This window comes from Sardina pilchardus, chromosome 18 (assembly GCF_963854185.1).
Source record: "Sardina pilchardus chromosome 18, fSarPil1.1, whole genome shotgun sequence".
Taxonomy (NCBI): domain Eukaryota; kingdom Metazoa; phylum Chordata; class Actinopteri; order Clupeiformes; family Clupeidae; genus Sardina; species Sardina pilchardus.
The window spans coordinates 6535930-6608018 of record NC_085011.1 but is presented as its reverse complement, the minus strand read 5'-3'; the positions used below and the strand labels follow the sequence as shown (position 1 = coordinate 6608018).

The 72089-nt window shown below is 41.3% G+C and overlaps 5 protein-coding genes across 5 annotated transcripts; 2 read left to right on the top strand and 3 right to left on the bottom strand.

Annotated features, from left to right (window-relative positions):
• Nucleotides 1-1531: 1531 nt before the first annotated feature.
• LOC134064182 (complement C1q-like protein 4) lies at nt 1532-2613 on the bottom strand. The gene is made up of 2 exons (XM_062520006.1): nt 2388-2613; nt 1532-1931 (listed from the first exon to the last, which is right to left on the bottom strand). Exons 1-2 carry the CDS (start codon nt 2605-2607, stop codon nt 1654-1656), a joined length of 498 nt encoding a protein of 165 aa, XP_062375990.1. The 5' UTR covers nt 2608-2613; the 3' UTR covers nt 1532-1653.
• Nucleotides 2614-8282: 5669 nt separating this feature from the next.
• Nucleotides 8283-9820, bottom strand: LOC134064425 (uncharacterized). The gene is made up of 3 exons (XM_062520346.1): nt 9385-9820; nt 8938-9195; nt 8283-8566 (listed from the first exon to the last, which is right to left on the bottom strand). Exons 1-3 carry the CDS (start codon nt 9818-9820, stop codon nt 8283-8285), a joined length of 978 nt encoding a protein of 325 aa, XP_062376330.1.
• A 12224-nt stretch (nt 9821-22044) lies between these two features.
• LOC134064422 (uncharacterized) lies at nt 22045-26000 on the bottom strand. The gene is made up of 4 exons (XM_062520342.1): nt 25749-26000; nt 25493-25706; nt 24927-25121; nt 22045-22463 (listed from the first exon to the last, which is right to left on the bottom strand). Exons 1-4 carry the CDS (start codon nt 25998-26000, stop codon nt 22180-22182), a joined length of 945 nt encoding a protein of 314 aa, XP_062376326.1. The 3' UTR covers nt 22045-22179.
• A 10352-nt stretch (nt 26001-36352) lies between these two features.
• LOC134064011 (uncharacterized) lies at nt 36353-56801 on the top strand. The gene is made up of 4 exons (XM_062519784.1): nt 36353-36481; nt 43004-43355; nt 43734-43928; nt 56112-56801. Exons 2-4 carry the CDS (start codon nt 43040-43042, stop codon nt 56393-56395), a joined length of 795 nt encoding a protein of 264 aa, XP_062375768.1. The 5' UTR covers nt 36353-36481; nt 43004-43039; the 3' UTR covers nt 56396-56801.
• Nucleotides 56802-62353: 5552 nt separating this feature from the next.
• On the top strand, nt 62354-64017 carry LOC134063947 (complement C1q-like protein 2). The gene is made up of 3 exons (XM_062519712.1): nt 62354-62389; nt 62617-63137; nt 63502-64017. The coding sequence occupies exons 2-3, from the start codon at nt 62618-62620 to the stop codon at nt 63783-63785; spliced, it is 804 nt and encodes a 267-aa protein (XP_062375696.1). The 5' UTR covers nt 62354-62389; nt 62617; the 3' UTR covers nt 63786-64017.
• Nucleotides 64018-72089: the final 8072 nt, after the last annotated feature.

Below are 72089 nucleotides of genomic sequence, written 5' to 3'. Positions count from 1 at the left end.
GGCCATTTGAATTTGTGTCTAACTGTTATATTTTTAAAGTAATTTAATGTTTTGTATCACCGATCCGCATAGGTGGGGTCAAAAATGACCCCAATCATTTTCTATGGAATTTCAAAAGTTAACCCTAGGATCTTTTGATTTTTATCAACTGTGGCAGTCAGGTATACATTTACTGTTGATTATCACATCTCATGTCAGCAGTTTCACCATCCTGAAGGCTATTTTTACACAACAACATAAATCTAAGTATCATCATATAATGTGGCGGCCAAGCGTTCATAGCGACGTCGCTTTTTGATCCTTCGATGTCCGCTCTTCCTATAATTGTGAAGCAGAATTCACCAAGCGATATTTACAGGGATTTGTTGATATAGCGTTCTTGGCCTGATTTGTATGACTTTTTATGCCTAAAAATAGGGCAAAAATCCATTTTTTTAAGCCAATTGGCAGTACCTTCTGATTTACTGGATAACAAAAGAAGATATTCATAATCACCTCTGTAAATGTTTTTTTATTTGATATATTAACACTACAAAAAAAATATTTTCAACCTGGCTTTTTCCAATGGTCAGATTCTTTGCATCAAAACATATGCAAATTAGCGCATATTTAATTAGACATGACCTAATTAGCATATTTAAACATAAATACAGAAAACTTGCAATACGTTTTTTTCTCCTATTTATGTGAGTATTCAACTGGTAAAGTTTCATGAAGATATCTCTAAGTTAAAAAATTTACCCTATTCACCTATGTTGAGATAATTTTAGGATGTTTACCTTTTTTGCCTATCTAAAAGCTGTTTTGTAATAAAATGTTAATAAAAAAGTGATGCATCAATATGTCCAACATGAAATAAAAACATTTTAGACAAATATTTAATAAAAATCATCATCTTTAACCAAAATGAGAGACATTATTTGAGTTTACAGCAAAAAACGCATGCATTCTAATTGGGGTCATTTTTGACCCCACTCATGGAAGAGTGTAGGTATTGGTAGCCTATGCATCTAAGGGTTAACAAATGAGCTCACTAGAAAATATTGCCAGAAGTTTGTCAATGTTGGCCGCTAGAGGCAAACTTCCAGCAAAGTTCTGACAACAATGAGTCTTGCCAGAACTTTGCCACTAGTGGCAAGTGTGTTCGCCATGTGAATATATGACCTTCCTGCAAATTTGCGGCAACTGTTTGCCAAAAACCTGAAATGTCTGTAAGGGATATCTTTCCAAATGTGTAGATTTGGTGGTATCTTATTCCTGATGTCATTCCCTTGGCTCAGAAGAATTAGGTGATGTGATATGTATTACGATTCAAGGGTTACAATCCAATTTATTGCAGTGTATTGTGATATAGGATAATGTATAGAAAGAGCTGTCATAGCAACTGATTAGGCTACTATATGACAAAAAACACACTAAACAAATGACTAGAAAGCACACTACCATGCATTACATTTTCATACAATCAGAACATGTGTAGGCTACATTAGATTTACATTAGCAAATGCAAATTTTTTATGCAGCAAAGGAATTCACATTTCCTTATCTGCAAACAACACTGACAGATGGTTTTGGGAATCAATACAGTATCACAAAACACAACATTGCAATACGAGTGATACAATATTTCCTTAAAGCCAGAGGACTGACTTGTCACATGGTGAAGAGCAGGTGGCCAGAGAAGGTGGTGTAGCGTTCCATATCATCATACACCCACGCGTGAGCCCTCAGGTTCACATAGACAACATCTCCCACCTCCAGCAGCAGAGAAGCTCCGTTAGAGGAGCTGGTGAAGCTGTTTTGTGTGGCAGTATAAGCGATGACAACGTGCGCTCCATTTTTATAAAGGTGGACTGCTGCAGCTCTAGAACCTGAACCTGAGAGAGATACAGCAAAGTGGTAGACCCCTCTGACTGGAGCTGTGAAGACCCCTGTGACAAACACAAGAGGAAGGGAAGGGAAGGTAAGTTAGAGTGCAGCCCAAAGCGCTTTACACACAACAATACAAACAGTGTCGAACAGAGTGGCGTAGTCGCCAGCGTAGGCTACCCCTGACGACATGAAATAAACAAATTTACAAAATAACAACATCATGAGACAAGACATAAGGTGACGGAGTGGCGTATCGCCAGTGTACCCGTAACAACACAACACACAAAAGGAGAAAGACTCAGAAAAAGAGTGCATCAGCCTTATAGTTTTTGTGTGGGCATGTACAGTAGGCTATGACAGTATGATTACATATGAAGTAGCCTACAATTAAGATGCTACCCTTAAACTAGGGCAATAGGTAACACCATTAGCTTTACTAAGGCAAATGAACATGTATCCAACAGTAAACTCAAGTACACTGAGGAGGCCTTTAAAATCATCTTTTCAACTAGTACCTGTGTTTTTGTTGTAGCCGTTGCCAATGTTGGATATGACATTTCTGTAGATCAGAGTAGTTGCAGCTGAATAGGGTCCTGTATTTCCAGCACCAGATGTCACCACTGAGGCAGAGAAAGACACCCTCCTCTCCTCTCTCTCCCTCCTCAGCTCCTCCACCTGGCCCGCCGTAAGGTTCAGATTCGCTGCCTGAGCTGAAGGCAGCACACACACACACATACATACATGAATACATTAATACATAAAGAAAATGGACAGACAGGAAGAGCCTTAGAAATATATGAAAGAACCACATAAGCATGTAATTTATGTGCTTGAGCAGAACCTGCAGGGTTCTTTTGTCATGCAAAAAAGATGAATAGGGAATAGAAGAATTATGTACCGTCATTTCCAGTTTTTAATAGTTCCACTAGTCTCTCACTGGTTCTCAACCTGGACTCCACAGCCTCCATTTGTGTCTTAGTGTGTCTGAGCTCCACTCTCTGCTCCTCTACTGTCCTCTCACTCACTCTCAGTCTGGTCTCCATAGTCTCTGCTTTATTCTCACTGGCTCTCAGTCTGCTCTCCATGGCGTCCATTTGTGTCTTGGTGTGTCTGAGCTCCACTCTCTGCTCCATGATCAGAGCGCTCATCTCTCTCAGCACAGTGTGGATGTCAGGCTGGCAGGTTTGTTGGGTGGAGGCTGTGGCTGCATCTTCAGTCCTCTGTGCTGCACCCATAACCTCATTTTCTCTGGTCTCTGCTTCACCATAGTGGCCCTGGTAAGTGATGTCATTGTCACTGATGGTGTCTCCTCTAAGCTGTGTCTCAGCCAAACAGCAGCACAGCAGCACCAGTAGAGCTCCACAAGTCTTCATGATGAAACTGGACAATGCTGCTGTCTTCCTCTTGTGTACTGATTGTGATTGCTGTAGCTCTCAGCATATATACTGTGACCTGGCTACATATTACCAAGTGGTGTCCTTGGGACATGCAGATATTCATCAAACAAACACAGTCGTGAAGGATGCACACGTGAGATGTAGGTCGTGTTGTTGAAAGCAGCTCAGGTGTGTACGGTATAATGGGTCTCTGTTGAATACTCTCACCCCCCACAACATTTAGGCATTAGTTCATAGTATAAGTCTTTTCATGCAAAATGGTTGAACATGTTGTCATATGACAATTTATGACCCAAAAGACAGGAACATCAGGAGGTGTAGGAAGTCTGCACTGTAATTCCTACAACACTGCATTTACAGTTTTCCCTAATGAGATTGTCCCATGGTCAAATTTCTACTTTAATTCATTTTTTCGCTTTTATACTGCAGTGCTGTCTTTTCCTTTCTGTAGCACAATGATAGGGTCTGTCAACAAATTACAGTAAAAAACATTAAAAGCGTAAATGTGAATATTGTCGATATCCAACTCCCACACACACTAAGGTGTAACCTACAATTTACAAAAAATGTCATACAAATTTTAGCCATAGTTTACATCAGAACATCCCTCCAGAGTACACTGTTATACTGACAACATGAAGCCATTTGACTGTCTTATCCATGATGACACAAGGACTTGACATTCTGATGCACTGACATGTTCATTGACTCAAATATTTAGTTTTGAGAAATGGACTAAGGATTTTGAGCAAGAAACTGGCTTTTGCAGGTAATCCATGGTGTTTTGCTATTTGTACAAATAGTTTTGAGAAATGCACTTATTGTTTAGCAAATCTCAAGGATGATTCGAGAAATGTACCAAAGCGACTGAGAAAAACTGTAACACATTTTTTGTGTTAGGGGACTGTTTGTGTTGTTTACAACACATTTGTTTTAAGAGTATTGAAAGTTGTGAGCATGGCTTGATTAATTTCTGTTTGTGCTTACAGTACTTGTGTCATTGGTTGGTTTTGGCAAAGGCGGGAGATACAGGGTCATAGAGCTCATATCTGCTGCTTTACTAATATCAAAGGTTCACAAGATGAATTGCCATCAGTCTTACACTCATAAATGAAGGTGTGCATGTGCGTTACAGCTCACATTGGGCTGCTGATTATGGGTACTGATACTGGATACTGAGTTGTTTGTTAAACACGTGCATCAACAAGGTGCCAAGGTGCCAAGGGTGTGTGTGGGACTCCGTGAGTGAGCTCCTGCAGTTTTTCCTGAAGTGACTAAACGGCGTCTGTGTTTCGTATCTCCTGTCACACACGACTGTGTAGAGATTTCTGAATACTGCAAAAATGCAACACATTTTAGGTTTGAACACTTAAAACCTTTATTACCGCGTCAACAACAAAAACCTAATCATGTTGTCTATCCTTCTGCAGTGTCCAGCGCAGCTGCTTAAGGTAAACCCTGTACAACTGCATTGCGTATCAATTGCGTATCTTTTTTTTCTTCATCCGCATCCGCCATTGACCGTGGTTTAAGAACCATGTCGGCATTGATAAATGGAATTGATCACGCTGAAGACAATCTGTTCTGATGGCTTGAAAGATGCCTGATGCTTTAACCCTCTGGAGTCTAAATCCCTAGCCTGATGACGTCATACTCAATTCTTGTCAGAATATGAGTCTGAAACTGCTCCATTCAGCCGTGATTATGGGGCGTGATTCAACCGATACAGGGGGGGGTGGGATAGCTCTGCACTCATTGGATAGACCAAACCGAACAGAACAAGTTATTGCGCTGTCAGTATATCTTGTACAACACCTGATAGAGAAATCTAAGACACAGAAATATGTAGCAGGGTAGGCTGGAAAACATCCTCCTTCGTTTTTAAAAATAATTCCCTCAAACTGTATGCAAAGAACAGTGCTTGGTACACTGCTTTGGTTTTGAGGACTTTTTCTCGAGCCCGGCCATTCCTGACCAAATGGAGCGTGACTGTGAGGTAATGATCTTGACTAAAACTGGTCCATCAGCAGTGATGGCTGCCTTCGACACGTGTTTCAGCTCAGAGATCATATTTCCCTTTTCAACAGCATACCAAGCAGGGACCAAGTTGTTAGTTAAACTGTCTCTGGGGCTTTGTGCTTAGGATTGAGAATCTTTGTCATATCCCTAGAAAGTATTTAAAGGGAATGATGACACACAAGCCCTTTCCACACTAAAAGCCGGCACATTTGCAGTAAGCGTGATGTACAGTGATGTACAACAGGCGTTGGAAGAATACTTTGTTTCGGGACACTTTCAAAACAACAAAATCTGACAGTAGCTTTGGAGTTTAGGAAGTAGGCTGCAGGTAGCATACACAACTGGCATAGGCTGCGCAGGTTTTCGGTAAGGTAAAAGTAACGACCGAAATGCAGTGGAAAAAGTCTCAACATTTTGACAGGTAGACTATGATTCGGAGGCTAAATGGCTATTGAAGCTAGGATGACAGTGGCGAAAGCTCAGGACAAGGTGCAAGAAGACGGCTTGCTGTACAGTGTGAAAGCGGCTAGACACACACACACACACACACAAGAGGAGCAAGGACAACACAACACACGCATTCACTTACCGAAATTCAAGGGCATCTGTAAGCCTTTGATAACAAACTTTGTCACTGCTCGGTGACATTCATCTACCCTCACCTGGGTCATTTTAGCTTTTGCCTACATGAAAGTAGAGGCTAAAGGTAGACTGCATGTACTGCCAGCCTCTGAGCCAGTCCCTTTGTCACAGTTAAGAAGAAGGTGTTCATTTAATGTTAACTGTTAGTAGTAATAGGTTTTACAACGAGGTAAATGGCGCTAACATGAGTGTTGTTGAAGGCCCCCTCCATCTCTGCCTTCAAATCCAGGCTAAAAACCCACCTGTACTCCCTGGCCTTTCCTGTTCCCTAATCCTGTACTTCTGTTTCTTCTCCATATGTTCTGTGTTGTGTGCCCTGTCCTGTCTTGAATGTTATTATTTCACTATCTATGTTTTAGCAAATGTTCTTTGTATTACTTTGTATTATTTTGTGTCCTTTTTAGTCTTTCACTGTACAGCACTTTGGTCAGCTTATGCTGTGTGTAAATGTGCTTTATAAACAAATTTTACTTACTTACTTACTTTACTTGTTACCTGCAGTATTAAAGAGTCACTTCACCCCATAACTCCACCCACTTCACATTTCTGAAAACGGCTTTCAAAATGGGCGAGACGTTCTGAAATTTGGAGAGAGAGTGCAGCACTGCTGCAACCAATCAACCATGGTGATTTCGTGTCAATCTAGGAATGAGTGCTGCAGACATGGCTTATCACAGGTAGGCTAATCAGGGCAGCAGGTGTTGGGGCGTTTCAGTCCTAATTTGTAACGACCCGGTGACGTAGTGTCGGACTAGAAGTGCAGGACAACGTCATTATTCCAATAGTATTTTGGACCAACATGCCATGGCATGTTTTCAAACGGTAGTATGCGCGAGAGAGCAATATCTCCAATACAAAATCAGACGAAATGTTACGTTTGTCGAGAAACACGATTTTTGTCAATATTAACCCTGGTAATAGTACAGTTCACCACTTATGAGTATTTTCAATCAATCAACAGCTCAAAAAAACTATTTTAGGGTGCTGTGACCCTTTAATAGCAGAGGACATGCTAACGTCGCTGCTACTGCTAGGTTGATAATCATTCCGGAGCGGATCGAAGATGCAACATTCAGTCAAAGTTATCCCATGCTGGGTGCGCAAATTGCATGTTGGAAGTATTTCCCCCCCGCTGAAGAAATTTCGACTTTGCAAGCATTACAACTTATTGCCCTGTTGTCGTTTTTTCTGGTAAAGTGTAACCATACTTTAGAGCGTTTGTTTCACCTGGGTGCCATTTTTACTATCTGCTACACTGAACTCGACGGCGACGTCTTCTTCTTCTTCTTCTTTAGTTTTTTGGCGCCACCAACTGTATCGGGTGTGGAGCATCAATGCTGGAACTCAACATCGTTACGCACGTTGCGTATCTTGCTTAAGCTACACAACGTGCGTGGTGATGTCATTCGCACCCACTGGAATCGATAAGGAAATCGTTTGCAAAGCTGGCAAACGATTCCAAGGACATGTATTGTCAATTTGTAAATTCCGTGTTGCCTACATGTATTTAGAACTAGGCCTTCTGCCGATATGAGCAATATGCTGTTTCACCTTGTAGTGGCGCTCGACCTTATTCCACCCCTCCAGAGTGCGTAGCTGGATAAGTGCTTAAGCCATGGCAGAATGCGCGCAAGAGTTGTATATATGAGAAACGCCCATTGAATTTCAAATGAATTCAATCAATTATAGTGTATGAGTTATGAGTGCACTTACTTTTTTGCTTTATATGTTCAATATACACACCTTATCCCCTGGACACCTCCATACCTGCCCCCTGGATCAAACTGAGAATCCCCCGCATTTCCATATGTTTTACCCACCTCTTAATCCCAGCATGAGCTGTAATATTTTCACCATACAGATCTCACAAAGCCTCAAAATATGGTGTGAATATTTTTTTTTACTATTCATGTAGGCTAAGCCACACAGCTCCCTCTAGTGGGTATAGTACATTACAGCAGTTGTGAAAATAATTTCTTTGATGCTTTTAGACACACTTATAAAACATTAAAAAGTGAAGTGAGTGTGATGTGGCAGACTCCCTTAAACAAAGCAAAACGGAGTCACATGAAATTTGAGATTCAAATCCAGGCTGGCCATATCCCAGGGGGCAACACCAACACATAATGACGTCATAGCAAACAAAGGAAACAATACACAGTGCAACTTTCAAAGAGTGAAAAACAAATAAAAAAGTATAAAGCAAAACACATCAGATGCTGTACGTCATTAATTTACAATAGAGCTGAGTTAGTACAAGCCAGGTCTCCATTTACTGAGTAGTCTTAAGCTGGTCAATAGATGTGACTGTATGTATCGGTATATCAGGCTCTGCACCGATCACCGGTTCCTTCACACTGTGAAGAGCAGGTGTCCCGAGAAAGTGGTGTGATGGTTGGTATTATCAAACACTCGTGTGCCGTGCCTCAGCTGTAGGTAGACCACATCTCCCACCTCCAGCAGCAGGGAAACGCCATTGGAGGGGTTGACACTGTAGCCGGCCTGCTGGCACCACGCGTAGACGATGAGCTCCCCATTTTTACGCAGAGAGATGGCATTGGGGATGGAGGCATGACCGTGACCATGAAGGGTGAAATAAAAGTGGTAGATGCCTCTGACTGGAGCTGTGAATATACCTGGACAAAGAAAGGGAAGGGAACACACATACAGTAGTCACACAACAACTAACACACACACTAAGGAACACAACAACTAATCCTCCATAGCTATTTTAATGAAACACAGCCAAAGGCACAACGTAGGGATCACCGACTTAGAGCTGCACATTATATATAATACAGCCTGCACTGCAACACTTTTCTTTATTTCTTTCACACTCACACACCCACACACACACACAAACACACATACACATTCACCATATACTATATACCTGTACCCGTATAATGAGATGTAATAAAGACAATCTTGTAGACATTGTATATCCAGAAAGAAGAAGTTTGGCCAACACAGACATTATAGCCTCCGAAAGGAAACATTCTAGTACCTGTGTTTGGGTTGTAGGCGTTCCCTATGTTGGTGTAGATGTGTCTGTAGACCAGGGTCGTGTCAGTGTTAAAAGGTCCTGTAGTTACAGATCCAGATGCCACCAGTGAGGCAGAGAAAGAGACCCTCCTCTGCTCTCTCTCCCTCCTCAGCTCCTCCACCTGACTGCCCGTGATGTTCACACTGCCTCCTACAGCTCTCACAGCTGCTGCTTGCTCCTCCTGTTTCTCCTGCAGCTCATCTAGAGTCTTCTTTTGAGCTGTGGTAATGCCCACAGACACACACACACACACACACACACACACACACATTGTGTTTCAAGAAAATAATTTAAAAATATATTTTAGAAAATAATTTTAGCATACAAATACAGTATGTACTGTAAGTAAGGTGAGCAAAATAAAATGACCTTCATTTTCCTGATGCAGCCGCTGTACAAGGTTCTCACTGGCTCTTAATTTGTTCTCCATAGTCTCTGCTTTACTCTCACTGGCCCTCAGTCTGGCTTCCATGGCCTCCACCTGTGTCTTGGTGTGTCTGAGCTCCACTCTCTGCTCCACCACCAGAGCAGTCATCTCTCTCAGCACAGTGTGGATGTCAGGCTGGCAGGTTTGTTGGGTGGAGGCTGTGTCTGCAGCTTCAGTACTCTGTGCTGCACCCATAACCTCATTTTCTCTGGTCTCTACTTCACCATAGTGGCCCTGGTGAGTGATGTCATTGTCACTGATGGTCTCTCCTGTAAGATGTGTGTCAGCCAAACAGCAGCACAGCAGCACCAGCAGAGCTCCACAAGTCTTCATGATGAACCTGATTCTTCTGTCTTCTTTTGTGTACTGCTGGCTCTTGCTCTCATATTTATATACTGTACTGTGGCCTGATGACATATTAACAAGTGGTGACCTTGGGACGTGTAGATATTCATCAAACAAACAGAATCGTAAACAATGCACACGTGAGTTGTAGTCCATGTGCTGCCCTGTTTTATGAAAAGCAGAAGGTGTGTGTGCATGAACATGTCTTTGTGTGTGTGTGTGTGTGTGTGTGTGTGTGTGTGTGTGTGTGTGTGTGTGTTGGTGATATGTTTTGGCAAAATGGGGGGAGGCTGTGTCTTTTATTGTCTATGGGGGAAAAGACCCGGTCTGGGCCCAGATTTGTCTGCACATTGCTGCATGATGACACACTAGCAGGAGGTGGACATTGAGGGAATCTACCTGCCTGGGGGAAGATTAGGTGGATTAAGAGGTTGTTTGTTTACAGGTTTGTGAAAGGAAGAGATAAGAAGTTAATATCTCCTGCTGTGCCAACATCAAAGGTCCTCAAGATTAAGCAACTCTCATAAATGAATAAAGGTCATATGCCTGTGCCTCCTTGTTGTTAAGTGAAGTGCTCCAGATTCAGGGACAGGGCACGGGACTGTTGGTCAAACACCAAGGGGATGTGGCTCTGCTCTTCATCAACCCCTAACAATGACCCACACAACACTGCCTAAACAGTTAAGACACTGTAAAGTAAATTGGCTCTAAATAATGTTATGCACGTGTGCTGTGTTGATGTACTTGTGTGACCTGAATTGAAAGTGAACTCATAAATGAGTAGCATGCCATTGCTGATAGGTGACCAACTCTGCATTAAAGGTGCAGTTAGCGATCGTATGCCATTTCAAACCCATAACATGTCACATTCAGCAATCATCTCCTCACAATCCCACTCTGTTCCCATTCTGTGAGTACACTGGAGACAGCCTAAAGGAGCATTCACACCAAGAACGATAACGATAACGATAACTATAACCAAAACGATAAAAGCGTCCACACTGGCCAACGATAAGAAAAGTCTCTCCTCATGTTAATGAATGTGATGGCTAGAATATTATGGGTTCTGATTGGCTGTTAGCTTTTTATCGTTCTCAAAATCGCTCTGAAAGTGATCAGCAACGATATCGTTCTTCATGTCGTTATCATTATAGTTTATGTGTGAATGTTGTCATTCATATTAACGAGAGCGATGTTTATTTATAGTTATCGTTATCGTTCTTGGTGTGAACAGCCCTTAAGTCCTGGAAGCTGGGAACAGACAAAGTGGGGGCAGCCTGTCCCCCAAACAAAAACGAAAGCCTGTGTGGAGTTTCTCTGGAAATCATGAATGGAGTGGCGAACTACTGTACATCTGTGGTGTGTTTCGTTGGTCCTTTGATAACACATAATATAGTTGTGAAATATGTGCAATTGCTGACTGTGCCTTTAAGTAAGCATGTAAGCAAGTAATTGTGTGTGTGTGTGTGTGTGCATGTTTGGTTGTGTGTGTTTGTCTATAAACCATAGACAATCCTTAACAACTGTTAAATAATGGACACATAGCCATTAATTTTATGTTCAATTTCAATTTATGAACATATTTTAGATATGAGCTTATTTACTATGAACAAACCATTTCTAACTGGCCCCAGCTGTGGCGCAACTGGCTGGGGCACCTGCACCGCACGCCGGTGACCCGGGTTTGATTCCCGCCCCGTGGTCCTTTCCAGATCCCACCCCGGCTCTCTCTCCCACTCGCTTCCTGTCATTCTCTCTACTGTCCTGTACAATTAAAGGCATAAAAAGCCTAAAAAAAAACAATTAAAAAAAACATTTCTAACTATGTGCACAAATGCATACTGATGAGAATCAATGTATAGGAACAATTATTTGCAAATTAATCAATATTAGGCCTACTACTAGTAGGCCTAATAGTTTGTAGTTATCAAGTCTCATCATTACAGTATTTGTATTTGTAAAATATAATGTATTATTGAGTATTATATATAAAAAAGTGTTGTCATGCAGGATCCATGTTAATGTCCATGTTAATTTAGGGAACACAGATAGGAGTGTGTACTATTTAATCTGTGTCTCTCACTGATGACATCATTCCATAACTTCTCAGTCAGTCTACTGCTTCCCTCACATAGGGAAGAGCAGGTGGCCAGAGAAGGTGGTGTGGTGGTTGTAGCTGTCATGCACCCATGCACCAGGCCACAGCTTCACATAAACCACATCTCCCACCTCCAGCAGCAGAGAAGCTCCGTTAGAAGAGTCCGCTCTGTGACTTGGTTGATGGCTGTAAGCAATGACAACATGCTCTTCATTTTTATGGAGCGAGAGTCCTGTAGGTGCAGATGCATGGCCCAATCCATGTGCATATACAAGAAAGTATTACAAGAAACCTACAGTTGAACACAGAAACATAATTACAGAACACGGTAAACTAGAGACACAACCATAATTATTATCAGTTTGAAATGGGGCTTTGTCATTATTGCATTACCTGTAATGGGGTTGTAGGCATTTCCAGTGTTGGTTATGACATGTCTGTAGATCAGTGTAGTTGGTACACTCGTGGGACCAAAATTCTGAACACCAGATGTTATCAGTGAGGCAGAGAAAGAGACCCTCCTCTGCTCTCTCTCCCTCCTCAGCTCCTCCACCTGACTCCCTGTGATGTTCACACTGCCTCCTACAGCTCTCACGGCTGCTGCCTGCTCCTCCTGTTTCTCCTTCAGCTCCTGAATAACAGCTCTCTGCTCCTCGGCTGTCTTTTCAGTTGCTCTCAGTCTGGCCTCCATAGTGTCAGCTTTTTTCTCCATGGCCTCTAGTTGTGTCTTAGTCTGTCTGAGCTCCACTCTCTGCTCCACCACAAGAGCACTCATCTCTCTCAGCACAGTGTGGATGTCAGGCTGGCAGGTTTGTTGGGTGGAGGCTGTGGCTGCATCTTCAGTTCTCTGTGCTGCACCCATAACCTCATCTTCTCTGGTCTCTGCTTCACCATAGTGGCCCTGGTGAGTGATGTCATTGTCACTGATGGTCTCTTCCGCATGTGTGTCACCCAAACAGCAGCACAGCAGCACCAGCAGAGCTCCACAAGTCTTCATGATGGTGGACTGAACAGTTCTTCTCTTGTCTTGTGATTCTGATTGCTCTTGCTCTCAAATATATATAATGTGACCTGGCTATACATATTACCGCATGGTGTCCTTGGGACATGCCCATGAAACAAACACAGTTGCAAATCATGCGTACGTGAGATGTAGGCCATGTGTTGTGTTGATACAGCTTGTGTGTTATTGGTCAAAGTGGTGATAATGCCACCATAAACCACATCTCACTGCAAGACAAGTATCTTCATCCATCTGAGGAAGAGGATGATCTGCACTTTAGTGATCGTTGGGAAGCTACTTTGGTTGAGGTCTCACTGATGATCTCAGGCAATACCGTAGTGTCCACACATTTATCAATCCCTGACCTCTACTGGTTTGTGTTTGTGTTGTTTACCAGTGAATGATGAGTGCCATTCATGAGAGATATTTGATTTAAATGAACTGAAATGAAGATCATCTTCAAAGTAGAAGTACAATACATGTATGAAATGTATAGCATGATGTGTGTATCTAAGGGTCGTGTGAAAAAACACATGTGGATGAGACTGAGTACAGACCCATTATAGACACATCTGTTTCAAGATTGCCTCTATTGGTTTGTGTTTGTTTACCAGTGGGTGATGGTTAGGAGTCAATAGAGCTCATATCTGCTGCTTTATGAAGATCAGAGGTTCCCAAGATTAAATGCTATCAGTGTTGTACTCATAAATGAAGGCGTGCACGTGAGTTATAGTGCCCATGCTTCCTTGTGAGGGCTGCTGATTGAGGAACCACTGTTTGTCAAACACACACACACACACACACACACACACACACACACACACACACACACACACACACACACACACACACACACACACAAACACACACCTGACTGCCCTCCTAGTCCTAACCCACCTTAACCTAACTCCCCTACTTCACTACATCATAGAAAGCCACACTCCTTACAGACAACATACAGCCCACCAACCCACTGTATCATCATAAGACACTACACAACACATTGACCCCCCCCCCCACACACACACACTGCCCCTTACCAGCATCTTAAGCCACATACATACAACACACTGCTCACCACCCTCTGATCATCAGTATGCCACTGCCCCACACACAGCACACTGCCCCCCCCCCCCCACACACACACACACTCCCCTAACCAGCATCTTATTGAGCCACATACATACAACACACTATGTTTTATGTTATGTTGTATGTAATTATGTAATAGTGTTTATATCTACAGCAGTGTCTCTTCTCAGTGTAGTTCATTGCACTTAAAACAGTTTTCTGTGAGTTACTTGGAAACTGTTAGACTCAAACACTAAACAAGGCCATCATTATTCATTTTATTAATGAGATTCAAAACAAAGCATCAAAACAAAAGAAAACAACCCTTCTCAGTGTTATTTACATTACATCCAGAATAAGAATGAATAGTGATGTTGCAGTGTGTGATGACTATTAGCGGCCAGAATCTGCTATTTATGAAAATCTTTGTACATGTGTGTTCAGTTGGGTTAGCAGATGTTGCGTTCCACCATTCTTCTTCATTTCTTAGTATTTGCACATTACAAATTTCACACAGAAAACACAAACTGTTTGTCAAGTTTTAAATAGTCCTTCTCACATGGGGAAGAGCAGGTGGCCAGAGAAGGTGGTGCGGCGGTGCTGATCATCAAACACCCATGCATTGGGCCACAGCTTCACATAGACCACATCTCTCTCCTCCAGCAGCAGAGAGGCTCCGTTTGAGGGATTTACACTGCCACTTGATTGACGACTGGAAGCAATAACAACATGCTCTCCATTTTTATGAAGAGAGAGTCCTGTAGGTGTCCCTGATGATCCTCCTCCATGAAGAAACACAACAAAGTGGTAGACCCCTCTTACTGGGGCTGTGAAGATCCCTGTGACAGATATAAATTCAGAATAGAGAATAATGAGACATAATACACTAAATATTTAAATAAGACAGCATGCCTGCTTATACAATCAGATGTTAAACTTATACATGTATCGTTTTCATGTTTATGACTGTCTTTCATTGTATACTGATTAAAGAAAAGACACATCTGCTGCTATGTGGTTGCACTGGTAGCTCCAAAAATGAACAAAAGTGAACATGTTGTTTTTATATAGGATGACTATCAGCTATATGATCCCATGACATCCCTTTGTGTACTTTGTAACAAATGTATTGTCATATGATCATTTTAGTTTTAATCTATGCTTATATTTATAGTTATTAGCAGATGCATTGAGCTAAAGCTCTTCAAATGACCATAATAAACATTACATTATCTGAGATTAAACGTCTTATCTAAAACCAATAGATTCTATTTCTTATCTAGAACCAATAATCGTGTCCCTACACTGGCTTCCAGTAGCCTAAATCACAGAGCTGACTTGTTTATGTCATTAAATATGTTTTATATGTTTCAGCAATATACACACAAACATCTATCTAAGTGTGATATAAATAAGCAAGCAGCAATAACAAATTAATATTATATTGCGTGTGCACATCACATACAGTCAACAGTAGCTCCAGTCATAATAACTTGTTGGTTTAGTACCTGTGTTTGGATTGTAGCCATCGCCAACATTAGTGAAGACACGTCTATAGACCAGGGGTGTAGCAGCTGAAAAGGGTCCTGTATGTCCACTACCAGACGCAAGCAGTGATGCAGAGAAAGACACCCTCCTCTGCTCTCTCTCCCTCTTCAGGTCAGCCACCTCGCTCACAGTGAGGCTCAGATTCATTGCATGAGCTGAGGACAACACACACACACACACACACACCGCCCGAATAGAGAGAGAAAGAGCAAGAGAGAGAAACGCATTAACAAAATGACTAGACAATTGTATTGATTTAGTATTCATTTATTCAACTATTTCTGTACCTGCATTTTCATTCTTTAGTTGTTCCACCAGACTCTCACTAGCCCTCAGTCTGGTCTCCATTGTCTCTGCTTTATTCTCGCTTGTTCTCAGTCTGGCCTCCATAGTGTCTGCTTTCTTCTCCATGGCGTCCATTTGTGTCTTAGTGTGTCTGAGCTCCACTCTCTGCTCCACCACAAGAGCAGTCATCTCTCTCAGCACAGTGTGGATGTCAGGCTGACAGGTTTGTTGGGTGGAGGCTGTGTCTGCATCTTCAGTTCTCTGTGCTGCACCCATAACCTCATTTTCTCTAGTCTCTACTTCACCATAGTGGCCCTGGTGAGTGATGTCATTGTCACTGATGGTCTCTCCTGTAAGATGTGTGTCACCCAAACAGCAGCACAGCAGCACCAGCAGAGCTCCACAAGTCTTCATGATGAACCTGATTCTTCTGTCTTCTTTTGTGTACTGCTGGCTCTTGCTCTCATATTTATATACTGTGGCCTGATGACATATTACCAAGTGGTGACCTTGGGACGTTCAGATATTCATCAAACAAACAGAATCGTAAACAATGCACACGTGAGCTATAGCCCATGCGCTGCCTTGTTTTATGAAAAGCAGAAGGTGTGTGTGCATGAACACGTGTGTGTGTGTGTGTGTGTGTGTATGTGTGTGTGTGTTAGAATTTGAGAGGTATGTTGATATGTTTTGGCAAATCTGTACCTCATTTTATTTATTTTGGATCTGGCCCAAAAGAACACACAGTTAACAGTCTGGATGACTAGTAGTAATGTTTACCTGATTTGCAGAAAACTGTGCTACTTACAAAACACTAACTGAAAGAAAGGTCTAAACTTACACAATGTGCCTTAAATATTTTGCCAGTACGTGTAAGGCCTACAAACCACAGTCAAAGCAGAGGGCTTGAGTTCATCACTCATCTGTGCTGGACTGACCTGTGACTCAGACTGGGGTTGTGCCACGCCGTGAGATAATGTGCCAAGTTGACGCAGAGAGTGAGTAGTGTGTGACAAGTGTCTTGTAGGCTACTCTAAATAGTGGGGAGAAAACTGTGTCTTTTACTGTCCATGGGGGGTAAAGGGCCGGTCTGAGCCCAGATGGACCCGGAAAAAGACGACGACTGAACAACCGGATGCTCACCACACACCAGCAGGAGGTAGACGATGAGGCCATCATTGTGTGTTTACATGTGCTGATGTGATGTGTGTTTACAAATGTGTTAATGTGATGTGTGTTTACAAATATGCTGGTGTGATGTGATGTGTGTTTACAAATAGGAGGTATGTCAAAAGAGATAATAAAAAGTTAATATCTTCTGCTTGGCCAAGATCAAAGGTCCTCGAGATGAAACAGTTGCCTTACTCTCATAAATTGTTAAAGACTATAATGCTTGCGCTTCCTTGTTGTTTTAGTGAAGTGCTCCTGATTCGGGCCATGGGACTGTTGGTCAAACACGTGCTAGATCCTCGAGATCAAACAGTTGCCTCACTCTCATAAAAGATTATTATGTCTGCGTTTCCTTGTTGTTTAGTGAAGTGCTCCTGATTTGGGCCACGGGACTGTTGGTCAAACACATGCCAGGTCCCAAGAGAATGTGACTCTGGGTACTTTTCATCAACCCATATAATAATGACCCACACAACACTGCCAAAACAGGGTTAACTAGGCTGTATCTGTAAACGATGTTGTGCTTTAAGTTATCCAATGCAATGCATTAGAAAGACCTTGTGGCGCTCCAGTGTTGAGGGTCAGAGGGCATGATGTTGTATTGTTAACCTTGACTGATTGAATTCTATTCCTCATGAAGTCCAGTATCCAGTGACACAGAACTGAGTTGATGTTAGAAATAGCTTTACCTTTGATGATTTTGCCAAACATATCACCAACAAACATCTCAAATTCATATAAACAGAAAGTCACTATCTCATCAATTTCCCTCACATTGTTTCTCTCTCTCTCTGACACACACACACACACCCACGCACACACACACAAACACCAGCTGCCTTTCAAAAAAACAAGGCGGCACATGGACTACAACTCACGTGTGCATTGTTTATGATTCTGTTTGTTTGATGAATATCTGCACATCCCAAGGGCATCACTTGTTAATATGTCATCAGGCCACAGTATATGTTTGAGACCAAGAACAGTCATAATCAGTACACAAGAAGATGACAGAAGAATTGTCCAGTTTCATCATGAAGACTTCTGGAGCTCTATTGGTGCTGCTGTGCTGCTGTTTGGCTGAGACGCATACGGTAGAAACCATCAGTGAAAATAATATCACTCAGCATGGTGAAGCAGAGACCAGACAATATCAGGTTATGGGTGCAGCACAGAGAACTGAAGCTGCAGACATAGCCTCCACCCAACAAACCTGCCAGCCTGACATCCACACTGTGCTGGTGGTGGAGCAGAGAGTGGAGCTCAAATACACTAAGACACAGGTGGAGGCTTTGAAATTGGAGGCCAGACTGAGAGCCAGCGAGAAGATGGTGGAAGAGCAGAGAGCAGAGTTCAGACAGACTGAAGCCAGACTGACAGCCAGTGAGAAACAACAGATTAAGAGTGAAAATGAAGGTGAGGCACAGTTCTGTTGATCTGTTGGGTTTTTTTTGCTTTTGGTATTTACTTTGCGTGTGGCGTTTATCTCTCGCTCTCTTTCTCTCTCTCTCTCTCTCTCTCTCTCTCTCTCTCTCTCTCTCTTTCCACAGGCGGGAAATCGAGATAGCCTTGGTCCCTGGCGCGGTACACATCCATCTAGAAGTCGAAGCCTCGAACTGGGGAACGCGCAGAAAGAGGGTTGCTCCAAAATTTCGTCAGCTCTTTATGGACATCAGGGAAGACGGGAATCGGAGCGGGGCCACAAGAGGGCGCCGCACTGAAAAATTCTCCATCTAGTATGGAAGCCTCATGGACCGGCAGGGACGCCCAGCTTAGCAGCCATATGTTGTGCTAGCTTGTGCAGCTCTGCTCCCAGCGTTTTGCTAGCGACCTGGGTCGCTTGGGATTCGGTGGGCTCAGCTTGAGCAGACGGCCTGTAGTCCTCACTCGCTGAATCCGCAAATTCGTCGAGGTCGTCATAGTCTGACTCACATCCAAAGTGGAAGCCGCTGTCTGACTCCGGAGGGAAGCTGCGTGGGAGGATTACGGTGGGCACATGGCCTGCCGTGGTAGCTCCAGTCGGTGTAACCGTGGCCAGGGAGGTGGGACGACTCAACTCCATGGCTTCCTAATGTGAGTCGAGCTTCTGCTCAGCAGGCGAGGACGGTGGGTCGGCGTCTGCTGGCGGTTCCGGTGTTTTGTCCCAATGCACCAAGCGTTTCTTCACTTTAGCTAGAGGCATGAGGGCACAGGCGCGGCACGAGATATCCTGCTCCAGAAATGCTGTTTCGGCATGGGCCCTCCCGAGGCAGTCGACACACAGACGATGCTGGTCGCCCTTGACTTTAGGATGGCCGCAGTCCGCGTAGACACGTGACATCTTGAAGAAAAGTGGAAAAAATCGCAGGCACTCAGTGTTAGTGTTGAGGAACACAAACACAAAAGAGTTGGTAGCCTTACGAAGAAAAAAGTTCTAGGAAGTATTCGACGAGAGCTTCATATGGGATGAGCAATGCGAAGCAAGAAAGAGGAAGATGGATGCGCGTCAGTGGGATTTATAGCCTCGCATAAGGGGCGGGCTCTGTTTGTGCTGAGTCTGACACGTCCATCAGCCATTCGGCGTGATTGTAGAGTTTCGATTGAAAGACCTGATCTGGCGATCAAGTCCCATTGAGTAATAGGTCGCAGTTCCTGCGACAGAGAACTGTTGCTTTTTTGCATTAAAGTCACATAATGGTCCATATCTTCTGTCATTAGTCTGTAGGTGTGTAAAAATTAACCGATACGTATCGGTAATCATTCGGAACGTTAACAACACGAGTGCATCGGTAGGCAAACCCCTGGATCGGTTTAAATGTATTATGAATCGATAGATAAATCGATTTTAAAATGACTAATCGGAAAACTAACATTACAAGTACTTTCAAAATCATGAGACCGACCGTGATTTGCTAACACACCAGAGCGTCTAGCTTCTCCAACGAGGGTAGCCTACTGTAAGTAGCGTCATTGCTAGACAGTGGCAGCAACAAACTAGTTGTCAAGTTTAGTGAAATGCAGATAACGCTGACGTTAACGTGTGTTGCAGTGTCCTGAACGAAGACATACAGTATATTCAGTCGTAAGCACAAGCCTAAAAAACTAGCTTCATAGGTTACAACAAACACCCTTTGTCATCCTCCTGCATTCCCCTTTCCCCGTGTCTCCCCAAATGCTTCGGTGCTTTACTGTTCGGTGCACGTCTGAAAGTTGACTGAGGAGGAGGGAGGGTAGTGCCTACCTGTCATGTGTTGAACGCGGTTCTCACAACGTGCGTTAGTAGCCTCCTTATTTATGAAAGGTAATCCAGACAGACACTCTTTCCCAAGAGCTACAGCTACATCACATCGTTTTTAACTATTGTGATTGGTTCAGCAGCTAAGTATAGGGTGATATGAATGTATCTCTATTAATTGGCCGAGTGATTTCGTTTAGAGGCATTTGGCCACGTTCTTATTATCAAAATGTTTGTTCAGTCTTTCAATCCAGTCAATCAAGTCTTTTGGAAAAAATGTAATTAATGACATGCAATTGTAACTTTTCTCATGCCATTTAAAGTAGCAGAAAAAAAAAATCTGCAGTATGGAAAATAAAATGAGATTAAGAACTATATTGCATTTTGGGGCCTATTACTGCATCCTATTGAATCGTTTCGCATCGTATCGAATCGCACTGAATCGTTCTGTATTAAACCGCATCGGCTGTGAATCGTATCGTAGCTTTATGAATCGATACGAATCGAATCGTCTTAAAAGGGAGAGATTCACACCTCTATTAGTCTGTATTCTTTTTTACCGCATTGTTGCGCATTGTCCACATACGTGGACAGTAAACTAACTTCTATATGAAAAATTATATTAAAAAATTCAAAATGCTTTTCAGTTTTAGGCTCATATAGAGTAATAAGAATCAATTTTTAAAAAATCTAGAATTTTTCATAATGCATGTGTAACAGGACAAGGTCTTCCCGTCCCTTGTCTAGCCCAGTAGTGGCACTAGTAGTAAGGGAGCCAAAGTCTCAAAAGCTCAATAAAATGGGTTGAACCTGACATGGTCTGTCATACTTTTCATTTGTGTTTTTCCTGTTAACTTTGACCCTAAGAAGCAATAATCGAAGGGTCTGTTCTGCCGGAAATATCGCGAAAAAAAATTGTGGCCATTTTAGTGTATGCACCCTGTATTTTTTTATCAAAAAATATGAAAAATGCTTTTTTTCCCCTCAGATTCTCAGTGGGCTGGGTAGGCTGTCAATAAATGCTTTCCAAATGCACAGAACACATGTGCTGACAACATCCACTGAAAAAATAACCCTTAAAACACATTTGAACATGATTTTGGCTCAATTTAATGCAAAAAACTAGGCGTTTTTTCACCATTTTTCCAATACATTCATCTCTACTTCATTGGCAATCAACTATTCCCCAAAGTTATGACACCAGTCAATATGCCATTCTTTTCCCCAAACAGTATGCTCATTCCAGAGACAAAAATTATAAAAATCCAACCAAAATCAATGGATCTGTGATGATTTTAGTACTAGTTGGCAATCAACAGGCTCAGAACTTCAATAGAATTTTAGGCTACTCTCAACATTCCGAAAGACATACTGGATATTTAACATGGTTGTTATGTCCACAATATTAAACATCATGGCCTAGGCATCTTTTTCATTTCAACATAACCCTGGAGCTAGGAGCCCACTACAGGTCGTCACACCCACTAGAGTGAACCATTAGCTCCGCCCCTGCAACTACTGCTAGTACTACCTCTACCACTCACTAATAACAATAATAATAATAATGATCCTATCATTTTAAAATTACTTTTCTATGTCTCCGTCAGACGACTACTACAGAGGTATGAAAGGTGGTGCTTATTTCAAGAAAGGAATTGGAACAGTTCAAGAAAACACTTTGCATCTTTATTTTAACAGTGTGATTTGTAATCATTCCCACATCTTTTGGGGTTGATATTTGAATCTGCAATCAATTGAAGGCTTTCCTGACATCACAGCCACACTGTAATCAATGTAAATAATTCAAAACACACTTGACAAATGTGTTGCATGCCATACAAGTGAACAACAACATCCGCATGTAGAAAACATCCATATAACATTTCACGTGTGAACATGATCTGAGAAGCCTACAGGAACAGAGAAACTGAATATATAGTTAAATACCCCTCATACACACACATAAACACATACCACCACACTCCTAAACAGTCATTTGTTTCATTGTTCTTGTATTGTTATGGGTCTGTTCTGCTGCTTGGCTACATGGTGAAGAGCAGGTGTCCAGAGAAGGTCGTGTGGTGGTTAATATTATCTCTCACCCAGGAATTATGCCACAGCTTCAGATAGACCACATCCCCCACTTCCAGCAGCAGAGATGCTCCGTTGGAGGCAGCAACATGGTGGACGTTCCCTGCACTGTAAGCAATGACAACATGCTGTCCGTTTTTGTGGAGAGAGACTCCAGTGGGTGTTGATGCATGGCCATTCCCAAAGACGAAGACATCAAAGTAGTAGACCCCCCTAACTGGAGCTGTGAAGGCCCCTGAAACAGACAGAGAAACTGATCACATCAACCGTCCCCCACAGCAAACAACACACAGGTGTGGTCCAGTGATGCGCTGGCTGATCCAAATCGAGCGGGCGACCGCGGTTATGGGTCAAGAAAAAATATTTGTAATGATATTCGGGTCATGTTTGGTCGGGTCGGTTAAAATAAAAATGCTTTTAATTTTTTGTCATTTATATCGTACACATAATTCAATAATATAGTTGTTGTCAAAGTTTTATTTATTTATTTTTCCCCGCCATGGATCCTGAATTTTTGGTCAACGATTCCCAGGACACCGTAACACCGGGGCATATGAAACTTGGTGGGCATGTAGCCCCAGTAGACTTTTACAAAGAATATTTGTTTCGTCCCCGGGGGCCCCTCCACCTTCACGCTGCCCCTCCCCGAAGCCCAAAAATTGCAGTTTTTCCTAAATAACTACCTGAACCTTGGCACCAAGGATGACAAAATGTTTATGGTATATTGGTCTCAAGAGCTCGCATCAACTTAGCTTATAACCAGTCATTTGTGATTTGCACCCCCATGGTAAAAATTGAAAATGCAAGATAATACTGCTTTAATCGCCCCTATCTTCAGATGAGATGTTATGAACTGCACCAAATTTCACGTGTATGATTAACCTGACACCCTCTGGGAGTATGCCAAGTTTTGTGGAATTTCATCTACGGGGGGGCTATAAAATAAATACATTTATGTGTACATTCATGGACTGTATACCCATCGGCCTATACAGAGCGCAGCGGCAGACCAGTTCTTCAAACCATTCAAACCATTTTTGAAAGTAATGGGTTTCATAGCGCATGCCGCCTGTAATGTGATGGGGCCTTGACGCACACCGCAGGGCGACCACTCTACTTCCGGTATTTCGCCGAATTGGTGTATAAGTATATATATACTTTTTTTATCATGTGAGGGAAATTCAGTCTGTGCATTTTTCCCAATTTGTGAATTAGTGACACACAGGGGAGCAGTGAGGGCTTGGGTGCCTTGATCAAGGGCACTTCAGCCGTGGACTGGTCGGGGTTCGAACCAGCAACCCTCTGGTTACAAGTTCGAAGCCCTAACCAGTAAGCCACGGCTGTCCCAATTACAATTTGCGCTTAAGCATTCAGAAAAGACTGTAACATAATGTGAAAGAACATGCATTATTTGAGTGTTAATAGTTGACATTCCGGTGCTGATCAGCAACAGCAACAAAATTGTCTTCAATTTCATTTTCCATTATCGGGTTTCTTAGCCTCTTAGGAAGCCACATTTGGCCATCACTAACTGCACTAACTGCACTGCCATCACACTTAGCCACCCCGAGTGGTAGCTGACTGGTCAAGCGGCGCCAGGCTAATTGTGATTGCCTCACAAGGGCAAAGGTAAGAAGACAATGGGTGTTTCTCAAAGTCAAGAGCTCGTCCTTGATAGAATGCTTTCTTTCGAGTCGAGTGCTAGAGAGACCAGGCTACACACCTTCCCAGTACCCTCTCCAGCCGTCAAGATCACATGCAATGGAACAGCCTAGCGAGTGTGGAAGTGCACGTCAATTGTGCACGGTTCCGGCTGCGCGCTTAATTAGAACCGTGGAAATTGTGCTACTTTTAGTTCCGACAACTGCAGCTGCACTTTCCTCTAAATAAACGTTTTGGATTAGCCTACAGTATTTCCACATTCGACTTGGTCTTCACATTCGACTTGGTCATCCATCAATGCATCCTCCAAAATTCTCCGAAATTCTCAGAACGAAGGACTCAGCACTTGCTAGAATTTGAAAGCATCCTTGACTTTGGAACAGTGCTTGACGAGATTTGATGATGAAACGTCCTTGAAAAAGTGGCTTGGAAGGACCAATCCTTGACTTTGAGAAACACCCAATGACTTGTATCATTGTGTCTTGTTGGTTTTATTTTCCTGCTATGCAAACAAACACAATTCGCCAACATTTTTGGGAAATTGGTTTATTTGCCATCTCCCCCAGAGTTTGAGAAGAAGCAGTAAAGCACTTTAAAAGTAGAAGTCTGTAAAATGCTTCTCAGATGCTGTGTGCAAATCACTCCACCGTGCTTCACTTGAATGAGGATACATTAATTCCAAGTATGCACTGTTTCTAGAAAATCGCTGTGTAGCAATATCAATTTTACATTGATATTTGTACTATATAAGTCACAACATGTAAGTAGGAAAATGTTGGAATTATTTTGACATTTTTTAGAGCTACTGGCTGGTAGGTTCCAACCACCTCGATGAGCTATGCTAAACTAGGCTAACGGAGGGTGAGTCAGATTAAGTTACTGGACACAAAGAGACAAGTAAGTACAGTATATACTAATTTACCTCGTCATATATCATCTTATCTAAATCTGGGGGAGACTGAGAATAAGCTAATTTCCCAAAATATTGGGGTGTTCCTTTAGCATCACAAATACATTTATAGATAGCCACCCCTACCTGTGTTTGGATTGTAGGCATTCCCTATGTTGGTGAAAACGTGTTTGTAGACCAGGTTAGTGTGTGTGCTAAAAGGTCCTGTAGTTACATCTCCAGACGCCACCAGTGAAGCAGAGAAAGAGACCCTCCTCTGCTCTCTTTCCCTCCTCAACTCCTCTACTTGGCTCCTTGTGAGGTTCAGGTTCAGTACTTGGGCTGAGAACACACACACACACACACACACACACGCAGATAGAGACAGAATATGATAAATATACTTATTTGTAAACCACAAGTTAAAACATATCAAAACCAAAAATATGTAAATAATATCCTATTTCTGAATGTTTACACAACAGACCCTTTCAATCTGTTCCAAAAGGGTTTCCGGTTTAAACTTTCAAAATCAATGCAGATAAGTTTTATTGAATTGGATTGGATTTGCTCTGCACAATGCCATGCATCTTTAAAATGTTGTTTTGTTTTTAGTTACTATTAGCTCATTGTTGTATTCTGTGCCACTGGAAATACCTCAGTTGAAAGGGTCAATACACAAATGACATCAGCACCAGAATCATATTGCTCACCTTCATGTTTAGTCTTTAGTTGTTGCACTAATTTCTCACTGACTGTCAGTCTGGCTGTCAGTCTGGCTTCAGTCTGTCTGAACTCCACTCTCTGTTCTTCAACTGCCTTCTCACTGGCTCTCAGTCTGGCCTCCACGGCGTCCATTTGTGTCTTGGTGTATCTGAGCTCCACTCTCTGCTCTTCGACTATCTTCTCACTGGCTCTCAGTCTGGTCTCCATGGCCTCCATTTGTGTCTTGGTGTATCTGAGCTCCACTCTCTGCTCCACCACAAGAGCGCTCATCTCTCTCAGCACAGTGTGGATGTCAGGCTGGCAGGTTTGTTGGGTAGAGGCTGTGTCTGCATCTTCAGTTCTCTGTGCTGCACCCATAACCACATCTTCTCTGGTCTCTGCTTCACCATAATGGCCCTGGTGAGTGATGTCATTGTCACTGATGGTGTCTCCTCTAAGCTGCGTCTCAGACAAACAGCAGCACAGCAGCACCAGCAGAGCTCCACAAGTCTTCATGATGAACCTGATTCTTCTGTCTTCTTTTGTGTACTGATGGCTCTTGCTCTCATATTTATATACTGTGGCCTGATAACATATTATCAAGTGGTGACCTTGGGACGTGCAGATATTAATAATCAAACAAACAGAATCATAAACAATGCACACGTGAGTTGTAATCCATGTGTTGCCTTGTTTTATGAAAAGCAGAAGGTGTGTGTGCATGAACACGTGTGTGTGTGTGTGTGTGTGTGTGTGTGTGTGTGCGTGTGTGTGTGTGTGTGTGTGTTTGTGTGTGTGTACTGTATGTGTGTGTGTGTGTGTGTGTGTGTGTGTGTGTGTGTGTGTGTGTGTGTGTGTGTGTTAGACAGAGATAGTGAATTTGAGAGGTATGTTGATATGTTTTGGCAAAGCTGTACCTCATTTGATTTATTTTGGATCTGGCCCAAAATAACACAGTTAACAGTCTAGGTGACTAGTAGTAATGTACCTGAAAACAGATTTGAAGAAAACTGCTACTTACAAAACACTAACAGCAAGAAAAGGTTTAAACTTACACAATGCGCCTTAAATATTCTGCCAGTACGTGTAAGGCCTACAAACCACAGGCAAAGCAGAGGGCTTGAGTTCATCACTCATCTGTGCTGGACTGACCTGTGACCCAGACTGGGGTTGTGCTGGTGTGATGTGTGTTTACAAATAGGAGGTATGTCAAAAGAGATAATAAAAAGCTGCTTGGCCAAGATCAAAGGTCCTCGAGATTGAACAGTTGCCTTACTCTCACAAATTGTTAAAGACTATAATGCCTGCGTTTCCTTGTTGTTTAGTGAAGTGCTCCTGATTCGGGCCATGGGACTGTAGATCAAACACGTGCCAGGTCCCAAGAGAATGTGACTCTGGGTACTCTTCATCAACCCATAACAATGACCCATGTAGCGGTTGTCAACACGCACAGGAAATGACCAAGCAACACCGTGGCTTGCCTTCAGACACTTTACTGCGAAGATTTAAAGTGAGGGATACAATCAGGATCAAGATTCTTCTGACAATCTTCTATAGATGCTTCTCCTACTCTCAAGGCATCAACAGTTTAACTAAATATTCACAAGAAGGATACAGTGACAGTACATCTGTCATACATACAAAGTGTTTGGATCGTATAGTGGAATTTAAGTCAAAAACATTTCTAAGCAATCACATTTAGCCATTACCTTACATGACAAATACATATTTAACCATAAACATGAATAAACATTTCTAAACAACCATATTTAGTCATTAACTTACATGACAAATGTAATATGAATTATACAAAACAGCAATCATACCTGCGAAGATTTAAAGTGAGGGATACAATCAGGATCAAGATTCTTCTGACAATCTGTTGAGAGCACGCACCATTAAACAACAGCCCCCTCACTCACTTCGTTGCCGCTAGTTACTGCTAAACTCACTCGTTATGCTAACATTTTCATACAAAGCTTACACTGATAAATTGATGCCTTAAACACACAGCAAATCAACACAGGTTTACATTTAGCATCACTACTTTGGGAAAGTGTCACTTTGCAACCGTTTTTAGCACATTATGAACTTATATTCACGACAGCCATTATTCACGCACATACCTTCTATAGATGCTTCTCCTACTCTGAAGGCATCGAGTATGTGGCACCTACCAAGTGGCTAACGGGGGTGGGCGCTACCAATTAACTTTTGAGCAGAACACTAACATATTCCTGCAATAAACATTATGTGGCTATATTTCTAAGAGATATCTTAACTGCCATGACAATAGAAACAAAACATAAAACGAAACCAAGGCTAACTGTTGGTGTGTTTATTCTTCCTGTATGTATTCAAACACCCCTTTTATAATCAAGATGGTAAATCCTTCTTCCCAGATTCCTGAGCACGTTTGGTGAAATATACTCTACTATTCACTTCACTACACTCACCCCTCTCAATTTCACCAAACATCATTAAATTAGGTAGAGGTGTGTGGAGAACAGATGACACTCACATGACATATTACCCTAAACAAATTATCTTTCAAGATAGTAGAGAATCTACTAGGGAGCAATATGCCCTTATACATATCGCAATAGGTCAGTAAGATATACTCTTCTCCATCTACCAATTTCCTATGTGGGCACGGTCGGCGTTGGTCACATTCTACATGGGTCATTTCTTTCTTACATCTCAATGAAAGCTGACAGTGCTTGAATCAGGGTCACTAATGGCTCTCTAGACTTTGGTTCTTCCAGCAAGATGCCCATAGACTCAAGAAACCTTTTGACTGGCTTCACTACTCGGCCACATCGTGTCCGTCTTGTACAAGCATCAAACTCAGGAGTATTATGGCTTGTGGCTGTTGCTCGGCTTGCCTGATCTGGCCTTAGGGACCTATTTGTAGTATTTGAGGATGGGGTGCTTGATACTAACCCAGACCCCCTGCTTACTTCACTACAGACAGACACCCGTAACAAGCTGTTCAAATCCTCCTCTGATCGCTTTAAGTCATTTTCTGACTCAGAGATAGAACTCTGTGAATCTCTAGAGCTACTATGTCCCGATGGCTCTATGTCAGTCAGTGCTTCTCCCTTTTTCTCATGAGGGTCACAGTTTGACTCAGCGTAGCAGCTTATCTGTGGAGTCGTCTTAACTTTAGAGCTGCATGTTACTGATGTTACATCATTTTCACTCTGGTTGTTCTGCATATCACTTTCACCAACTCTGGGTGACTCAGCCATAACAGAGGGTCCAACGTTTTCTCCTTGAAGTACCCAAAAAGCAGTTCTATGCCCCTCAGAGTCTTGGTCTATGTCATTCAGCATGTTTCCCGCCTCCGGCTCCTCAACCATCTCATCATCTGCAGATAGAGTTGAAGGCACGGTTGACTGTCCATCTTCTTGGTCAATAGGGAGGAAATTGACTGGTAAAATGAAATTTCGATGCACAACTTTGCTCTTCTTAGTAGTTGGGTTCTCAACTCTATACACATGCACATTTGGATCCTTCCAAGTGATGACATGGACTGTTGAGTCCCACAGATCTGCAAGTTTCCCTTTTGCTCTTTCCTTCCGATTGGCGAGGAGGACTCTATCTCCAACTTCTAGAGCTACTCCTTTCACTCTGCGGTTATAAGTTCTCATCTGTTTCTTTTGAGCCTCTGTTGTATTGGCTTGGGCAATTCGTATGGCTTCTCTAAAGTCTCTTTCAAGCGATGTGACATAGTCATTATAGTCTACCACATCATCACTACGAAGAACACTGTCAAACATGATATCTACAGGAAGCTTTGGTACTCTACCAAACATAAGGTAGAATGGGGCGAATCCTGTAGTCTCATGGACTGTGCAATTGTAGGCAAAAGTTAGATTCTGCACAATCTGTGGCCATCTGTCTTTGGCTCTGGCTGGCAGTGAACGGATCATGCTTCCCAGGGTTCTATTGAACCTTTCTGTCTGGCCATTACCCATAGGGTGGTATGGCGTAGTATGAGATTTCTTCACTCCGGATATCTGCAGCAGTTCAGCAATGAGATTACTCTCAAAATTTGCTCCCTGGTCTGAGTGTATCCTGAGAGGAAATCCATAAACACAAAAGAAGTTGTTCCATAACTTCCGAGCCACTGTTTTTGCCGTTTGGTTTGGGCATGGGAATGCGTGTGCGAGTTTTGTGAAGTGGTCTGTAATAGTTAAGACATCCACGTTCTCTCCATTTCTCCCCTCAGCAGACCAGAAGTCTATGCACACAAGCTCTAAGGGGGTACTGGTCCTAATTGACTCGAGTGGGGCTCTGGCATCTGGTTCTGGTGTTTTACCCACAACACACCGTTTGCAATGGGAAACATACTTTCGTACATCTCGGTCCATGCCACTCCAAAAGAATCTCTGGCGGACCAAATGAAGAGTCCGTGTCTGCCCTTGGTGGCCCGCATCATCATGTGTCCCACGCAACACAGTCACCTTCAAGGAACCAGGTATGACAAGCTGATACCGTTTCTTTCCCAGTCTGTCCTTAGATCTTCTGTACAAGACTCCATCCTTAATCTCCAGCTTTTCCCAATGTTTCAGTATCTGAAGAACCAAAGCTGCTTCATTGGCTCTTTCTCTTCGAGATGGTCGCCTCTTCTTTTCAACAAAGCTGATTACTCTGGATAACACTGAATCTTGTCTCTGTTTCTCTTGTATGTCTTCAAGGGAGAAGGCAGGGAGGGTTGACTGGCCACCCCTCATGGCACTGGCGTTCTGCTCCAAGAGGAGAGCACGTAAAGGAATACCAGCATCTCCTTCCAAACAAGATTCAATGATAGCCTTTACTCCTTCCGCAGGCACATCATTTTGTTCCGCAGGCTCATCTTTATTCTCTTGACTATATTGTCCCTGGAAATCTACAGATAGCCTGAAAGCATCTTGGACAGACTCCTTACTCACAAGTCTTCCACACTCATGAGCCTGCATGATTTTTGCAAAAGGCTGGCGACTGAGTAAATCGGCAGGAATGTTTTGTGACCCTGGAATGTATTTCAGATTGAATTCATAGGGAGCAAGCTTCGCAACCCATCTTTGCTCACAGGCATCGAGCTTTGGTTTGGACATTATATATGTAAGTGGGTTGTTGTCAGTTAATACTGTAAACTGAGTACCCTTCAGCCAATGGGAGAATTTGTCACAAACCGCCCATTTAAGGGCAAAGAACTCCAATCGATGTGCTGGATACCTTGCTTGGGCTTTCGACAGTGATTTGCTGGCATACGCAACTGGTCTTGGCTTACTCTCACCATCAGGCACTTGGCTTAAGACTGCTCCAAGGCCATCCATGGATGCATCTGTTGACAGCAAGAATGGCTTTTCGAAGTTCGGGTGGGCTAGTACAATGGTATGGCTGAGAGCATATTTTAGCTTGTCCAGTGAGTCTTGGCATTCGGAGGTCCAATCGTCAGGACGCAGACGCCTACAGGGTTTGGCATGAGGGTTGGGTTTACCTCCTCTCCGTTTACTCCTTTGCCCAGCTGTTAAGTGAAATAACGGCTTGGCCAGGGCAGAGAAGCCTTCAATAAAGTGCGAGTAATAATTCGCCATTCCCAAGAAAGACTTAACCCTCGTATAAGATGGCGTCTGTCCATCATTCTCCATCAAATCCTTCTTAGTAATGTCCATGATCGCAGAGACCTTCCCAGGGTCTGCAGCTATACCATCCACATTGACAATATGACCCAGAAACTTCACTGAGGTTCTGAGAAAGAAACACTTCTTCGGAGCTAATTTGAGGTTGTGTTCTTTCAGACGTGAGAATACTAGTTCAAGCCTCTCAATGGCCTCTTGTTCAGTTTTTCCGAACACCAACAAATCATCGAGGTAGCATAAGAGGGACATATAATTTTGATCCCCAAATATAGAGGTCATCATTCTTGCAAACGTAGCAGGACTATTACAGAGGCCTTGTGCCATTCTGTTATACTCATAAAGCCCTACTGGGGTGGTACAGGCTGTGTATTTACGATCTTCCCCATGAATGGGTATATTGTAGAATCCTGAGGTCAGATCCATTGTGCTAAAATAGCAATTTCCACCAAGTGAGGCAAGAGCGTCAGTCTGATGGGGCAACGGGTATGCATCTTTTTCAGTTCTCTGATTTAACCATCTGAAATCAGTACATATTCGTAGCTCACCTGAAGGCTTCCACACAAGGACAAGGGGTGAAGCCCACTCACTGTTTGACTTACGAATGATGCCCCGCTCCTCCATCTCGTCGAGAGTCTGTTTCAACTTCTGATACTGGGATGGAGGCACTCTTCGATAAGGTAGCCTGAATGGCCTCTCATCCTTCAACCTAATCCTGTGAACCACACCCTTTGCCTCACCACAATCAAGCCTGTCACGTGAGAAGATTCCTTCATACTGAACAATGAGGTCAGTCAGCTTTTCTTTCCATGACTCAGACACCTCACAAGACAGAACATCAACCTCAGACAGGCCAACAGCTTCCAACTTCTTCAAGTATTGATTCCCAGGTTCCGCTTCAGGGACAGTTTGGAGCATTTGAACATTACTTGTGCTTGCGCTGACGCTTAGCTGCAAGTCTTCTAGTGCTACACAAGGATGGACATGCGCTAGCTTGGCATTACGTCTTAATATAATGGGGTGATCCAATAAATTTATCACTTTAAGTGGGATCCATTTGTCACCCCACAGTGGGCACACAGTGCGTCCTACCAAAACATTTCGTGGAGCTGCTTTTGATGATGTTGGCTCAACCAACACAGTGCTGCCAACAGAGAGAGGGACTTGTTCCTTCAACTTTCCCCACACAAGGTGTTCATGCTGTGGGGCAAGTGTCACGCTTTGCTTCAAGACAACTGTCCCTACCCTATCTGGAATTGTGTCGCCATGCCATCTGTCAACATTAGCCAGCATACTCAGCAAAAGCTCCTCCGGACCCTCTCCTGCAGGTTTCTTAACACGGTCCCAGTACCACTTAGAATGTTTCAGTTGCTGCATAACATGTTTAATGGCATTAGAACCAACTATCATGTCATCTGGTTGACCTGGTACTACCAAAACAGGCACAGACATTTTGCAGTTCAGGATTTCAATATTAATGTCGTACTCACACTTAGGTTGTGCCTGCTTACCGCCACATCCAACAAGAACAACTTTGGTTGGTCTACTTAACTCTTTCTTCAAGTCTCCATTATTTACCAACTTCTGTTCGGCCATCTCACTTATTGTGCAGGTCATTGAGCCACTATCTAATAAGGCCTTTAATTCAACTGAATCTTGAACCAGGGCTGGGATGTAAAACAGACTACCATCACTAGCTATTCTTTGGTAGACTGTGTCACTATTGATGTGAAGTTGTTCTTTTGACAAGAATTCCGAGGCTAAATCTACCTCACCAATAGGAGGTGTTTCTGGGTGACCCACGCTGACCTCCCTCTGACGTGGGCAGACTAGTTTAAAGTAGGCCTAGGCCTATCGGCACCGCTCTGTTCTTTTCCGACTTTTCGTTCTGGGCACTCAAATCCTCTATGTCCAGATGTGTGACAACGGAAACAAAGCCCTTCTCTAAAGCAGTGTGACTGTGTCGAATGTGACGAATCTCCACACACTTTGCATGGGGTAGTGGCCGGAGAATCAATTGCAGCTTTACCCTTACTTCTCTTTTTGTCTCTTTCTTGATTGAGCACAAGCTTCTCCAAGAGGGATATCAACCTGCCCATTGAGGCTTGATCTTCCTTGGGAGTTATTTGCATAGCCCCTTGGCAAGCAACAGGCTGTTGGGACATGCACCGGGCGTCACTCTCTATGTCTTCCTCCACCTTGGCTACACGCTGTACTCGGTTGTTCCTGGAACATAACTTATCTCTCTGATGGCTATCAATCATTTCTTGGATTTGCTCGGCTGTCCATTTTTCAATTGGCTTGGCTCTAAGTGCAGTATACAGAGCTGCATCAGGGCAGTGTTTAACAAACATCATTGTGGCCTCATGGCTCGGGTCTTCAACACGCTTTCCCTGCCTCTGCAAGCATTCATTGGCAAGGTCTACAGCCTTGTTCAGCCTAACCCAGTAATCAAGACTACTCTCTGAGGCTTTTGGAACAGTGGAGTAAAAGTCAGCTAAGGGTGTCGCTGTTGAAATTGGCTCTCCAAAATGCTGTCTGAGAATGGTGTAAATCACATCTGGGTCTCTGCTGATGTTCACTAAAGGGCTGTTACGGATAGCTGTCCGTACAATGTCTTTTGCACGACCCATCAACCTATAAAGGATCTCTGTACCTGTCTCAGCCGTACTGAAACCTTTTTTCCTCAGGTAACTCTGCATGATTTCCTGCCACTCCATTACAGTGAACTTATCTGTGCTATCTCCCCTGAAATATGGCGGCTCTTTCACATCTGATCGCAGAACTAGGTTGACTTTTGACAAGTCAGGCTGTTGTGGTTGAGGGGGGAATGATGGGCCTGCGTTATCATCTCTTGGACCTACTCCTGCTAGGCTTGATGCGACCTGCATCCTTATTTCACTCCCTAGTTGTCTAACTAAGTCTGCTATAAGTTGTGCTGAGCCTTCTGTTTGATCTTGGGTATGGGTCTGGTAGCGTTCAAAGCGTGTGCCTAGGTCTAAATGTTCATCCCTAAACGGTCGATCCTGAGATCCTAAGTGGGCTGGTGTGGCTCCACCATGATGTCCCATCATACTAGCGAGTTGCACCCCTCTGCCCACACCAAAAGGACTCCCTATCCGTTCAGCAGATGCACCCCTTGGAAATCTTGGGCTGCCATAATTAGTCTTTTGGCCTGTTTTTTCCTGATCACCATCAGCCTGAGCTGAACCGTCAGGGTCAAGTATTTCTTCACTCTCTCTCAATGACATTTTTACTAAGCAAAAAAATAAATCTATATCAAAACTCTTTCTCAACGCTAAATTAAGTTGCTTAATTCACAGTCTTTCACAGTGTCACACAAGCCTGGTTCTTGTGGTGTTGCTCCTGGATGGCGAAGGGAACTCCCGGCGATCTGCTAGCGCTGATCTTTTCATCCGGGTCACGGCACCAATCTGTAGCGGTTGTCAACACGCACAGGAAATGACCAAGCAACACCGTGGCTTGCCTTCAGACACTTTACTGCGAAGATTTAAAGTGAGGGATACAATCAGGATCAAGATTCTTCTGACAATCTTCTATAGATGCTTCTCCTACTCTCAAGGCATCAACAGTTTAACTAAATATTCACAAGAAGGATACAGTGACAGTACATCTGTCATACATACAAAGTGTTTGGATCGTATAGTGGAATTTAAGTCAAAAACATTTCTAAGCAATCACATTTAGCCATTACCTTACATGACAAATACATATTTAACCATAAACATGAATAAACATTTCTAAACAACCATATTTAGTCATTAACTTACATGACAAATGTAATATGAATTATACAAAACAGCAATCATACCTGCGAAGATTTAAAGTGAGGGATACAATCAGGATCAAGATTCTTCTGACAATCTGTTGAGAGCACGCACCATTAAACAACAGCCCCCTCACTCACTTCGTTGCCGCTAGTTACTGCTAAACTCACTCGTTATGCTAACATTTTCATACAAAGCTTACACTGATAAATTGATGCCTTAAACACACAGCAAATCAACACAGGTTTACATTTAGCATCACTACTTTGGGAAAGTGTCACTTTGCAACCGTTTTTAGCACATTATGAACTTATATTCACGACAGCCATTATTCACGCACATACCTTCTATAGATGCTTCTCCTACTCTGAAGGCATCGAGTATGTGGCACCTACCAAGTGGCTAACGGGGGTGGGCGCTACCAATTAACTTTTGAGCAGAACACTAACATATTCCTGCAATAAACATTATGTGGCTATATTTCTAAGAGATATCTTAACTGCCATGACAATAGAAACAAAACATAAAACGAAACCAAGGCTAACTGTTGGTGTGTTTATTCTTCCTGTATGTATTCAAACACCCCTTTTATAATCAAGATGGTAAATCCTTCTTCCCAGATTCCTGAGCACGTTTGGTGAAATATACTCTACTATTCACTTCACTACACCCACACAACGCTGCCAAAAAAAGAAAAAGGGTTAACTAGGCTGTAGATGATGTTGTGCTGTGTTGATGTACTTGTGCCCTGACTGTTGAAAGCGATCTCATAATTTAGTAACATGCCATTGCTGATACTGTAGATGACTCAGCTAGATGGCTCAGCTTTAAAGGAACACTGCACCGTTTTTTCATATTAAACTACGTTATTCCCTTAACTAAGACGAGTTGAAACATACTGTACCTCTCGCGTTTCAATGCATGCACTGACTGGCTCTGGTGCACGGCGCTACTTTGATAGCACTTAGCTAGCCCAGTTCATTCATTAGGATCCAGAGATGAAGTAAGAAGCAACCAATAAATAGTAATTTTCATTATTTGCACCCGGGTGTAAATAGCCACAAGTGATTATCATCAGTTCTATTTGCACCCGGGTGCAAATAATGTCTGCCAATTTTTTATTGTTAAAAAATAGGTATTATAGGTAGAATTTACCCTTTATTATATATTTCAGTTGCTGATCAATATACGTAAGTACATTTTAACCCATTCGTAGGGATTATAATTACCACCCTCTAAAATCCTTTTTTACAGTGTTGGTTTGAAAATGCTCTCTAGCAGAGTCTTCTCTGTGAGGTGTGAGAAGTAATGGCTGAAAGAGTGTGGTTGAGGGTAACATTAGGTCATGAAGTTGTGACAGTCTGTCATCTGATAAACTAAGAACTAGAATACCCAGTTTTGGACAACTTACGTGATCCAGATAGGCATTTGTATGGCCAGTGTAAGGAGAGGCCTCTGATTGGTGAACAGTAGGTTAGTGCCTCCTCCAGACTCTTCTCTTAAAAGTATCACGGTGCTGGATGAGAGGAAACTTACCCCAGGAGGAGACCGCAGTATCACCTGCAACTTTCCCTAAAATTAGGTAAGGCCACTTTTCACAGAAACTCAACCTAGACCCACACATCACAAAATAGCCGAGCCATATTCTGCAATCTTATTTATTAACACACATTGTTGCTAATTCTTTACTAATTTAATGTATTCATACATATCGTTAGCCTGATAGCTAGGGATGTAACGGTATGAAAATTTAACCCCACGGTTATAGTGACCAAAATCATCACGGTTTTCGGTATTATCGCGGTATTTTAAAAATTGTGTGTACAATATGTTAAGAAAGCGCTGATGGGTGTAGACAAGCTGAAATATTTTAGTTTAAAAAGGTGTGACAGTGTCTTGTCTTGTTTCTATTGCATATTTTGAATTCCTGAACTTTATATATTTTGCTAATAGTTTATAATATGTTAGGATCTGCATAATTACTTATAGCTAAAAATATTCAGTAATTTGAATACTTCATATTGATTTTTAAAATATTACACTTGTCTTTAATGACATTACAGGGGTGTTGTGTAGGTCTAATTGAGTGCCTGTCACTTTAAGAGATGAAGTCGTGAAGACGTGAAGTAATTATATTAACCTTCATTCGGTTTTAGGAAAGTAGTCACGCACAGAGGTGGGCACAAATACATCAAAAACTATTTTGTTACAAAATACAAATACTGGCGTAGAAAATGTAACAAAATAAAATACAAATTACGGATGTGAAAAATGTATTTAATTAAAATACAAGTAATTAGCAATTAGAAAATACAAAAATACCCCCACAATAATCATGGTATACCAACTTTTAAAATAAACTACAAGAAATACTAGTTTTTTATTGGCGGACAGAGGCCTAAATTCTTTACTTTGGGCTGAAGTAGCCTGGTCCTACCATACTCTCGTACATTCATAATGTACAGAGAGTCTGGACACTTTCCATTGCCAAGCATGAATTTCCTTGAATGCGGATACTCTGCCCAGAGCCTCTCAGATCTGCCATAAGCAGTCGATAAACGTTTGGTCGTGAGGTGACATGCTCAAACTAGCGACCTCAACGTCATCATTCTCAGCTACTCCCTCTGTTCGCTGATTGGACCTGCACATTTTTGTTTTGAGAAAACCTGTGAATATACCGCAGACCCAGACTACGTAGTGGAGTGAAATGAAAACTGAACGGAAGTACGTAGGAAGGCGGAGCCAGGCTACCCATGAAGTAGATCTAGTAAAAAATGTAATCAGCATCCTATATCAATATAAACGATGATTGAACTGACAACAAGCAGGCTTTGCAACAGTGGAATCAACTCTGACGAAGCAAACTACCCACCATCATTTTCCGTATTCAATGAAAGTAGTACAACAGATTGAACAGGTTAGCGTTTTTAAATTGAAATGCATTTCCCTTTTTGTGCTATAAATGCAAATAAATGCATGACGACGTCATACTCAATTCTTGTCAGAATATGAGTCTGAAACTGCTCCATTCAGCTGCGATTATGGGGCGTGATTCAACCGATACAGGGCGGGGGGGATAGCTCTGCACTCATTGGATAGACCAAACCAAACAGAACAAGTTATTGGCTGTCAGTATCTATCTTGTACAACCTCTAAGACAACAAAATATGTAGCAGGGAAGGCTATGTGAAAAACATCCTCCTTCGTTTTTAAAAATAATTCCTTCAAACTTTAGCCTATGCGATGAACAGCTGGGGAAGTGTGTTGTTAACCCAACGAGCAGACATTTTTAAACAAACGGGAACAACATCACTCACCCATGCTGTTTTAACTTGGTGAAAGTGAAACTGAAGTTTTCCCACATATCCACGTTGGTCTAAGTGTTCAGAAATAGTTGTGTGAATCCGTGATAAAACCTCCGTTTCAAAACCTCCATTTCAATAGCTAAGCTAAACGAAAGGCCAAACTGCATGAACAAATTATGCATTCATAGCCATAGCGTTCCTGTTGCAATCACCCAACTCGTCGAACGAGGACGCATGCAGCCGTGAACGTCAGTGCTGTTGATCTGTCAATCATCACGTAAAGCCCGCCCTGACAATGTGATTGGTCCGAACAGATCTGTATCTCGAATAGTTGCAGCCGAACGGAACAGTGCCAGACCGAAGTTCCCTGCAGAAAAAGAATGTAGGCGGGACTAAACTTCGGTCTGGCATCCAGGCTAATAAATGCATGCCTTTTGCCTTCATACATGACTGGCAACACGGGGGACAGATAAAGTAACATCCTGTAAGGTGTCTCAATATACAGAATTAATTAACTGGACGGTGAAAACTTGAGACTGTTTCGCATTGGGGAGGTTTTTGCCTCAGTCTCCTCCATTATTTCTGCAGATCAGGACACCTTGGTTGATACCTTACATAAATCCTCATGTCATGGGGTTCATGTCCTAAAGATTCTGACCTTTGGCTCCCAGACTATGAAAAGCATAGCATATTGTTGTCATGGTTATACTAGGTAAAAGGCTATATTTAACTGTGTGATGATTTTTTGGCTAATTTGAGGGGGGAAATGATGAGATTTTTGTTAAGTATTTGAGTATTTTAAATACTCTAAATACAACCCCTCAAAGTATTTTGTTACAAAGTACATTTGATTTTTTCCAATCCTGCAAAATACAAATTACAAAATACACTAAAGTAATTAAATACGTATTTAAAATACATATAATTGAAATACTGCCCATGTCTGTCAACCGTGATAATAATGATATTCAAAATGAACACGGTAATTGTTATCGTCAACATTTTTATCATGGTTTACCGTCACACCGGTAATCGTTACATCCCTACTGATAGCATAATTGCCTAAGTCATTTTTTGGCCAAATTGAGATATCTGCATAACTTTACTCTCCTACTTCTGCTGCATCACCCTGCATGACTGCCTAGCCAATCACAATTCTTATTACAGCCCAAAAACACTATCTGCCTAAGACGTCATCTCCTTGACTTGGGCAGTTTTGATACAATCAAAATGACAGAAAACAATAGAAAGTCTGTCCACAAGTGAAGCATTAGCTCTTCTCTTTTCATATTTCTTCAATATTCTGGACACTAAATGGAATTTCAGTCATTCATAGGGATTCTAAACTGTGTATTTACAGTATTTCACAGTTGCTCAAACACTAAACCCCATTCTCTGAATCAAATTCTCGAATGCCTGAACACATTTGTTGAATTATTCCCTTTTTTGGGCAAAACCATGACCACTTTCACCCACTTTCACCCATTTTACCAAACTCATTAACCCTTTTTCTAAACACATTGTGCATTCTGATGCACTTCTTAATTATATTGATAACGAAACAAGGCGGAAGTTGAACACAATTAGAGCACAGTTGTCTCCATTTGAACACCACTTAAAATTGATAACACTTGTGTCTAATGATGTGACAACCAAAATAAGTCAGTTCAGAGTTGACAGAGATGCAGGGGACAATAAGTGTGTGTTAGAGGTGGGTTACAAGGAAGAGGAGGGTGCAGGTAGGAGGAAGAGGATGAAGAGAAAGACAAAGAGTCCCACGAGTTGTAAATTATGAAATTCGGGCAACAATCATTGACCACGTTCTGGTTCATGGAATGCCAATGAGAGAAGCAGGACTTCATGGTCCAACCCAACATCAGCAGTTTCTCTGTGGCTTCAATAATCCAAAGATTTAGACTACGGAACAGGAGTAGCGTAAATGTCCATTATCATACAGTACAGTAATCACAACGTTCATACAGTAATCATACAGTACAGTAATCACAACGTTCACTGTTACACACTTACTACCCTTTGAGCTCAACTCTGAGAGAGTGAGAGCTGAGGTATCAGTATGTCCAAGTAAGTGTAAATTCAGACACAATGCAATATTACAGTATTGCATACTGTACTTACAGTACTATCAGAGTCTGTGGCATCACAGTACACAGTACATATCATATTCAGTACAGTATAGGCCTGTCTTTCTGTTCACTTACAAAACTATTGATTTATTTCTTCATGGATATGAGTAGAGAATGATATAAGTCCTTATTCTTCATTTTCATTGTGATATTTAATTTTTCAAATTACAATGAATAAACATTCCTCCAGGAGCCATACACCCAGCCCTGAAAACTGTGTCTTCCATTGTTTGGTGTATTGTCTTATCACTGCTCTGCAGGAGTCTAATTTTGCCTGATTTGAGGTGATTGTTCAGTTTTGCAACAAGATTCAAGGGTTTCGAGAATGTAGTTTGAAAAAGTAGTTTTGTGTTCAGAGTTTTGAGAAAAAGGTAGAGTTTTGAAAAAAGTGTTCTAGCAATTGTGAAAAACTTCAATCTTGAAATCACATTTTTTTTGCTATAAGGTACTGTATGACGAAGTAGCTAGCCAAAACTAGAAAAATATTACTTCATTTTTTGTCAGATCAAGTCTTTACACTTAAGAAACATCACCATAAAAAGACATGTGGGCAATTTAGACATTTTTGAAGCAAATTTTCAGGTGAAGTAATTTTTGAAAATGAGTGTGCACAGCACCTGAGTGGAACTTGGTGGGAGAGGTTAAGGTTAGACATTACAGTTTTTCACAATTGCTAGAACACTTTACCTTTTTTCAAAACTTTGAACACAAAACTCATTTCTCAAACTACATTCTCGAAACCTTTCAATCTTGTTGCAAAACTGAACAATCACCTCAAAACACTTTTAACTTTGCTCAAAACTAACTAATGGTCTCAAATCATTCACACATCAGGCAAAATTAGACTCCTGCAGAGCAGTGATAAGACAATACACCAAAAAATGGAAGACACAGTTGTCAGGGCTGGGTGTATGGCTCCAGGAGGAATGTTTATTCATTATAATTTACGTAAAAAATAAAATACCACAATGAAACTAAAGAATGGGGATATAGAAATATTCTATGAAATAAATGTATAGTTTTGTAAGTGAAGAGAAAGACTAGGCTATACTGTAAGTATGCAATACTGTAATATTGTACTATTGTGTCTAAATTTACACTTACTTGGACATACTGATACAGTAACTCAGCTCTTTCATTCTCTCAGAGTTGCGCTCAAAGGGTTGTAAGTGTGCAGTAACAGTGGATGATCAGTGATTACTGTACTGTATGATAATGGACATTTATACAATTCCTGTCCTATAGTCTGAATCTTTTGGGTTGGACGCAAAGTCCTGCTTCTCTCATTGGCATTCCATGAACCAGAACAATGATTGTTGCCCGAATTTCATTATTTACAGTATTGCAACTCTTGGGACTCTTTGTCTTTCTCTTCCTTCTCTTCCTCCTCTTCCTCCTACCTGCACCCTCCTCTCCCTTGCACCCCACCTCTACTGTAACACACACTTGTCCCCTGTGTCTCTGTCAACTCTGAACTGACTTGTATTGGTTGTCACATCATTAGACACAAGTGTTATCAATTTTGAGGGTTGACAAGCTATGTTATGTTCTGCTACACATCTTGGTTATATTTAGGATAGAAAAAACAAGTTGGGTTATGTTAAGTTTACATTTATTTGTAGGAGAAAAAATGCCTAAGTCATAGACATATTCTGCCTAAGTCACTTTTATTTGGTATGCAATTGATGATTGATTTTTTTCTTTTTGCATACTTGTTCATACATCTAGGTGAATGTACTATTACAATATCAATGAAAAATAACAATGTTATTTCTAAAAAATGTGTTTTTTCTTGTTTCCCAAAAACAGTGAAATATGACTTAGGCAATTATGCTATCAGGCTAACGATATGTGACCCTGTAAAGCGGAACCAGTCGTTTCGGTAAAATTTAGTAAATTAAGTTATTGTGCTCACGTGAACGGCCATAAACTAAGCTTTCCAACGATATGTATATCGAGGGTATTACACAAACTATCGCTAAGATAACCGCATCCAAAGTTGACATGGTTCTCCTGTCACGATATGCCAGAAGAGGAGAAATCACCTGTTTAAGCAGCGCGTGCACAACGGGAATGACAGCAAATGTGTTGAATCTTCGCCGGGTTTAACAGTAAAAACGTAGGTTTTTCAGTGAAATGCGTTCACGATATGAAACTGTAGACTGTATACAGCCAAATTATGCGAAAACGTGAAATTCAACATTTTAACCCGGAAGTTTGTTATTGTTGATTTTCTCAAAATAACGATGTGCGCAAAACGACTGATTTCGCTGTGAATGGTCACATATATGATGATATATCCATGTAGGTTTCAAGATTTTCTTCTGATTTTTACCTGGAGAATGAAATATTTGTAGTGTGTGGGTGACAGACTAATGTGTGTCAGCAAACAAAGGAAAGTTCTCCGCACTTCTGCAGTTGTGCGACAATCTGGTGCAACCAGGCCAGAACAGATAGTCTTCTTCAGTATTTATTTAAAAGGTGCCAAACATTGACTAACGTTTTGACATTACAAACATCTTCGAAGACGTTTGTAACGTCGAAACGTTAGTCAATGTTTTGCACCTTTTAAATAAATACTGAAGAAGACATCTGCGTTGCACTGGCGTCCCTCCTCCTTTCATAGACTAATGTGTGTGTTTGTTACACTTTCAGTTTACATTAAAGGTGGCAGCTGTGTGTGTGTTCAGCATGAAGAAGACTCCCGGTTCTGTGCTGCTGTTGCTGTGGGTAGTTCTGGTTGTGGTTGCAAAAGAGAGTAAAGATCTCCAAGACCAAACTACAGTCAACCACTGCACCCAAGAAACCTGCCAGCCGGACATTTATACAGCACTGAGAGAGATGAACGCTCTGATGGCAGAGCAGAGAGTGGAGCTCAGATACACTAAGACACAACTAGAGGCCATGGAGAAGACAGTCGAAGAGCAGAGAGTGGAGCTCAGACAGACAGAAGCCAGACTGACAGCCAGTGAACAGCTAGTGAAACAACTAAAGACTGAACATGAAGGTGAGCGATCTGATTTTGGAGCCATTTGTGTATAGACCCTATCAACTGAGACATTTCTGGTGGCACAGAATACTGAACACTGAGCTAATAGTAAGCTAACTCTTGAGAAAAACAAAAATGAAAAACAAAGTTGTGAAGTTCACATTTTGTGGAGCACTTTGTCTACCTTATTTTTATCACAACTTATCTGCATTGATTTTGAAAGTTTAAACCAAAACCCTTTTGGAACAGATTAAAAGGGTCTATTGTGTAAACTTTCAGATCAATATCATTTACATAGGCTATTATTGGTTTCGTTTTGATATGTTTTTGCTTGTGGTTTACCAATATTTCTCATTGTCTCTCTCTATCTGTGTGTGTGTGTGTGTGTGTTCTCAGCCCAGGCAGTGAATCTGAACCTCACTGGCAGCCAAGTAGAGCAGTTGAGGAGGGAAAGAGAGGAGAGGAAGGTGTCTTTCTCTGCTTCAATTGTGGCATCTGGGGATGTTACTATAGGACCTTATAGCAAACACACTAACCTGGTCTACAAACACGATTTCACCAACATAGGGAATGCCTACAATCCAAACACAGGTAAGAGTGGCAATCAGTAAATGTATTCGTGAACTTAAAGGAACACCCCGATATTGTGGCTAATTCACAGTCTTACCTAGTCTGGCTATCATCACCATAATAAGCTCAACATTAGTCTGGGGAGTCTGCACTTTATTTCTACTATGCAAGAGGTCACAAGGTGGAGTACTGTTGCGCTCTTGATGAAAGGTTTTTTTTCCCAAGTAGGTTTTTTTATTGGAGACTTATTTCACAGATTACAATCATCAAGATCACATTGGTGTTCTCCAGTTTTTACATTATAACACAAGAACAAGTGTATCAGTTATAGTAACAATACATTGAATACATAATGTAATTCAGCACACTTAAACCCCTGAGCACATCCCACCCACCCAAATCCCCCCCACCCAGGTGAGGAAGGAAAATAAAACAAAAGAAAAGAAAAGAAATAAAAAACAAAAACAAACAAACAAAACAAAAACAAAGAGAGGAGTCGTCTGCTTATATATCAATAGATAAAGGGTCAGGGAGAGGGGAGGAACATCTTGGGTTGTTGATGATCAGTTAGTGTTTAACTATTCTCTTCAAGATACCTCACAAAAGGGGCCCAAATTCTATCAAAGTGGTGCCTTTTATCTCTTAAGGAAAACCTAATTTCCTCAAGGTGCAAAGTGCTAGTTAACTCACTGAGCCAAATCTGAAGGGAAGGTGCCTGCTGTTTCTTCCAAAAGGTCAGTATGAGCTTTTTTGCTGTCAGGAGTCCGTATGACAGAAATTGCTGTTCATATTTGGACAGATTGAATGACTGGTTTGACAGTCCAAACAATATAAGAAGAACATCTGGCTCAAGGTTCTTTTGTGTTACTTCAGCAAGGACTTTAAAGATGCCCTGCCAGTATCCTTGTAAATTAGGGCAAAGAACAAAGCTGTGGGCTAATGTCCCATCACCAGCATGACACTTATCACAAAGTGGAGAGACATTAGGAAATATTTTGTGCAATTTGGTCTTTGAGTAGTGGAGTCTGTGTACCACTTTAAATTGAACTAGATGTACCGCAAAGCGATACACAATATGACCGCCGCTCAGTCCTGCACATTCTCTCCGCAAATATCAATCACGCTTGTGTTTCCATCGCCTACTCCATCCCTACTGCAACTTTTATGTATGTAAATGAGTGTGTGCATGTGTGCGCTTGCTTTTGTGTATGAGTGCTTCTCTGTCTAGTGTGAGTGTGTGTCTGCTTGTGTGTGTGTTTAATGTGTCTCTGAGTATATGTTCACTGTGTTCTCTGCCGTCACTGTCACTCCAATATCAGATAACACACACACACACACACTCACATGCGCGCGTGTGCACACACACACACACACACACACACACAAACACACATACACAGGCACACACTCACACACACACACTCGCACACACACACACACACACACACACACACACACACACACACACACACTCGCACACACACACACACACACACACACACACACACACACACAAACACACACACACACACACACACACAGAGAGAGAGAGAGAGAGAAAGAGAGAACACACACAGAATACACACAGATAACACAGACACAGAGAGAGAGAGAGAGAGAGAAAGAAAGAGAACACACACAGAACATGCACATACACACATATACACACATGCAAACACACAGATGGGCACACAGAAACGCACCCACACACTATAGTACATCACACACACACTCACTTCTCAGCTCCGGTGGTCTCACAAAATGTACTCAAAGATGTGTGTGTGCATGAGTGTGTGTGTGTGTGTGTAGGTGTGTGTGTGTGTGTGTGTAAGGGTGTATGTGTGCATGCGTGTGGGCGTGTTTGTGCATGTGTTTGTATAATGTTTTATGTACATGTGTGTATGTAGTGGTGCGTGTGTGTGTAGGTATGTGTGTGTGTGTGTGTGTATTTATGTGTGTGTGTGTGTGTGTGTGTGTGTTCCTGCATGTTTGTTGCACCCAGAGCAACCATTCTCTTTTAAAACATATTTGGAAACTAGTTGATTAAAGGTTTCTAATGGTGTCACTTATATGTTTCTAGGACAAAAACTAGCAGAGATTGAGATGTTTGGAACAGTTTTTGAAATCCCCAGGGGGGGATTTAGACTCCAGATAATACCACCATCTACTGGCCGATGGGTATACAGTCCTGAATGTACACATAAATCCATTTATTTTATAGCCCCCCATGGATGAAATTCCACAAAACTTGGCTTACTCCCAGAGGGTGTCAGGTTAATCATACACATGAAATTTGGTGCAGTTCATAACATCTCATCTGAAGATATGGGCAATTAAAGCAATATTACATTGCATTTTCAATTTTTACGATGGGGGGGCAAATCACAAATGACTGGTTATAAGCTAAGTTGATGCAAGCTCTAGAAAACAACATACCATAAACATTTTGTCATCCTCGGTGCCACGGTTCAGGTAGTTATGTAGGAAAAACTGTCATTTTTGGGCTTCGGGCGGGGGCAGCGCGGGGGTGGAGTGACCCCCGGGGACGAAACGAAAATTTTCCATAGAACTCTACTGGGGCTACATGCCCACCAAGTTTCATGCGCTCCGGTGTTACGGTGTCCCGGGAATCGTTGACGAAAAATGACGGGAAAAAAGAAAAAAAAAAAAAACAAAACAAAAAAAAAAAACTTTGACAACAACTATATGACCGCTTCGCTAGCTACGCTAGCGGCGGTCATAATAAGACAATGTCTCGCGTGTATGGAACAGTGTTGAATTTCTTCTAGGCTGTTTTTCCAGAATCCATCAGAAATTTCTAACCCTAGCTCCTCCTCCCAAGCTGCCTTAATTGCATTTGATGAGGGTAAGTGAAGATTCTGTAGTGTGCCATACAGCGATGAGATGGAGTAGCTGTTAAAGTAGTTCCTAAGACACTTATCTAAGCAGGAGGGGGTGGCTGTGACAAAATCTTTTGAGTGTGATTGTACAAAGCTCCTTATTTGTAAGAATCTAAAGAAATTGTTCTTGCTGAGAGTATATTTCTCTTGAAGTTCAGTGAAAGATGCAAATCTCCCATTTAAGTAGAGATCCCCAATGTTATGTATGCCCGCCTCCTTCCAATGCTTGAAGCCACTGTCCAGCATTGACGGTGGAAAGGATGGGTTATTAACTATAGGAAGTAAAAAGGATAGAGAGTTTACACCACAGAATATTTTGATTTGTTTCCAGATCTTCATCATATTGTGAATAATAAAATTGCCCTTATAAATTGTTTTTTTGGGAGCAGTTGGAGAAAGTACAACAGCAGCTAGATCATAGGGGGCGCACTGCTCCCTTTCCAATTCTATCCACGCCCAATACCCACTATAGTCATTTAACAACAGTGCTATAGGCCTAAGGTTAGAGGCCCAGTAATAGACTTGAAAGTCTGGAAGTGCCATCCACCCCTCACATCTTGGTTTGCAGAGGTGTGCTTTTTTGATCCTGTGGGTTTTGTAGTACCAGATAAAGGGCATGATTATTGAATCCACCTTCTTAAAAAATGTCTTAGGAAGAAAGATTGGGATATTCTGAAAAAGGTACAACAGCTGTGGAAGGAAGATCATTTTGATGGTATTAATCCTTCCTATTAGAGAGATGGGAAGGGACTTCCAAAATTGAATATTCAGCTGTAACCTCTCCAACAAAGGAGTAAAGTTGGCTGCAAAGAGAGATGTTGGCAATCTGGTTACAACAATGCCAAGGTATGTAAATGTATCTTTAGATATTTTGAAAGGGAGGTGTGAGAGTTGGGAGAGGTCCAGCCCAACTGGCATAAGCTCGCTTTTCCCCCAGTTTATTCTATAGCCTGAGAAGCTACTGAAATCTTCAATTATGCTTAAGAGCACTGGGACACTTGAGGATGGTTTTGTTGCATAAATGAGGACATCATCTGCGAAGAGAGATATTTTGTGAGAGGAATGTTTCACCCATCTCAAATTTCTGTAAAACAGCAAATAAGTATGGCCATTCAACCTGATCAAAGGCCTTTTCGGCGTCAAGAGAGATGACGACCAGGTCTGTGCTATTTGTATGAGAGGAGTAGAGAATATTGAAGAGGCGGCGCAGATTACAGAATGAACTCCGGCCTGGGACAAATCCAGTTTGGTCTGGTGCTATTAACTTTCCTAGAAAAGTGTTGAGTCTGTTGGCTAGAATTTTTGCTAGAATCTTCTGATCCACGTTGATAAGAGATATGGGCCTGTATCCTCCAACCTCCTCAGGATCCTTGCCCTTCTTAGGGATGACTGTAATCACCGCCTCATAAAGAGAAGGAGGGAGAAGTCCCTCCTCCAGACCCTGGGTGAACATATTAAGCATGAAGGGTGCTACTTCGTTAAAGTTTTTGTATATTTCACAGGGAATCCCATCAGGGCCAGGTGTCTTTCCTGTTTTCAATGATTTAATAGTTTTGTTTATTTCCTCTAGTGTTATATTTGCCCCAAGGAAATCACGATCCTCTTGGGTCAGTGTAGGCAAGTTACACTTATCAAGAAATGTTTCGATAGGGACTGGGTCCTGATTAGTTTTACTCGTATAGAGAGTTTCGTAAAATTGCTTGAACCGGTTGTTGATATGTTTAGGTGAAGTGAGGGGAGCCCCAGAATCAGATTTAATCTTATGAATTGACCGGTCATTCTCAAGTTTGCGTAATTGTCTAGCTAATAGCTTGTGAGGCTTGTCGCCAAATTCAAAATACTTCTGTCTAACATACATGAACTTTGTAGAAAGTTTTTGTGAGATAATCTGATTATACTTAAATCTGAGATTAAGAATTTTCTTATGTAGATCAGGAGAAGGTGATTCAGCATTTTTACAATCAAGTTGGTGGATTTCCTGTTCTAAGTTTAGCAAAGCTATCTTGTTTAGTTTATTCCTTTGCCCTTTAAACGAAATGACACACCCCCTCAAATATGCTTTGAAAGTCTCCCATAATAAAGAAGGGGAAGTGTCTGGCTGGTTATTGATGTCAAAAAAAGTTTTAATCTCTGCACAAAGATAAACCTTAAAAGAAGGATCACTCAGAAGCTGAGGGTCAACTCTCCATAGTGGCTTAGTTGAGGAAAAGTCAGTTAAGTTGAGAATGAATGTGACTGGACTGTGGTCAGAAATTAAAATGTCATGATATTTAGCATTAAGGACATGTGGGATTAGTTTTTTGTCAACCAGGAAATAATCAATTCGTGTATAAACATTGTGGACTGAGGAGTGAAAAGAGTAGTCTCTCCCTGAAGGATTAAGAGTTCTCCAAACGTCACAGACGTTTGTATTGTTAATATACGCTTTTAGGAAATCCCTTGATTTGGATGGAGCAGCTCTTTGTGTGGAGGACTTATCCAGATAGGGGTCAATAACACAATTGAAGTCCCCTCCAATAATTAAATTAGTGAGTGATAAATCTGGGATCAAAGAAAAAACCTTCTGGAAAAACTGGGGGTTATCAAAATTTGGGCCATATATATTCACAAGAGACACTGATGAAGAGTGAATTTCCCCAGTCACTATTACGTATCTGCCATCCCTGTCTGCTATTGTTGATTTGTGTTTAAATGGGATGCCTTTGCGTATTAAAATGGCAGTTCCCCTAGCCTTGGCTGAAAAATGTGAGTGGAAGGTCTGGCCTATCCAGCTGGATCGTAATCTGGAGTGAGCGTCATTCTTAAGGTGAGTCTCCTGAAGGAACATAATATCTGAATTAAATGCCTTCAAATGAGACAGGACTTTGCCAGGTTTAATAGGGTGGTTCATGCCTTTGACATTCCAGGATGTAAAGGTGAGCCCCCTCCCTTTATCTAGATTTCTAATGGCTTGTACAGTGGGCCTACTCATTTAACAACAGTAAGCATCATTAGCCCATTCCCCCATGATCCACATAATCCTTCAAAAGTGAAAAAGCAGACAAAACGACTTGAACCCCTACTTCCCCTCCATTCCCTCAAAAAATCCTCCCTGTGTAAACCCATAGCACAAAAAACATGGAAAATAGGAAAAATAAAATAAAAAAGATAAACACAGAAAACAAAAGCATACCCGCGGTACGCTCCTACATCGCACGTCATCATAGGCATCCTAGTGAGTCCTGAAAACTAATACTGTTGAACAGATAACACTCCTAGTTCCTGATAATCTACATCAGGCAGATTGTAAGCAAAACGTGTATAATTGGTACAAGTTCTAATTGACAAGTTAACAAGTTAACAAAAGATGGCTGAAATTGACCGCGTTGCCACTTAAAAAATATGAACAATCAGTCTGGAAGGCTGTTGGCAGTGACAATAAGCATTACGAATAAACTCGAGGGAAAAAGATGCTAACTCTATTCAGATGCGTCAGCCGAGTCTACATAACCAGAGCGGGGCAGACTCTCCGCATATGCTGCCGCTTTCTCGGGGTCTGTGAATCGTTGTTCGTCGTCCTTGTACGTGATCCTCAAAGTAGATGGATATTGAAAACCATATCGAACGTCTGGGCGATCGCGTAGAAGTTCCTTGGCTCTTCCAAAGCGGGCGCGTTGTTTCACAATGGCTGGTGGCAGGTCAGGGAAGATGAGGATCTTGTCTTGTTTGTAGGTGACGGTCTTCAACTGTGCTGCCTTTCGCATGATAGTCTCCCACTCATGGAAGTAGTGAAGTTTGATGATAAATGCCCGTGGGTGCAGGTTTTTGCGGGCGCCCTGGGAAACCGTAGATCTGTGGGCACGGTCTATCATCGGGGGATTATCCAGGGCCAGGACGGCGGGTAAAAGTTAGCAGCGGGTTTGATATTCGCTGGATATTCGTTTTTGAAAGACATTTTCTCATTCTGATTGCTGACATTTTCTCATTCTGATTGCTGTAGTAGTTGCCAATGGTAGTCTGCTACTTACTACAGGTAAAGTTTTGCTGATATCTGACATTATGGTGAAACAGTACACATTTAAAGTTTTATAATAGGCACCAAAAATTAGCAAAAATATATTTTCTCATTCTGATTGCTGTAGTAGTTGCCATTGGTAGTCTGCTACTTACTACAGGTCAAGTTTTGATGATATCTGACATTATGGTGAAACAGTATGCATTTAAATGATTAAAATATTCATCATAAATCAACAAAAAGCTATTTTCCCATTCTGATCGCTGTAGTAGTTGCCAGTGGTAGTCTGCTACTTACTACAGGTCACGTTTTGCTGATATCTGACATTATGGTGAAACAGTACGCATTTAAATGTTTAAAATATGCACCAAAAATCAATAAATATATATTTTCTCATTCTGATTGCTGTAGTAGTTGCCAATGGTAGTCTGCTACTTACTACAGGTAAAGTTTTGCTGATATCTGACATTATGGTGAAACAGTACACATTTAAAGTTTTATAATAGGCACCAAAAATTTGCAAAAATATATTTTCTCATTCTGATTGCTGTAGTAGTTGCCAGTGGTAGGCTGCTATTTAACAAAATTGCATATTCATCGTCTGTTTGCTGTAGTTGGCCTGTGGCCAATGGTAGGCTTCTACTTAGGGAGACTTTCAATGAAACAGGGTAAGAACAATTCTGAAAAACACACTAATGGCATTGTCAACGAGTCATTTTTTATTACAGAATATTAAAGAAGGATGATATCTATAATAACAAGAGACACCTAAATAAAGATATAAATAAAGTAATAAATAATAGGCAGTGACACTTAAATGAAAAATATGAATACCATAATAATAAATAAGATGCAGAATTCACAATTCATGCATAGACGGATAGCAGTCTACCATTGGCACCTACTACAGCAATTCGAATGAGAAAATATATATTCATTGATTTTTGGTGTATATCTTAAACATTTGGTAACACTTTATTTTAATGTTACAGTGTACCTACCTAATTAGGTACAGTGGTACAACCTGTGTAATACACTGTCAGGTACTATAATTCTATCATTAAGTATTTGTGGGTTCCTACATATAGTTGTTACATTGTAATACTGAGTGCTTTTACAAAACTTTACCAATTTGTCTACATTTTTCATCAGAGGCAAAGGGCTGACCTGAGACCTGCTGGATGGGGTAAATCTGGTGATGATAGATTTGATATACAAACCATTTTTAGCTCCAGTCAAGGCCTTATGGTCTTCAGTGTACATGTAACAACTGTGCTGCTACAACCTTGTTACGGGTTTATGCCACTGTATCAAAGAGTAATAAGAGTGTACCAACACAGTTGATACATGTGCTACGTAGGGTAATTGCAGACATGTTCCAAGACATCAAAGACACAACATACATGTCATATGTGCGTGAACGTTATTAACTGGTACACTTAACAGGTTTATACCATCAAAGAGTTACAAACGTGTAGCAGTGCAGCTGTTACATGCAACTGTGTTGGTACACACTTTGATAGTAGTAGTAAGTAGCACACTACAGCAATCAGAATGAGAAAATAGCTTTCTGTTGATTTTTGGTGCATATTTTAAACATTTAAATGCGTACTGTTTCACCATAATGTCAGATATCAGCAAAACTTTACCTGTAGTAAGTAGCAGGCTGCCATTGGCAACTACTACAGCAATCAGAATGAGAAAATAGCTTTTTGTTGATTTATGGTGAATATTTTAAACATTTAAATGCATACTGTGTCACCACAATGGCAGGTATCAGCAAAACCTCACCTGTAGTAAGTAGCAGAATACCAATGGCAACTACTACAGCAATTAGAATGAGCAAATATATTTTCATTGAGTTTTGGTGCATATTTCAAACATTTAAATGCGTACTGTTTCACCATAATGTCAGATATCATCAAAACTTGACCTGTAGCAAGTAGCAGACTACCAATGGCAACTACTACAGCAATCAGAATGAGAAAATATATTTTTGCAAATTTTTGGTGCCTATTATAAAACTTTAAATGTGTACTGTTTCACCATAATGTCAGATATCAGCAAAACTTGACCTGTAGTAAGTAGCAGACTACCATTGGCAACTACTACAGCAATCAGAATGAGAAAATATATATTTATTGATTTTGGTGCATATTTTAAACATTTAAATGCGTACTGTTTCACCATAATGTCAGATATCAGCAAAACTTGACCTGTAGTAAGTAGCAGACTACCACTGGCAACTACTACAGCAATCAGAATGGGGAAAATAGCTTTTTGTTGATTTATGATGAATATTTTCATCATTTAAATGCATACTGTTTCACCATAATGTCAGATATCATCAAAACTTGACCTGTAGTAAGTAGCAGACTACCAATGGCAACTACTACAGCAATCAGAATGAGAAAATATATTTTTGCAAATTTTTGGTGCCTATTATAAAACTTTAAATGTGTACTGTTTCACCATAATGTCAGATATCAGCAAAACTTGACCTGTAGTAAGTAGCAGACTACCATTGGCAACTACTACAGCAATCAGAATGAGAAAATATATATTCATAGATTTTTGGTGCATTTTTTATATTTCTTGATTTTTGGTGCATATTTTAAACATTTAAATGTGTACTGTGTCACCACAATGGCAGGTATCAGTAAAACCTCACCTGTAGTAAGTAGCAGACTACCATTGGCAACGACTACAGCAATCAGAATGAGAAAATATATATGTATTGATTTTTGGTGCTTATTTTAAACATTTAAATGCGTATTGTGTCACCATAATGTCAGATATCAGCAAAACCTCACCTGTAGTAAGTAGCAGACTACCATTGGCAACTACTACAGCAATCAGAATGAGAAAATATATTTTTGCTAATTTTTGGTGCCTATTATAAAACTTTAAATGTGTACTGTTTCACCATAATGTCAGATATCAGCAAAACTTTACCTGTAGTAAGTAGCAGACTACCATTGGCAACTACTACAGCAATCAGAATGAGAAAATGTCAGCAATCAGAATGAGAAAATGTCTTTCAAAAACGAATATCCAGCGAATATCAAACCCGCTGCTAACTTTTACCCGCTGGCCAGGACAGATTGTAGCACTTTACCGATAAACTCCCTGTTGTTCTGGCCTCCTTCTTCGCCTTCCTTAATATTCAGAATTCGTATATTTTGCCTTCTGCTCCGGCTTTCCAAATCCGTGCATTTGTCGCTCAGTTGTGAAACAGAGTTTGACAAGACTCGCATATCCTGTTGCAGTTTGGTGACCAGATCTGAGGTGAATGAGGCACCTCGCTCAAGTTCAGCTAAAGTCCCAGCCTGTTCGTTAGCAACTTCTTTAACTGCAGAAATAGCTGCATTTGTTTCGCTCTTCAGTGCAGTCAGTTCACTACTTATTGAGGATGAAAGTTGTTGGAATCTTTGGTCGATCATATCACCAATTTCAGCTTTAAATGAGCGAATTTCTGTCCTTATGGCAGTAAGTCCATCCAGCACCGCTTTGCTAGTTAGCTGATTAGCTTCCTCGAGGTCGCTATGTTCTGAGCTGTTTGGTTGATTTTGTTCTGGTTTTTTTAAGGATTTAGGCATCATGGGCACACCAGAGTCAACTACAAAGCATAAACTGAACACTACACTATCAACCACAGTCGTTTTGTACGTTCTGCTATAATTTTTGTAAAAATTTTCCAGGAGCTCTGTTAACCACGTCTTACTCCTCCATGACGTAACCGGAAGCCCCATGAAAGGTTTTTTTAAACAGGTGCGTCAAACCAAAAAACATCAGGAAAAGGTGGGAGGGGTTCGCACTCTGAAAAAATATAGACAAAGTCTTTGCTGAAGAAGATTATTTTTCTGGGTGAGCAGATGTTTCACAGTGCCAATGATATGCGGCTGGTTTCCTGAAGCCTTCTTAACGCTACGTAGTTCATAACCTCTTTCTTAAGCTCTACCTTAACATGTTCACGCATTTCCCGAAAGCTACTTTGCTACGAATGTCTTTCGTGCGTCGTTCTTTGGTAAGAATGGTGTGGAGCACTCTTAGAACTATCTTAGCTGCACTTTAGCAATGTTTCGGCTCGTGACGCTAGTCGCCGCCACTGTACCCGAGCAATCTTTATCTCTGTTACGCATGCAACTCATATGATACAAAATCACTGTTTTGGTTTGCCAATGATTTTATGTCAATAGGCTAATTGCGAAAATAGTTTCTTGAAATATTTTCATACATATAATAAAACGTACACACATTTGAAAAGAATTAAACACATTATCCTCTTATTTCTTGCTCTCCCCCACCATCCTCTACAATGTTTAATGTAGCGGGTTGCTTTCATGTTTAATGTTATCCACGTTATCCACAATACTGAATTAAATGAGGATGTTGGTCAATCAGCTGTGATTACTGTAAAAAATAGCCTACATACTATTATTTCGACTAGAAAAGACCTCAAAGAGTGCAAACCTCCGCCAAGCGAACACATAGCCTAACCGCCTCCTGCATCCAGACAGTGATACGGAATATACGGTGATGGATATAGAAATCCATCCAATTATTTTTGAGTTACCTTGCGAACAAACATACAGACAGCAGACAAACAAACCAAACAAACCCCGATGAAAACATTAAGGGTAGATCATTTAATTTCTACTTGTTATCATTGTATGCTATTAATAAGTTCATCCATGTTGAAGTAGCGAATGTTATGGAGGCGATAGGCTATATGAGCAATGTTTTTTGTGCAAAGAACGCTTTCATACTGTAATAGCCTACTGTCATGCCTCCGCGTGAAGTAAAAAAAATAAATATCCGAGCAATCGATATCAACTAATTCAGCACCTTCATGGTGGACAGTGCCTTGTACGTCGGATGTAAGGAGCTTTTATACGAAGACTCCTAAGTGACAGTTCGGAAACCACGACTATAAAGTAAGCGACTTTGGTAAGTTATATCTTTGGAGTCTTCGTAGCTTGCTTAGAGTGAACGTTATCGGGAAACCGGTCCCAGGTTATTTACCTGCAGGGTTTGTGAATACCATAGCCTTCCAAAACGTAAACCAACACACAGATGGCGGAGTGAACTACCAAGGTTGCAACGCAAGTTAGCCTACGACGCACACAGCATCTGAAAAGCTCCATTGTTACTTCTGCAAATCCCAAGTGGCAGTGCTTCTCCTGCTTCTTATCTAACTCTGGGAGAGTTACTGAAATGTAACTTCCTCACAGCGGGCAGTGTGACCACACCTGTGTGTTGTTTGCTGTGGGGGATGGTTGATGTGATCAGTTTCTCTGTCTGTTTCAGGGGCCTTCACAGCTCCAGTTAGGGGGGTCTACTACTTTGATGTCTTCGTCTTTGGGAATGGTCATGCATCAACACCCACTGCAGTCTCTCTCCACAAAAACGGAGAACATGTTGTCATTGCTTACAGTGCCGGGAACATCCACCATGTTACTGCCTCCAACGGAGCATCTCTGCTGCTGGAAGTGGGGGATGTGGTCTATCTGAAGCTGTGGCCTAATTCCTGGGTGAGAGATTCTGGTAACCACCTCACGACCTTCTCTGGACACCTGCTCTTCACCATGTAGCCAAGCAGCAGAACAGACCCACAACAAGAACAATAAAACAGATGACATTTTAGGAGTGGTGGTGTGGTGTGATGTGTGTGTGTGTGTGTGTGTGTGTGTGTGTGTGTGTGTGTGTGTGTGTATGGGGGGCATTTAACTGTATTTCAGTTTAACTGCTCCTGTATGCTTCTCAGATCATGTTCACACACAAAACTTTATATGGATGTTTTCTATGGACGTGGGTGCTGTTTTTGGGCGTGCAACACATTTGTAAAGTCAAGCATGTTGTGAATTATTTTTGATTATAGTGTGACTGTGATGTCAGCAAAGTCTTCAATGTATTGTAGATTCAAATATCAATCCTAAAAGCTGTCGGAATGATTACAAATCACACTGATAAAATAAAGATGTAAAGTGTTTTCTTGAACTGCTCCAAATCCTTTTTGAAATAAACACCACCTGTGATGCCTCTGTACTAGTAGCCATTTGAAGGGGTGACATGCAAAAGTAATTTAAAAGTAATTATTATTATTATTATTATTATTATTATTATCATTATTATTTGTGAGTGGTATAGCAATAGTTGTAATATTACGTCTGCTTGCACAGCACAGTTATTTTGAAGGTCTTTTTAACACCATTTTTCGGTCAAGTATTCCTGGGACACTGAACCACTGGAGCATGTGGGATTTCATTGACATAACCCCACTAAGCAGGAACACCGGAGCAAGAGATTTGATCGGCTAACCCCACTAAGCAGGAACACAGAAACAGAAAATAGTTCAGCTTTATTGCTGTGCTTGTGGTACTTCAGTGTTACATGGGACATTATCATGTGCAAATATAATAATATAAAAATGAGATTTGGAAGGCTATTGTTATAGTGTTACCAGGAATAAACAAAATTACATAATGGCATAAACAACACAGTCAGTGGGGATGACATCACATTGTTTAGCTGGATATTTCACTCAATTTCAATGTGTGTATCTGGAAAGACATTGGAACATTCGAAAGTCCTGCTGTGTTGTGCGAGGTGCACGTATCCCGCAGGACTCTATAATATAGGTCAGCAACACCTGCATACACCTGTTTTTAGGAACCTGCCTGGCCATAGGAGTTGCTGGCTTGGCTGTTAAAATGCTTATTGCAGTCACTGCTGAATGGGTGCACTGAGGCCACCACTGCCTATTACAATGGGAAAATTCTGGACTTCAAGCAACCTAAGTCTATGTGACACACACACACACACACACACACACACACACACACACACACACACACACACACACACACATATTTAGCACTAATATTCACTCCTTAGATATCTACAGCCGCTGACAAAAGTATTGTGAAATTTTAAGGCGCGGCAGGTTGGGAATGGCGACGGTAAATAAGCCTTTACATGTTAGCCATGGAGACCCAACTGAGAGCCAATGACAATAAAGCACAGGCATTTGGAAATCAGAGTAATAGAGGAGCTCAGACACACTGAAGCCATCATGCGTCACAAACATTATTTTCCACGGCCCTAGATAGCAATACTGACTCTAATAGACAGGGCAAAGCCAGAACGAGCTGATTAAGGTCACTGACAAACTCTTCTCAATTGAGTCTGTAGTACTTTTTCTCGTATAGAAACCATTTTTGCTTGACATTTTAATATCACGCATAGTTAATGAGATATTTTGCATATCTGAAGACATTAGCGAATATAAATGCATAATCAATAAATGTACTGATAATATGGCTGTAAGTAGATAACTGAATGGCTTTAAGTCCAGATAATATTCCAATTGTATGAAATAGAACAAATGATCATACAAAAATATGTTTTTAGGTGGAATATTGCAGTTACATTATGCAAATTAGGACACTTATACCTTTTTTCATTCATGTGCAAGTTCACCTTTACAAGAGCATCATGTCAAAGCAATTATGGATGTTTTTATGTAAATAGTGTAAATAGGCACTCTGCACATCATTTTGTGAGAGCTAATTTGCATATGGGTATCATTTTATTGACTAATTTGCATACAATAATGTCTGGGAAGAAATATACTTCTTGTTCATGCTGTGTTATAACTGCTCTTCCTCTCCAGTTGTCAAGTGTATACAATAATAGTAAATAGCATATACAGTAATAGTAAATATCCAAAATATTTACAGTATATCACACAGTTTAAAAAGTTATTTAGCATATCTTGACCAATAAGCACAAATAAAGGGTATGGATTGGCCCCCTTACGTTTGGGTGACATAATATAACAAAAATGCCAATGCAGACTCAAAACAAGCACAATATGTTAATTTTCATATTAAATATGCAAATGATCTACATGTAATTTGCTATGCGTGATATAAAAATGTCCTAAGCAGAAATGGATTCTACGCAAAAAAAGTGCTATAACTTCAATTTAGAAAAGTTTGGTAGCGACCTTAATCATATTGTTCTGGATTTTGCCCTGTCTGTACAGCTATAAGGATATATAATTGTATTTAGACAAGTTTCCCACTGTGGAATGTACAAGGACAGTAGTTCAAATCACCATATCTTAATGTTGATATCATTGTGGTTCATTGGCATGCAGTATGTCTGCATTCATTTCTGTTAAGGATTGGCATAGATAGCAGTAGGATTGGTTTCTGTTGTCTGTGCCTTTTGCTCTGTGAACTTGCACAAGCAAACTTGCTCATCACTGAAATACTGTAAAACCATTTTGAGACTCTCTGATCAGCTGGAGCAGTTTAATTTCTCTTTTGTTAAGAACAAGTTTCGGGAAATTACGACAATTTTCTTTGGGCTGTTTTCATATTGGGCTATAGGCCCGAGTTTCATTTGAAATTTCAAGTTGAAGTTCAAGTATTTATTTGCCATTTGCTCAAGTATAGTGTACAGGTGCATTGGAATGCTTGGGCAGATCACTCAGTCAATAAAAAAACTCTCATTAAAACCATGAATAAATAACAATACGATCAATAAATACAACACAGACGTTTACAGACGAGGCACAAAAAGTACTTCAAAAAGAAAAAAAAAACATTGTCTGATCACACCTACAGTGAACAGGAGCAGACTGCATGTTTTAGACAGGTGGAAGACCTGGAAGAAATGGCCTGAACATTGTTGTCAAACAGAAGACATTCCTGTATCCACCAGCACCATTTTGTTCAGGAATAGTTGTTGAATCATTTGGATCAGGTCTGCACTCACCCGGACTCGAACCCACAAACAGCAGCAACTTGGATTATCGGGAGTCGATCGTCGTACTAGCAATCAAGCTAGCGATCTCTGATGACAGCCTCTAAACTTTTACTATCCACATCAGCTCTTTTAATTCTTTTCATTAACTTTTATGAAATGAGTCTTGTTATTTTTCTCTGAAAGAACCCCAGCTGGTTGCTTGATTGATAGATGTTATTTTTTACCCACGGTAAAGTACTAAAGTAAAGTACCCCCCCCCCCCCCCCCCCCCCCGAAAAAAAAAAAAGACTAGGGCCTTGTAGAAAATCAATTTTACTGCTTTTCTTTTTAAGCTATTTTAAGCTATATGGTCATTGTAAGGGTCATATGCTATATCTTGTTTGCAGTCTTAGCTGTCCGTGCCCATATATGGGAAAGTATGATTTGAAATATATATACATATGATTATGGTTCTTATATCAACCTTTATGTGAAGGACCTGACTCTTTTGAGAGTTGAAACACATTCTTGCACTGAATAGCCTAAACTTCCTTATAGATAGGCTATATAACCGCTCACAAAAAGTAAGGAAACTTGACTTTGGCCCATTATATCTCCCCTTTAGTAATACCAACCAGTTTTGTTTTGTTTTGTTTTGTTTTCCTCATTTCTGTGGGAGAGTGCAATCGTCAATGCTTGAAGTAACAAAGGTGAATTCCAACAGCATAACAGGCCATTTTGGCACATTTTTCGTTGGCACTACTTACACGTTTGCTTGTGTTGCTCATTCCATGATTGCCCTATGCTTACAAGCTATACCTCATTGTAAAGGTGACAAATCAACGATAAAAATGATATGAAACACTTTACTGGTTGGTATTACTAAAAGGGAGATATAATGGGCCAAAGTCAAGTTTCCTTACTTTTTGTGAGCAGTTTATCTGTCTCAAATACTGTACCAGTCATGAAGATACTGTAATTATCTAGACAGCGCTCAGAAATGGATCACAATTCAAAGTAATCTGATACAGCTCTGAGATTGTGCCTTACTTTACTCAATAAAAACTAACTGCATTTTTAATGATATTACCTGAAATAACACAATTAAATAACATGATTTTTTGATATTTTCAAAAATGGATTTATAGCGTTTTGGAAAAGAGCTCTTCCTTTGTGACCTGAAACTAGATGAACTGCATGGTACAAAAAAAGTTATGAGAAATGCCTCATCAATCATACTACTGTCTTAAAAGTTGAAAACACAATTTCTTCCGTGTGAACTTCCTTGTAGTTTCAGGTAGCCTATCTTTCTCAAATACCAGTCATGAAGATAGTTATCAAGACAGTTGTGACCTCTCATGGCAGGAACACAATCTGGTTGTTAAGTCTGTCACCGACACAACAGCTCTTTCATCCAAAAACGTATACATTGTAGGCTACTAGCACAATCAGCCTGTTTTCACAACCTGTAAACCATCACCTCTGTTACTGTATAGTTAGGGCAAAACAATTCTTTCTCTGTAGCTGTGGAGTCTTATGCTATAATGAAGGGTAATGTCTAGTCCTCCACAAGAAATAGGACTTTTTAGTGTTTGAACCGCGTCGATAGCTCAAACGCTCAAAGAGAAGAGGCGTCTTAAAAAAAATGTCCAACGGATAACAATAGATGGCTTGCCTTGCAGCAAGCCCACGAAATGTGCATGTCCGAGGACCTGCAAGAGTGGGCTTGCACAAATGCTAACAATGCTAACCATGCTTACAATGCTAACCAGGTGATGATTTCTAGCAGTTATGCTAAAAATGCTAATGATGCTAACAATGCTATCTAAGCTAACAATGCTAACCAGGTTGATTAGCTAATGATTTCTAGCATTTATGCTAAAATGCTAACCATGCTAACTTAGCTAATGACTTCTGGTATGTCAACAATGCTTAAAAAAAGGCTGCAAAAAATATAAAAAAAACTAGAAATGTGCATGTCCGAGGACCTGCAAGAGTGGGCTTGCAAAAATGCTAACTGAGCTAACTATGTTAACCAGGTTGATCAGCGAACTTGGCTAATGATTTCTAGCAGTTATGCTAAAAATGCTAATTATTCTAACAATGCTATCTAAGCTAACAATGCTAAGCAGGTTGATTAGCTAACTTAGCTAATGAAGTCTATTATGTCAACAATGCTTAAAAAATAAGGCTGCAAAAAAAAAATATCAAAAAATAATTTCCCCATTAATTTCTATGGGACCGAAAACCCCACTCATTTCAATGGGGAAACGCCTCTGGTGGAGCATGGCAGAACTACAAGGGTCTAAAAACAGGAATACCGGAAAAATGACAACCGGCAGCCATCCGACATTAAGCAACCTACACCGGATCGGGCCTGATTTTTTAGTGTTTGAACCGCGTCGATAGCTCAAACGCTCTAGGAGAAGAGGCGTTCTCAAAAAACGTCCGACGGATAACAATATATGGGCTTGCCTTGCAGCAAGTCCACTATTGATTTCCCCATTCATTTCAATGGGAGAAAGGAAAAGAGGAGAAGAGGCGTTCTCAAAAAACGGGCTTACGGGAATATATATATTTTTTAATGTGCTTGCTTTGGAAGAACAATAGTGGGCCTTGCTTTGCAGCAAGCCCACTAACTAGAATAACCAGATTTGGAGAACTTACTGATCCAGGTAGGCATATGGCCGGTATAAGTAAAGGGCTCTGATTGGTGAACAGTAGGTTAGTGCCTCCTCCAGACTCTGCTTAAAAGTGTCACGGTGCTGGATGAGAGGAAACTTACCCCAGGAGGATAGAAGACTGCATCACCTGCAACTCCCTGAGATTAGGTAAAGCCCCATCTCCTAATACAGAAACTCAACCTAAACACACACATCACAACATAGCCTAGCCATTATTCTGCAGTGGCCTCATGCCTTAACACACAGTTTCTAATGTTTTATTAATTTCATTCATTTAGATGTGATATATCCAAGCCTGTTTCACACATTTCTACACTAATGTGTGTACATTTGTTTGTGTGTGTTACCCATTCATGACAGCTGTGTATGTTCAGCATGAAGACTTGCGGTTCTGTGCTGCTGTTGCTGTGGGCAGCTCTGGTTGTGGTTGCAGGAGAGAGTACAGATCAACCTACAATCAACACCTGCACCCAACAAACCTGCCAGCCTAACTTCGACACTGTGATGAGAGAGATGAGCACTGTTATGGCGGAGCAGAGAGTGGAGCTCAGATACACCAAGACACAAATGGAGGCCATGGAGAAGAAAGCAGAGACTATGGACGCCAGACTGAGAGCGTCTGAAAAGGCCGTCGAGGAGCAGAGAGCTCTAATTCAAGAGCTACAGGAGAAACAGGAGGAGCAAGCAGCAGCTGTGAGAGCTGTAGGAGGCAGTGTGAACATCACAGGCAGTCAGGTGGAGGAGCTGAGGAGGGAGAGAGAGCAAAGGAGGGTCTCTTTCTCTGCTTCACTGGTGGCATCTGGATCTGTAACTACAGGACCTTTTAACACAGACACTACCCTGGTCTACAGACACATCTACACCAACATAGGGAACGCCTACAACCCAAACACAGGTACTACAGAATGCATCGGCCTCTTTGCTTTCGGTGGTGGTAATCTCTGTGTTGGCCAAACCTCATCTGGATAATACAATATTATTAGTAATACTGTTTTATGTTCTATTATCACATAAGCACTATTTAACATTCCTCTTGCATGCAAAGGCAATCAAAATGCACATTACATGATATGCTAAATCAGTTTCAAATGACTCAAGAATTCTCCATTCTGATAGGTCAACCATCAGAATATTTGAAGGTCTATAATTACAGAAACAGCTGACCTCCAAGTTGTGCCCTTGGCTGTGTTTCATTAACAGCTGTGGAGGACTAGTTGTTAACCTACAGTATGTGTGTTCCCTTCCCTCTCTTTGTCCAGGTATATTCACAGCTCCAGTCAGAGGCATCTACCACTTTTATTTTGCCCTTCATGGTCACGGTCATGCCTCCGTCCCCAATGCCATCTCTCTGCGTAAAAATGGGGAGCTCATCGTCTACGCTTGGTGCCAGCAGGCTAGCTACAGTGTCAACCCCTCCAATGGCGTTTCCCTGCTACTGGAGGTGGGAGATGTGGTCTACCTGCAGCTGAGGCACGGCGCACGTGTGTTTGATAATACCAACCGTCACACCACTTTCTTGGGACACCTGCTCTTCACAGTGTGATCAGTGGAGAACCCGATACATCAGCCCAGTACCAGCCCATCCACACAGAGCCACATCTATTGACCAGTTAGATTACTCAGTGAGAGGAAACCTTACTTGTACTGTATTTCATCTCTATTTTAAATGAATGACCTACAGCATTCGGTGATGTTGTGTTTTTGCTTTATACTTGTTTACTTGGTTGTCACTCTTTGAAAGTTGCTCTTTGTATTAAACTGTGTATTGCCTCTTTCTTTGCGATGTATTATTTAGCGTTGTATCAGGAATTTGACTCCGGTTAATCTTGGCTCTCAAAGTGCAGCATTCAAACAAATAAAACATAAGAATAAAATGGGCAGGAAAAATATGGTTACTGCTGTATGTATAAGAATAAATACAGAATATACATTTGCAAATTAATAGACATTATGGGTGGTATAAGGTATGCAATTGTCCAGAGGGGGAGTGCAGCTGGGAATGTCCGCCTCCTTGTTGTCCCTGTCATGGTTGCCACGGTTGTGGACACCTCAACAGGCACAAGCACAACGCAATATACAATTGAAAAGATCTTCACACCATTTTGAAGATCTGCGAGATCTGTACGGTGAAATGAGTGACTACACCATATGTGTATTATTTTCAGTGTAATTGTACTGCTTTTGTTTTTAAGCTATTATCTTGGTCATTGTAAGGGTCATCTACACAGTATATACAGTATGCTATATCTTGTTTTGACAGTCTTACAGTAGCTGTCCATATATGCATGGGAAAGTATGATTTCTTATATCAACCTTTATGTCAAGGACCTGACTTTTGAAAGTTGAAACACATTCTTGCACTGAACAAACTTCCTGATAGGCTAACTGTCTCAAATACCAGTCATGAAGATGATTATCTAGACAGCACTCAGAAACTAGATGAACTGCACGGTACAAACAAAGTTATGAGAAATGCCTCATCAATCATAGTCTTACTTTCTTAAAAGTTGAAAACACAATTTCTTCCGTGTGAACTTCCTTGTAGTTTCAGGTAGCCTATCTTTCTCAAATACCAGTCATGAAGACAGTTATCAAGACAGTTGTGACCTCTTATGGCAGGAACACAATCTGGTTGTTAAGTCTGTCACTGACACAACAGCTCTTTCATCCAAAAACGTATAGCACAATCTGCATGTTTTCACAACCTGTAAACCATCACCTCTGTTAACTGTATGAGGGCAAAACAACTCTTGCCCTATAGCTGTGCAGTGATATGCTATAATGAAGGGTAATGTCTAGTCCCCCACAAGAAATAGGACTTCATGAGGTTGAAGCAGCAAGTACAGTAGAATGACAATTTTCTTAAAGGCTACTCTGAATAGTGGGATGATTCTCTTTTTTTTCTGTACAGTACATTTTGGCCTAGCTGAGACCCTGTAGATTCCCAGAGGATCAGAATAGTACTGGCATAGAGTTAAAGGGGCTGGATTATTATTATTTCTTTCTTTATACCAGGTTACAAGCATCTATGAACACACACACACACACACACACACACACACACACACACACACACAGTCACACACACACACACACACACACACACACACACAAATTAAAACTTCTCAGGTAATGATTTGCATATACCTCAAATGATGGGTATGAACACACGGCTTTATCCTCTGTAACTAGCTCCTGGGGATATGGAAAATAAGTGGTTGACTGAGCTGAACAACACATCACAAACATCACAAATTCAGATCACTACGCTGACTATAACTTTCACGGACAAGAAAGTCTATTCACAGTGTGTGATAGGCAAAATTAGTCAAGAGAAGATCTGCAAATCATTAAAGAGTGAGGAGCTGTGTTACTCAGAAATTACAGGTGGTGTGTATTTTGCTATTTTCCCGGAAAAAGGCTTTAGACACATGCGCCAGGAGAATCAGGACAACTGCAGGTGAGCTAACAGTGTTTTCTTTTTTCATTAAAGTTTTTCAGAGTAAAACCTTGTAGATAAAACTGTCATTAATTAACTTTTGTCACTTTATCTCTTTAGGGACAAAGAGTACAAGTTCCATCTAAAATGGAAGACCCTTACAACCAGACATCAGCATACATTACACCTACATATACCTACATACCAACACACACCCCCAATGGCACTCTACAGCCTGCACATTTGGAAGACATCGATTTCATAACTGACTGCTTGTGTTTCTCAGTTATGCTCCTTGGACTGTGCTTTGTTGTCTTTGGATTGTGCGTTCTTGTCAAAACTCGTCATTTTTCTCAAGTGTTTGTTATAAACCTGTTAATTTCTGATCTGATTCAAACTTCTGTCAGTTTAATTCGCATTTCTACAAAATTTCTGATTTCACAGGATTTCATAACTATCATTCGCTATTGCATGCATTACACATATTTAATCTACATTATTGGTGTGATGGTTAATATTTGCTTTATGGTGTTTATATCGGCTGAGAGATATGCAATGATCGCTCATCCTGTTTGGTATAGAAACAGCCACACGATCAGGACATCTGCTTATAGTCCAGTTGGGTAGCGCACATATTAGGCTATACCGATACGAAGGTGATAAAAGCACCACATTTTACATGAAGCTTCTTTAGGACCTCCTGAATGATTTCAGCCTAGGAGCCCAGCTGAAATATTGAAATTTAGTGTCAAATCACTTAAAAACAATATTTATGGTAAACGTTTTTTGTTTTTTTTCCCCCTCTTAAGTAAAACCTTTAGGGTAATGGCATTTTAAGACCACTGAATAAGTTTCCTTTTGTTAATTTGTGCCCAGGCCAGTAGGTCCTCCAAATTATAAGTGTAAAATAGTGCCAAGATACCTTATACCTAAAAAAAATCAAAAAGCCTTGTATAATATAGGCGGAATTATTCAAAAAGGCAGCAAAAATACTTAAATGTTCTTGATTGAAGAGATCTTGATTTTCTCAATTATTTTTCAATTAAACTAGGTCATTCATATTCTGCCCCTTATCATGAGCCAAACTCAAAGATCTAAGACTTTCTCTATACACAAAAAGGCTATTTCTCTCAGATATTTTTCACAAATCTGTCTAAATCTATGTAAGTGATCACTTCTCCTTTGCCAATTAATCCACCCACCTCATAGGTGTGGTACTGTATATCAAGATGCTGATTACACAGCATGATTATTGCACATGTGTACCTAAGGCCTCTCTGAAATATGCAGTTCCATGTCACAGCACAATGCCACAGATGTTGCAAGTGTCAAGGCAGAGTTCAATTGACATGCTGACTGCACGAATGTCCACCAGAGCTGTTGCCCGTGAATTGAATGTTCACTTCTCTACCATAAGTCATCTCCAAAGGAGAATAAGAGAATATGGCAGTACATCCAACCAGCCTCACAACCGCAGACCACGAGTAACAGTTGGCAATGATGGAGGGGTTATGGTATGGGCAGGAGTGTTTTATGGACGACGAACACAAGTGCCTTCTTTTGATGACATTTTCAATGCACAGAGATACCGTGACGAGATCCTGAGGCCCATTGTTGTGCCTTTCATCCACAACCATCACCTCATATTGGAGTGTGATAATGCACGGCCCCGTGTTGCAAGGATCTGTACACAATTCCTGGAAGCTGAAAACATCCCAGTTCTTGCATGGCCAGCATACTCACCGGACATGTCACCCATTGAGCATGTTTGGGATCGGCATTTATGACAGCATGTTCCAGATCCTGCCAATATCCAGCAACTTCTCACAGCCATTGAAGAGGAGTGGACCAACATTCCACAGGCCACAATCATCAACCTGATCAACTCTATGCAGAGGAGATGTGTTGCACTGTGTGAGGCATGTGATCTGTATCTGGTGATGGTCACACCAGATACTAACTAGTCAGATACCAGCCCCCCCCCCCCCCCCCCCCCACCCCCATCTCTCTGGAAGGACACAGTACGTACAAACGTACATGCTGAGTTGCAAGTTTGAGAGTACTGCTGTGACAAGAGGGGTGCTCCAGGGGTCTGTGTTAGGCCCTCTGTTGTTCATCATCTACCTCTTCCCACTTGGCACTATGGTGCAACATGGTGTTCAATTTCAGTGATATGCTGACGACACCCAGCTCTACTTTTCTACATAACCCACTTCCACCAGCTGTAATTACTGCCTGCCTCCATGATATCAACTTGACACAAAATTACCTGAAGCTGAATAGCAGGAAGACTGAGTTGCTAGTGGTTGGTTCCAAATCAGCTCTAGCTAAGATGGAACCTTTCACCATTTCTGTAGATGGCAGTACTTTCCCTTGCTCCAACCAGCTCAAGAGCATTGGTGTCATATACACAATACACTCTCATTTAGTGCACACATGTACAGTACTGTATGTCTCAAAGTGCCCTTTTCCATCTGAGGAACATTGCACAGCTTCGCCCAGTGCTCACCTAGCAGAGTGCAGAGGTCCGACCTTGTCAATGTGTATGTGACATCCCACCTTGAGTACTGTAATTCCATCTTGTCTGGAATCCCTAAAATACTCCACCATGTAACACCATTTCTTATGCAACTGCACTGGCTTCCAGTTGCCTACATAATACAATCATAATCCTGATTGTAGTTATCAAAATCCTGCTGCTGGCATACAAGTCCCTACACAATTATACCCCCACCTACCTCACTGACCTCCTGGAAGTTTACACCTTTGCCCACTTACTTAGATCCTCCTCAGCAGGCCTACTGCATGTCCCTAGTGTGAGTCTCAGCACCCTGGGAGAGAGGGCTTTCAGCTACTTCACCTCCAAGCTATGGATTTCGCTGCCTGACTACATCAGACACTGTGACTCAATAACTGGCTGTAATAGCAGACTTAAAATGATCTCTTCAGGATAGCTTATAGACAGACTGACTGACTTTTATTTTATTTTTTTATTCTAATTTTTATTTTTATAACTATGATTTGAACAACCTTTCTTGTTTGTGAAGTGGAAGGTGCTTTAAATAAATGTATTCTCATTATTATTACTAACAATAATATTTTAAAGTGGCCTTCTATTGTGGCCAGCCAAAGGCACACCTGTGCAATAACCATGCTGTGTAATCAGCATCTTGATATACCACACCTATGAGGTGGATGGATTATATTGGCAAAGGAGAAGTGCTCACTAACACAGATTTAACAGATTTGTGAACAATATTTGAGAGAAATAGCCCTTTTGTGTAAAGAGAAAGTCTTAAATCTTTGAGTTCAGCTCATGATAAATGGGGGCAGAAACAGAAGTGTTGTGTTTATCATTTTGTTCAGTGTATATGAATGACCTAGTTTAATTGAAAAATAAAAGAGAAAACCAAGATCTCTTAACATTTAAGTGTTTTTGCTGCCTTTTTAAATAATTCCGCCTATATTATACAGGGCTTTTTGAGTTTTTTTGAGGTATAAAGATATCTTGGCTCTCTATTTTACACTTACAATTTGGAGGACCTACTGGCCTGGGCACAAATTAACAAAAGGAAGCTTATTCAGTGGTCTTAAAATGCCAGTACCTTAAAAGGTTTTACAAAAACAAAAACAAAAAACGTTTACCATAAGTATTGCTTTTAAGTGATTTGACACTAAATTTCAATATTTCAGCTGGGCTCCTAGGCTGAAACCACTCAGGAGGTCCTAAAGAAACTTCATGTAAAATGTGGTGCTTTCATCACCTCCGTAACTGTATGGCCTAATATGTGCGCTATAATGATAATATAATAATAAATCAAATAAATTAAGATCATATTGCTAATATTTTGACATGTATTGAAGCTTTAGTTATGTAAAAGTTCATGAATATAAATAAACATATAAAATGTTAACTTTGGGATTGATTTGAACACTATATTGTGCAAGAACTTGAAAATCGCTGTGTTTTTAAGCATATTTCATTGATAATGATATATCTTTAATATGTCATGGGCAACCTGAATTTCTTTAGCTGTTGCAAGAAGAACAGCCGCTTATGTGCCTTTTTCAGAAGGGCCCAGGTGTTTAGGCCCCACTTCAGGTCACGGGAGATGGTTAGCCCTAGGAAGCGGAAGTACTCCGCAGTGGCCACTGGGGTGTTCCCCAGCATGAGGGGTGGGGGCGGGGCTGCGCTTCTCCTGAAATCCACCACCATCTCCACTGTTTTTAGGGCATTCAGCTCCAGATTGTTCAGGCTACACCAGCTTTGCAGCCGCTCAATCTCCCTCCTGTAGGCAGACTCATCCCCCCTGGATATGAGACCCACCAGGGTGGTGTCGTCTGCAAATTTCAGGAGCTTGACTGATGGGTCAAGAGAGGTGCAGCTGTTGGTGTGTAGAGGGTGAAGAGGGCGGGGGAGAGGACACAGCCCTGAGGAGAGCCCGTACTGGTGGACCTGGAGCTAGAGATGCAAGACCCCAGCTTCACCCGCTGGGTCCTGTTGGTGAGGAAGTCGGTTATCCACTTGCATGTGGAGACCGGAACCCGGAGCTGGAATAGCTGGCGCTCCAGGATGTGAGGCAGGATTGTATTAAAAGCCGAGCTGAAGTCCACAAACAGGATCCTGGCATAGGTCGCTGCAGTGTCCAGATGTTGTAAGATGTAATGCAGAGCCATATTCACAGCATCCTCTGTGGATCTGTTGGCTCTGTAGGCGAACTGCAGGGGATCCAGTGCAGGATCCGTGATGGACTTCAGGTGAGCCAGGACGAGGCGCTCCATCACCTTCTTGGCCACTGAGGTCAGAGCGGCGGGTCTGTAGTCATTCAGACCCGATACTTTGGCCTTCTTGGGGATGGGGATGATGGTCGCAGCCTTGAAGCATGCTGGAATGCGCTCCAGCTCCAGGGAGGTGTTGTAGATGTGAGTGAACACCGGGGCTAGCTGGTCCGCGCAATGCTTCAGGGCTGATGGTGATTCTTACCAGCACAACTCTTAAGCCAGGTAGATCCACTAATCAGTGAAATCACCTGTGCTGAGTGCACAGGCAGAACCTGTACATTTACACCAGGACTTTTAATTTCTGAAGCTCTCTGGGCAGAACCATAGACTGTAAAAAATATGGACAAAGCGTCTGTGACTTCACCAAAGATTTCTGAAGAACCGCTTGGGCAGAACACATGGAGTCACATTTGGTGCCCCCTGCTGTTAAGTCAAAGCAACTGCACATACTTTATGTGTATGTAGAGTTCAGAGGGGGGAAAACGTAGCCTATTATGCATAAATAGCCTATTCAGGACATTTGAATGCTATGAAAATAAAAATAACAATTGTGGAGAGGTGAAGCAGTGTGAAGCCATTGCTCCATGATTGACCACACAGACCAAGACACATGCATGACTTCATTGTGGATACTCCTCATATATACCATTACTCAGCCCAAGAACAGTCTTCCACCTGCTACGGTTATGGACCCATACAACAAACATGATAATAAATGATAGTTTTTATTTGTCAGATAAAAAAACACTTAAAAACAAAACAAAACAACCCTTTCTTATGAGTTGATATAGCATTAACATTTCTGACTGCATATACAGTATGTACATTACATCCCGTGTTCCCCATAAGTATTTTTAAACCTCAGAAGGATCACACACACTCCTTATGTTCTTTTAGAATAAAACAAACAACAATAGTCTAACAAAAGTCAAAAGCAACATTCAAATGTAATTACCCAAATGCCCTAAATATATGCCGACCTTTCTGTGAGTGCAGGTGATGTGGATCTTATTGAATACTACATTCCTGATGTGATTCCACTCTGGACTGACTCCTCACATGGGGAAGAGCAGGTGGCCAGAGAAGGTGGTGTGGTGGTTAGAACTATCACGCACCCAACTGTTGGGCCACAACTTCACATAGACCACATCTCCCACCTCCAGTAGCAGAGAGGCTCCATTAGATCCTTCTTCCTCGCCGCTTGTGTGATGACTGTAGGCAAGGACTATGTGCTCTCCATTTTTATGAAGGGACACTGCTGTAGGTGTTGATGCATGACCTTGACCGAATACAAACAAAACAAAGTTGTAAACCCCTCTGACTGGAGCTGTGAAAACACCTGTAACAGAGAATGTCACAATAAGAGAGAGAAAGAGAGGGAGGAGAAAGATCTTTGTTAACACTTTACATTACAGCCTGTGAAGTACACTGTACCTGGCACAAGAAAGAATAAATAAAAAGAGTAATAAAATAATTTCCAGCTGAGGGCATAAGGCTGCAGTGAGACATTAACTCTCAAACTGTGTTGTCACATTAATGTGCTTGGGTCAGGTGTACAGTGAGGCTCATAAATCATATTTTGGAAATTGATATTTATGCCTTTGTAAACAAATGAGTAGAAAGGAC

Coding starts and splice junctions, on each gene's coding strand:
- LOC134064425 (XM_062520346.1), bottom strand. CDS start 9,820: ATGTCATCAGGCCACAGTACAGTATATAAATATGAGAGCAAGAGCCAG. Junction 9,196..9,384: donor GGAGAACAAATTAAGAGCCA/GTGAGAACCTTG, acceptor GCATTACCACAG/CTCAAAAGAAGACTCTAGAT. Junction 8,567..8,937: donor CGCCTACAACCCAAACACAG/GTACTAGAATGT, acceptor TTCTTTGTCCAG/GTATATTCACAGCTCCAGTC.
- LOC134064422 (XM_062520342.1), bottom strand. CDS start 26,000: ATGAAGACTTGTGGAGCTCTGCTGGTGCTGCTGTGCTGCTGTTTGTCT. Junction 25,707..25,748: donor CTCTTGTGGTGGAGCAGAGA/GTGGAGCTCAGA, acceptor GAGGCCATGGAG/ACCAGACTGAGAGCCAGTGA. Junction 22,464..24,926: donor TGCCTACAATCCAAACACAG/GTAGGGGTGGCT, acceptor TGTCTGTTTCAG/GGGCCTTCACAGCTCCAGTT.
- LOC134064011 (XM_062519784.1), top strand. CDS start 43,040: ATGAAGAAGACTCCCGGTTCTGTGCTGCTGTTGCTGTGGGTAGTTCTG. Junction 43,356..43,733: donor ACTAAAGACTGAACATGAAG/GTGAGCGATCTG, acceptor GTGTGTTCTCAG/CCCAGGCAGTGAATCTGAAC. Junction 43,929..56,111: donor TGCCTACAATCCAAACACAG/GTAAGAGTGGCA, acceptor TGTCTGTTTCAG/GGGCCTTCACAGCTCCAGTT.
- LOC134063947 (XM_062519712.1), top strand. CDS start 62,618: ATGAAGACTTGCGGTTCTGTGCTGCTGTTGCTGTGGGCAGCTCTGGTT. Junction 63,138..63,501: donor CGCCTACAACCCAAACACAG/GTACTACAGAAT, acceptor CTCTTTGTCCAG/GTATATTCACAGCTCCAGTC.
- LOC134064182 (XM_062520006.1), bottom strand. CDS start 2,607: ATGTGTGTGTGTGTGCTGCCTTCAGCTCAGGCAGCGAATCTGAACCTT. Junction 1,932..2,387: donor CGGCTACAACAAAAACACAG/GTACTAGTTGAA, acceptor TGTTTGTCACAG/GGGTCTTCACAGCTCCAGTC.